Consider the following 72,089-nt stretch of genomic DNA (forward strand, 5'->3'; position numbering starts at 1 on the left):
GAAACTAGAATAAAATAGCAGCAATCAAAAATATTTTTTTATAGGTATTAGAAGTCAAGAATAAGCATTTTTTGAAATGTTTTTTTACAATATGAATATTCATAAAAAAAAATCGAGAATAATGTTTAATTCGAATGTAACGAAATAAAAACAATGTTCCATGTAGTTACCATTGCCAACTCACACCGATACAATAATTTCTAAGAATCTAGTTGGTGCCATTTTCACAGTCACAAGAAAACCACATGGTAAGACAAAGGTAACGTATCAGATGCTATGTCACTGAAAAGAAGGCAAGTATTTGAGCAGAAATAAGCTAGTATCATAATTTGATTACCATAGCTCATGCAGAAGCTATTATTACAGATTTTTATCAGAAACAAAGAGTAAGAAACACCATCAAAGTAAGAAGGAAGTATGAGTATCAATGAAATGCAAAAAATGGCTTCAAGTAGTGTGCCCAAATGGCATTCTTCATCAGTCACAACCAAAATTGTCAATAACTTAAATCCTATATGCCAAGCTACCCAACAATTAACTCTCAAAGGGAAGTTCGTGATCTTACACAACCAAAGCAAATCAATTCCTGGAAAGTTCATTTCTGTCCAGATTTACAGTGGAACTGATGTTGATCCTGGTAAGTGCACCTTCTATGCAGATAACATTGGTGCACAATTTTTTTCAAAAGGAATAGTCTTTATGAAAAAGTTTTTGAAAATAAACAAATATTTCTCCAAAAATGATGAACCAATAGTGTTATTGGATATGGTTGGAGTAAATATCTCTGTAAGTTATAATTAATCTCTGCATGTGTTAAAAGTCCTGCAGTACATAAGCTAATTATATTTTATGGAGAAAGGGGTTTTATATTTCGTACTTTTCTCTTCTATAAGTGCTTATGAAAATGTTTCTCTAAACATGTTCATAATTGATTAATTCTGATTATAACTTCAATCTCATAATCTATTATCTTTATAAAGTTATACTTCAGTCCTGGTAAATATTTGATTTCATTTCATCAATCTATTTATAAATATTTTGTTCTTTGTGAACATACCAGTAGTTAAAAAGTGAATGAACTTTGACTTATATACATCAGTAAATTTCAAGAAATTATATAATTTTTTGCATGAAGATTAGTGTCTATGTGCATAATCAATAAAAAAATTGAGGAGAGAAGGTTGCATCCTGTGCTTTTCTAAATTCATCTCACCAGCTCTTGAAAATGAAGGAAAAACTGAGAAAAAGTTCATGATATTTAGAAAAGCAAAATGTATAAACAAATCATCTTGATATCTATGAAAAACATGAATACTAGATTATAACTTTTTACTTTAGAAAAGAAATTCAAAGTTGATGACAATTATAAGGGTGAAAAAAAAATTATCTGTTTTTCTTTTACTTGAACTTGTTTGAATTACATGGTTTACTATATTTGTAAGATATGTTTTGATATAGGGAACATATTATGTTTACAACTTTGTGTTGCACTGGACAGAGACTGGTAAAGGGAAATTGAGCGAGAAAGCACATTTCAAACAAGGTGAGAGCATGAAACACAGTCATGATGCACAAACCACGATATATAAAATTAAGATACATGTTGACTCAAATTTTGGAAGTCCAAGAGCTTTTGTTATTCAAAACAAGTACAAGAAGAAGTTCTTCCTTCAGTCTGCATCTATTGAGACTTCTAGCAACCGCATCATTCACTATGATATCAATTCATGGATATATCCAATAAAGAAGACCAAATCTGATAGGCTCTTCTTCTCAAATAGAGTATGTTTTATATTATTCTCTCATCAAGTTAATCATTTGGATCTTATAAGTGACACTACTTAGAATTAGTCCCTTTATGAAAATAAGACCTTGAGCTTTTATCCTTATATGTCTTATCAGTACACATAGGTACTGATATTACTAAGGGTGTGTTGATTTATATTTTAAATATTTTTGATGTATTCAACATGTAACTAAACAAGGTTGCAAAACCGTTGGTCAAAGGTGTTAGGCAAAGAGCAGGGTATGTAGTTGAGTTAGAGATTCAACAAGATGAAAACAAAACAGTATGAGAAAACATTTCCCAATTGTTTCTGTTTTTTGGTTTCGGAACACTTTGCTAGGAACAATTTTCTAAACATAATAGATTTTGAATGAAATATTAAATGCTAAGTAGTGTGAAGTTGTTTCAGAAAACAGTTTTTATAACCAAAAGACAGTCAATTAGGCACCAGGGTATGTTTGGACAGGCTGGTCCATAAATAAGCACTCTTAAAAAAAGAAGGTGAAATAAGTTTCTCTGTATGCTAAAATTAGCTTACGCAAGCTCTCTCACATTTTCTTTAAATTCTTTTAACTTGTGCATAAGGTAATTTTAGAATATGCAGAAGCTCATTTCCTTTTTTTTCTTCTGGAAGTGCTTCTGGAGAAACTTGTCTGATTAGGTGCTAAGTCTCTAAAGTTTTAGTGTCCAAAAAAGAGTCATGTAGTGACTAAAAGATATTTTCATGCAGGAACTGATTCTGAAATGAGTGTCAGTTGTTGGACCAAATGATTAGTTTAATCTTGTTTCCTGCTAGTGGCAATTTTATGTTACATGAAAGTGCATAACTTTGTGGTTATGACAGTGTTATCTTCCAAGTCAAACGCCAAGAGCATTAGTGGAACTAAGAAAGGAAGAGCTTGATATATTGAGGGGTAATGGAATGGGAGAAAGAAAGGAATGGGATAGAATCTATGACTACGACTTCTATAACGATCTTGGTGATCCTGAAAAAGGTCCTGAACACCTTAGACCAGTTCTTGGGGGCACAAAGTTGTTTCCATATCCACGCAGAGGAAGAACAGGTCGAAAACAAAGTACAGCAGGTATTTATTTTACTTTCCTTTTAAATTCAGTTCAAGGTAGAAACCTAAATTGGCATGAACCATTGGAATTTCAGCTTAATACCATGCTTTAATACAGTTGGTTTAAGGTTGATTAAGACTAACAAGGTACAGTTGAATCAAGGGTGGATGGATGAACCATCATTCCTTTCTTACTTGGGAATGGCTATTGTTTGTATTAAAACTAAAATATAACTGAATGCAAATCTCGCTTTATAAATTGATTTTGTGGGATTAAGTTAGGTTTAAAGACCTTCTCTTAAGTACTAGTTTTTACATTTTAAGTTTCATTACCTGCTTTGGTACTTCATGCCCTGCATTTGTAATTGGAGGACCTCAGCTGAAAATGAGCCTAAGTAAGAAAATAGTCCTTTGAAATTAAAGGGTATGTGTTAAATTGTGTCTCCAATATAAACTAGTAGCATTTTGAGTTGATTCTTATTTCCATTTTCACGTGTTTATGGAAAATTTTAGGTCCATCTAGTGAGAGCCGGCCACAACCAATGAACTTTGGCATATATGTTCCATCAGATGAGAGATTTGCCCCCAATAAATTGAAGGAGTTGAAATCAAATTGTGTACATGCTATGGTACATTTTTTGTCACCAAAGGCAGAACTATTACCACACAGAAATTCTGCAAACTTTCAATCATTCGAAGAGTTACTTGAGATATTTTCTAGCAATAGGAGCCAAATAATAGAGGGGTGGATGAAAGAGAACTTAAAGAAACTGATACCTATTGCGTACTTGAAGGAAATAACTATTGCAAACAAGGAAAATCATGGACAATTGCCTATCCCTCAAATCATATTCGGTAAAGAAATCTTGATACCCTTTATTTGTATATAATATCTCAGTTAGCTGGTTACAATGTCAGTTGATTTAGGAGATCGGTTTGTATGGTAAATAAATCTTAGATTGAAAAGTAACATATCAGGAAATTTGTAACCTAGTTAAATTTCAAGAGTTCTCTCCTTACATTGAATTTGTCAAAGATACTACTAGTTATGCTAAGTTGTTTCATGAGATTGTTTTGTGTGCTCTTCAGAAAATGAATTGGCTTGGAAAGATGATATAGAGTTTGGAAGACAAATGCTTGCAGGAACTCACCCCACCAGAATACAATGCTTAACGGTACTTAATACACTTATGAACTAGGATTTAGAACAATCTGCTATGTTTTATGATGTATAAGGGGTCTTAAGAGCGTAGTAGTCCAAGTTCTACAATTTGTTTGTGACTACCTTGGTTATGCTACAAGGTAATTGATGAATCCTGCAACAATCTCCCCAAACCAATTGTACTATTAAGAATCAAACTCTTTAATTATGACTCGACCGATTGGGAACAAACTTGTGACCATGATTCTAATACCGATTGTTGAATCAAGCATTTACTAATAAGTTAAAAGTTATAGTTAATGGTCAAGTTTTACTTAAAGAAAATAACAACTAAAGTATCAGAATTCGATTGTGACTTGACCTACTTAGCATAGGAAAACATTGTTTCTTACTGTGGAAACATAAAATCTCTTTTAACTCAAATAGAAATCGAGTGTCGGTGAAAAGGTTTTTTACATTGTCACCTAATCATAGATTGTCATTTACTGTAAAGTTATTTGATGTTTAGAATATTTTGTCAAAAGTCATAGAATGATTTTCAATTGTTTTACTGTAGAAAATAGTAGTACAGCATTGGACAACTTGCGCAGTTCATGTTCTAATTGAAACCACCTTTTTGTTGACTTTGTATCTTTTGAACCTTTTAATACTCTGTTGCAAATAATCTGTCACAGTTAAAGAATATTCTTTGGACCAAAGACAAACTTATTGAATCTAAATTGTAAAAACAAAATGGCAAATACTCTGAACTGTGTTTGTTCTCATGTTTAGACCAGCCAAAGTTGTCAAATCAAATTTGTAGACTGTATATAGTTTCCGAGAAATATAGAATGAATTTAAGTTCAGCTTTAGCATGTTGGTCACACTTTACCACTACATTAACTATGCCTTGGTAAAATTGTTAATTCTATATCTGTGTAATGAAAATGATATTCAAACTCACATTTTGGCCTCATTATTGTTGGTTTCAATTTTCCTTTCAGACATTCCCACCTCAGAACAAATACGGAATACAGAGTTCAATAAAGAAATCAATCATAGAACAGAAGCTAGAAGGATGGACACTTTCTCAGGTAAGTAACCAAAGTCTTGAGGCTTTGGCATTGAGAAAATAAACCTTTTTTTGTTACTTCTTTTGGAAGATACTAATAAGGTTTTAGTCACAATTCTTATTTACTTTTGTTAACCTTTCATAAGCTAATAAATTAGAAAATTAAATTGCAATTTGTAAAACTTAAGCTCTTTTCAAACAATAAGTATCATACTTCAGATATTTGCCACAACAATCATTTGAAGTTTATGTCATATGAAGAGAAGACTTCCTTAACGAAACACAGTATCATTATGAGACATGACCCAAAATCTTAAAGTAATAAATTTAAGTTCTTTTACTCATTTTTACCCAACATGGGACTTCCAACTTATCTTGAATTTCTAACACAAATGATAAACATAGTATTATTCTACTCCATGCGATTCTAACAATCCTAACACGGCTTATAACTTTCTGCATGTTTGTTATATTAGAAGAAAACTTAGATTCTATTGCTCCTGTTAGTACTGTTAGTGTTGTTCTCCAATCACATTTGAAGCTTCACCTTAGTACTATATGATGACATTTAATGGACTTATTTGTTGCTCAGATTACCAAGATGAAACACCAAATCTAATCAGAGAATACTTGCAGTAACTGTAGTACTGTATATAAGATTCGTTCATTATATTTATAGTAGTTAATGAAGCAAACAAATTTAAAACAACTTGGCTAAATTTTTATTGGATAAATTTAAGTGTTATTTATTTCCTGTCCTCTTTCCTTGCAAAATTGTGTAGGCAATGGAGCAGGGAAGAATTTTCATGCTGGATCACCATGACTACCTTATTCCATATTTGAACAGAATAAACGCAAATGGGGTATGTGCTTATGCATCAAGGACCCTTCTATTCTTAAGGACTGATGGCATGCTTAAGCCATTGGCAATAGAACTTAGCTTGCCAGGTCCAGCTCCTCACCTTGAACTCCAAAGGGTTTTTCTTCCAGCCAAACAGGGAACACAAGCAGCACTTTGGCAGCTTGCTAAAGCTCATGTATTGGCTAATGATGCTGTTTATCATCAACTAATTAGCCATTGGTGAGTTGAGATCTTTCCGCAATCACAGTTACTAACTCAACTTTCACTCTGCATAGATTCTTGAAAGTAATCTGTTGCACACTAATTTCTGTACTTTTTTTTCTGCATCACCTCCTCAAAATGTCAAATCATGTGACAGAGATAGGAAAGAAAGGAAAAAGATTTTCTTTTTGATAGATTTATGATTAAGTTTGTAAAGAATATAAGTCAATAATCATGTTTTAAGAATCCTTGTTCTTTTCCAATAATGGTTTCTAGAATTCTTGTTGATTCTTTTACGCATAAGAACAATCCCTAGTGGCCAATGAATATTTCAAGTGTCTGAAATTAAATACCATGATCCTTTGTATATTGTGGAAACATTTGCATTCAAATGCAAAAGAAATATTGTTTTATTTGAGAAAATAATGAACTACAAAGAAATTCAGTAGTACACTTATTCTGTTATCACCTTTGGTTTGGAATTTAAGTATCATGCAATGAAAACTTATATGCAGGTTATGCACCCATGCAGTTGTTGAACCATTTATCATTGCCACCAAAAGAAGGCTAAGTGTTATTCATCCAATCCATAGGTTGTTGAATCCTCATTTCAAAGGTACCATGCACATAAATGCCTTGGCAAGACTCATCGTTATAAACTCTGGAGGAATTCTCGAGAGAATATTATTTCCAGGTGAAATCTGTATGCAGATCTCATGTGACCTCTATAAAGAGTGGAGATTCATTGACCAAGGACTCCCAGCTGATCTACTCAAAAGGTACATTACAAACCCTCGTTAAGAATTGTTCATGAGCACACATCGACCCTATATAAGACCAAATTATGTTAAGAAATAGACTTTAAATCTAAATCAATTTCACAAAACCAACTTGTAAAGTGATGTTTTTACCTACTTGTTACTCTAAACTAACTTTACCATCGGTCGATGTAGGACTTGCAACAAATTATAGTATATGAGTAGATGTAAATTTTGTCTTACAAGTTGGTTTTGTGAGTTTTATAATTTTGTAGCAAGAATTTAGAAAAATTGTGAAACCTCTAATTGTGCAAAGAAAACAGCCATTTATGACTAAGCATCACCTACATCTAGCTTTTTTAACACAAGAAAACTTTAACCAATCTTACAAACAAAATAGAAAAATGCAGATGTATCAAGTATTTAAATGATAGTTAAAAAATATAAATTAACAACACTCACTGTACGAGACACTATTGTACAAATCAAACATTTTGTAAAATAAATACACAAGTTTTAGTCCTTATGTATCCTTATTAGTATACATTGGTCCATTTTGTTGCACTGTGTTTTCTAAGTCCTAGTCCCTAAAGTAAATGTCCTTTCAGGAACTAAAACTTAAGTTTCTTATATAGAAGGACTGACTCTTAAATGAGTATCACCAACAAAATCCAGATGACTCATTTAACCTAAAAGAGGCATAAAAATGTATAAAGAAGGTTAAACTATTCACTTGGTCCCTGTAGTTGTCTCATTGTCTCTCCAACATTTCTTGTAGCAGTTTTACATTGCCATTAAAGTTTTCTTCAGTGCTAAAAACTGGGGTGAAAACTCAACTTTTATGCATAATATAGAGGAACTAAAACTTACAGTTTTCTCATATACAGACTAGAACATAAAACTGGTGAATAGTTTAATCCGGGAGGGAAAATAAAAAGGTTCCATTACTTTCACCTTGATGCATGAGCTAATCCAACAGCAACTAATTTTGCAGGGGCATGGCTGTACAAGATCCAGACATGAATAACCCCACAGGGATTCAGCTTCTGCTGCTGGACTATCCCTATGCCACTGATGGACTTGAAATATGGGTAGCCATCAAAGAATGGGTCAAAGACTTTTGCTCATTCTTCTACAAAGACAACGAGGACATTGAGGGTGATGTTGAACTGCAAGCCTGGTGGTCAGAGATTAGAACTCAAGGCCATGGTGACAAACACAATGACACATGGTGGAACCAAATGACAACACTCTCAAACCTTGTGGAGACACTAACAATCCTCGTATGGATTGCTTCTGCCAAACATGCATCTCTAAACTATGGCCAATATGCATACAGTGGCTACCCTCCAAACCGCCCCACACTATGCAGGAAATTTGTTCCTCTAGAAGGGACAGTGGAGTTTGGTGAGTTCCTCAAGGACCCAGATAAGTTTTTCCTCAAGATGCTTCCTGATAGGTTTGAGATGAGTCTTGCAGTGGCATTGGTGAATGTTCTCTCAAGTCACACTTGTGATGAGGTCTACTTGGGGTGCCAGCAATCACCAGGGTGGATAGACAATGAAGTGATTCAGAATAGGTTTGCTGAGTTCAAACAAGAACTAAAGGAGATTCAAGCAAGGATCATGCAAAGGAATAGGGATCCTAAGCTTAAGAATAGACGTGGCCCTGCGAACATTGAGTACACTCTTCTGTACCCTGATGTAGCTACTTCTTCTGCCTCAAAAAGTGGAATCACAGGAAGGGGGATACCTAACAGCATATCAATTTGACTTCTTGTTATAGATTACCAAGTTTTCATTGTTGGATAAAACTTATGTGTATTTCTTTAAACGTTTTTGCTGTTGTTATATCATTAGAATTGAAGTTTCATTTTGTTAACTTAGTAAGATCTCTAATTCAAACTTTAACTTTGGTTAAAACTCTAAATTTGATGGTAAGCAACACTAAAAACAATTCCGACTCTGCATCTAGGTTTTGTTTCTTGGTGATATACATCAATGCCACGGGTTAAGGAACTAACTAGTGGGTAGCTTTAAAGTTGTTGAAAACTGACTTGTTAGTTGCATATTTTTAGGAAGATTTTAGATTTGTTTCAGTTTGAATTAGTCAATTTAATTCATGTAGAATTTATCTATAGTTGTTAATGGATTAGTTATTTCTTATTGATTAGTAGTTGTTGCTAGAATGCGAAGATGTGATTTTTTAATTAGTTTTTTCTGAATGTATTTAAATCAAGTTGCAATTAATAAGAAATAGCACTTGCAGCCAATATATTTATATGTTTTTCATCTCTAAACAAACAAATGGTATTTAGAGCTCTTTTTTTCTTAAGAGACCAGTAGAATGGAAGGAGAATGAAATTCGTTTCCAGTAACACTTCATATCTTAAATGGGGAAGACTATGAGGGACGTAAAAATGCAATCCTATCTAGCGGAACTAGATTTATGGGAAGCGATTATTTTGTTCAACCGCACTGCGAGAGAATCCTACCATGGCACAAATCAAAATTCATAAGGAACAAAAAAGAAAGGAGGAAAAGACGAAGTTGTCCTTGTTTTTTGGTGTTACAACATTGATCTTCACAAAAATTATGACCCTTAAGTCACCCAAAGAAATTTGGGACTTTTTGAAAGAACAATATGAAGGAGATGACAAAATAAAAAGCATGCAAGTATTGGACCTAAGGAGAGAATTTGAGTTGCAAAGAATGAAAGAGTAAGAGACAATCAAGGAATACTTAAACACGTTGGACATGAACTTTGTGTTGGGTCTATCGAGGAGGAGATTCACCAAGGAGATACAAACACCATCGGCTCTGATACCACTATTGGGTCAAACAAAGAGGGGGTTCACCGAGGAGACACAAACACCAATAACATCTGAGTCCAACCATATAAAGGATTGACACCACTCTCTACCCAAAACCTTAAGGCAAGGGGTTAATGGGTCTTTCATATTTATATAGTGTTTTACTTTCTCATTTCTATCCAATGTAGAACTTAGACTCACACTTGGATTCTCAACACTTTGCGAACTCTAGAGGTACGAAGCATCTATTACCTCATTGGAGAACACAAAGGATCTATCCAAGATTACTTTGGGAGAGGTTTTACATGCTTTGCAATCCAAAGAACAACAAAGGCTAATGAGAGAAGATCATGTGGTTGAAGGTGCACTCCCTATCAAGCATCATGATGTTGGAACCAGTAAAAAGAAATTTTTCAAAAGGATCCAACCAACAAGCAATGAAAATGGTGTATACAAAAAAAAAAAGGTAAGGGTAAAAAGAAAATTATCCAACTTGTCAACATTGCGAAAAAATGGGTCATTCATCATTCCACCGGTCATGAAGTTGTGATTTGCAAAGCAAATATCCAAGAAGTTGAAGCTGATGAACAAAATGCACAAGAAAACAAAGACCATTTCCTAGTTGCTACCTGTTTCTCCAGTTCAAATGAATCTTGGTTGATTGATAGCGGCTGCACCAACCAAATGACCTATGAAAAAGAATTGTTCAAGTGTTTGGACAAGACCAAAGTCAAATGAGTCAAAATTGGAAACACTGAACAAATTCCAGTAAGAGGTAAAGGATCAATCGCTATAACAACTCAGATACAAAAAAAACCTCTCTGATGTCTTATATGTATCTAAAATTAACCAAGACTTGCTTATTGTCAGACTCTTGCTAGAGAAAGGGTTCAAAGTTATCTTTGAAGATAAAAGCTGCACAATTAAACATCCAACTGGCCTTGAAATGTTTAAAGTCAAGATGAGGAGCAAGAGTTTCTCATTTAATCCAATGAAGGAGGAGCATATTGTATTTTCAGTAATAGCAAGCTCAGTCAATCTTTGGCACAAAAGGCTATGTCATGTTCATCATTTAGGAATGAACTACATGTTGAAAAATCAATTAGTTCGTGGAGTTCCTTCCTTGATAGAAAAACCAGCCGAATGTAAAGCTTGTAGATGTTGTTGGACCACAAAGAACTCCATTAGTAAACAAAAGTCTTTATTATATTATTTTTATTGATGACTTAACAAGAAGGTGTTTTATTTTCTTTCTTAAATACACATCAGAAGTAGCTACAGTGTTTTGGAAATTCAAAGTACATGTTGAAAATCAAAGTAATTGTCGTATTCAAATTTTGAGGTCGGACAATGGAAAAAAGTATTATCAAGTTAGTTTCAAAAATTTTGTGATGAAGCTAGGATTGAGCATCAATTAACTTCTCCTTACACTCCTCAACAAAATGGAGTAAGTGAAAGGAAAACTAGATCAATCATGGAGATGGTCAAGTGCATGCGCAATCGAAAGGAATTACCAAAGAAGTTTTGGGCTAAAGTTGCAAATACAGTTGTGTTCATACAGAATAGCCTTTCGACACGAGCCTTGCAAAATCAAACTCCTTTTCAAGCCTGATTTGGTTTAAACCTTCTTTGGATTTTTGTCAATCAAGTATTTGGTTGCTTGTGCTACTCACATATGCCTCAAGTTAAGCATGATAAGCTTGACAAAAGGGCTGAAGTGGGAATATTTATTGGCTATAGCACAATTTCTAAAGCTTATAGGATTTTAAGCCTCAAACTGGAAAATTTCTGATAAGCAGAGATGTGCACTTCATGAAAGATGAAAACTGGTGTTGGAGTGATTCAAAGAAAAGTCAGAATGTTAAATTAGAGGTTAAAGACACTATAGATGATCCACCTGTTCGAGGAACAAGGTTACTCTCTGATATCATAAAAGCAATGTGTGCAATATAGCTATGTATGAATCATTCAATTTAGAAGAAGCTACTATAAAGGAGAAACAGTTAATAGCAATGCAGGAAGAACTGTCCATGATTAAGAATAATTAAACCTAGAAGCTAGTTCTGAGACCTTATGACAAAAATGTGAATATGGTGAAATGGGTGTTTAGAACAAAATTCAAGTTTTGTCCATGCCAAAATCAATTTTGTCCATAATTACATAAAGTTCTTTCATTTTCTTGATTTTTGTCAAACTTTCTGTAACTATTAAAATATACAAAACAAGTCAAATTAGAGTGATTTCAACAAATATTTAACATAATAAAATACAAGTTAAGTGCCAAATTGATATCAAAATTAACTAGCATTTATCAGTCACCTTTTTTTTGCATTAATTCACTTTGATATTTGAAGACTTAGATTTTTAATATTTTAATATTTTTATTGATGATTATTCCACGTGTGATTGTTTTTAATGAAAAATTGTTTTAAATTATTTTTTATATTTTAATCCCTCATTGAGAACTATCACATAGAGATAAGAGGAAGAGCTTATGTCCAAGTGCCCAATGGTGTCAGGGTGGCGTCCAAAGTCGGTGACTACTTGAACAAGGGCGCCCAACGCTGTGTAGGTGGCGCCCAGTGCTAATGGCCCTTAGTGGCGTTTGGTGTGGATAAAGTGGCGCCCAACACATGTTTTGTTGTTTTTTCATGCTTGGGCTTTTTTCCCCTACTTCATTGAATTGCAAACTTGTTTAGCTTGATATAAAAGCTTCTTGTTCAAAATTTAGACAAAAATTTATAGGGGTTAGAGGTATTATTATATTAGAGTAATCCAAAAATCTACTATTTGTAAAAACACGATAACAAATGAAGACTAAATAAGTTAAAAGTTAAAGAAGAATTGATTATATTAATCTAAAGTACTAAAATAATGGTTAAAATAAACATTAACTAACTTAAATAATTAAAATATATAAGTTATTAGTTTAGTGTTTGCGAAACTAACACTAACCTTATTTAGTTTAGCTTTTTTTTTCAACTTAGCTTCTACTTAACTAACACCAACTTAAATAAATGAAATATTAAAACTAAATAAGATTACTATATGCTAAACCAGTTAATGTCTGTTTAGCTAAAATTAACTTAAATATTAAAAGTAAATCAGATTATTATTTTTTAATTCAAAATTAATCTTATTTATGTTAGAAAGGATAATAATCCTCACATATTTGTTTTTGGTATCATTCTAAAAAACTTTTACTAATTAAGGGTATTTATATGTATATAAACTCATGTTTATATTTTCTTTTATTCATTCGATGCGAGATTTTATTTGTATTCCAACAATTTATTCTCAAGGAAACAAAAGTGTTAATGATTCCTCTTTAACCCTAATCTTGTTATATATTATACTAGGATTCAAAAAGTGTATTATTAAGTCTTTGTTTGCTTGGGGTTGATGCACTGTTTACAGTAACTGACGTAGATGGATTTTCGATTCCATTTATGTTTGTTTTGAAGAATTTTGAAGCGAAGAAAGGAGAAGATTTGTGTGTTTCATCATTTATTCCACCTTCGTATCCATCTCAGATTTGAGGGTCATTCTCGTGAAAAGCCACTTTTATTCTTGTTAGAAAGTATTACTTTTAGTGTATATTCAGTCAAATATAGTTAAGACTTTTAACTTTTTTTAATTCGTATTAAATTCACAATCCATTCATATTATATTCTAAAAAGATATTATTTGAACCAAAAACTTTCAATTACCTAAACAAATAAATATTGTATTAATTATTTATTTTCTACAATTTAAAATAAATTTTACCAATAAATATATTATTCATAAATATAATTTTATATTATTATCACCATAAGTCTAATTTGATAATGTTCATTTTTTATTCATTAAAATACTTTTTAATTTATCACGGTTAAATCTTATACAAATTATAACTTTATTTTCAAATTCATTTTCAATCAACTCCATATCTCTCAAAAAAAATAACACATCATTTACTCTCAAATTCATCAATTCTTTTTCTCAAATTATCTCCTTTAAGTGAACACCCTGATAAAGTGTGTTTGGAAGTAGTCGTAATGCTACAAAGACAAATATTGATGTGGAGAATTTGACTTGTTAGAGTCTAGATGTAGCCAATCTGATATATGAAACCAAGTTGATAATGGTTATAGTATAACCAGTTGTAAAATGATAAGTGTTAAATATTGATATATTTTATCATGTTTATGTCATATATTCACTTATTGTTATTTATCATATCTTTTCAGTAGTTTTTTTATCCAAATTTAATTTTTAATATTATTTTACACTTTTCTTTGTGTTTTCTTCACGTGAGAGGAAAATAAAAAGACGGAATTTATTCAAACGCTGAAGCCTCTTTCATATAATTTATTCAAATGCTAAAGTGTTGATTTTTGTTTATGAAAACATTCGTTTATCTTATCTTTTATGAATGAATACTTATTTAGATGTATACCAAATAGGAACTAAATGCCATTTGACTTGGAATGGCTATCTTGAAAATTTTCAGAATTGATAATAGAATTCATAAGCTTCATTTCTAACAAGAGTGTTTTCTATATGTACTATAGGATACCTGATCCTCCAACGGTCGACCAGTAACCCGGACGACCTGACGACAGACGTCATAATATCGTATGATCGCACATTGTCGTCGACCACTTGGTGTTCGACAACCAAACAGTAATGTCGCGACATGGGACGTTCATACGACAAGTCGCCTATCCGTGTCGACACACGGGACAATCGACATACAACGCGCGATATCGTAGCATACGGTTTAGCAGTTACAGATAAGCGGTTACGCATATTAGCTAACCGGCGCCGTGAATCACGGGAGTAATTGACTCAGTGTCAATACACAACCTAGCAGTTACAACTTCTACATAGTCCAACTCGATAACTGCCCAGATTTTCAGGTAACAGTTTATTTTACTGATTTAAATATACGAAACACATCAGAGAAAAGGTACGTTTTTCCCCTAAGAAGAAATATTTGGCTCTTGACCTAATTAATCACCTCCCTTTCTGACTTGAGCGTCGGAGTGCCTTTGCAGGTACCCAGCCCATCTTTACTCAGAGAAGCAGAGAAGACATAGAGAAATAGCATAGTGAGAGCAGTACAAAGAGAAGTGGTCCCGAGTTGTTTGGTTCAAGTCTTGGTCTCCACATCCCTACTGAAACATTTTGGCGCCCACCGTGGGGCCCGAGATTTACTATCCCAACAACGCCACCGGAGCAATGGAAGATTTCAACACGCGTGATTTAATCATACAGCTACAGGCACAGATTGAGGCACAAACACAAACCATAAAGGAGCAACAAGAGGTCCAACGCAAACAGGCGGAGGAGATGGCGGCGTTGAGGGCACAGCTCCCGCCACCAGAATTGTCTGCCTCGAACAGACAGGAGGAGAACGAGGTAAGTCATCATGGAGACGCTTCTGATCCCGCTGGCGGGGGAAGAAAGGGGCCTACTCCCGTCCGCCTCACCAACCTGCTTCCGTTCACAGAGGCCATTGTGCAAGCAAACATGCCAGACAAACCTCCCCCAACCTTAGAACGTTACAATGGTTCTGATGACCCCGACAACCATCTACGTAATTTTATAGATGCCATGGCATTCTATACTGACAACGACCCGGTAATATGCAGAGCTTTTTCTTTATCTCTTAAGGGCGAAGCTCTGGAGTGGTTCCATAATCTTCCACGGAATTCAATAGATTGTTTCGCCACAATCGAATCCTTATTCCGAAAGCAGTATGCGGCCAACAAAAAACCGGCGGTGACTGCTGCGGAGCTTATCCATACCAAGCAGGAGAAGGATGAGACCCTGAAAGCTTTTATGCAACGGTATATCGAGACGGCCCGGCGCGTAAAGGATATCACTCCCGCTTTCATTATCAGCAATTTATCGTCCTGCTTAAGGCCGGGGCAGTTTGCGGAACAGTTGTATGTTGATCCTCCCGCCTCCATGGAAGAATTGCAATCCACTATTGCAAAATTCATCCGCATCGAAGACCACCGTAACTCCAGAAAGAAACAGCACCAGGATATCTCCAGCCAGGAGGCAAGGAAACCAGTGAAGCGATCCACTAACGACTACAAACCGGACCGACCACCTCGGAAGGAGGCGGGGTGGATGTCTAAGTACGATCGTTACACGACCCTCAATGCACCACGGGCGAGGGTGCTTGAAGAGGCCTTGCACGCCGAACTCTTGACCGTGCGACGAAAGGCCACCCCGAAAAACGCAGACAGTAACAAAACCTGCCGGTTCCATATGAACCAGGGACACGACACAGAAGAATGCAACATGGTGAAAGACGAACTAGAGAGACTCATCCGTGCAGGTTATCTCCAGAATTACATTAAGGATAGAGTCTCCACTAGAGCTGCCACTCCTCGCCGAGGAGATCCTCCTAGGCGAAGCCCCCCACGATCACACCCTAGAGATGATCGACCCCGCAGACGATCACGTAGTCCGCCTCGACGGACAGAGAGAGAGCGCTCAGTCCGAGGCCGCATTGACACCATATCTGGCGGTTTCGCCGGGGGGGGGGGGGGGGGGGGGGGTGTCAGCTTCAGCAAGGAAGCGACATTTGAGACAATTGAAGTCGGTTCACATGGTCGAACGGCAATGTCGATCAATTCCTGACATCACCTTTACGAACGCCGACTTCCATGCACCCGACCCTGATCATGATGACCCTATGGTCATCACAGCTAGTATCGCTCGATATGATGTCAGCAAGGTCCTCGTCGACCAAGGGAGTTCGGTCAACATTTTGTACTGGTCCACCTTTCAGAAAATGGACCTATCTGAGGATCTCATCGTCCCGTTTAACGAACAAATCGTAGGATTCTCAGGAGAAAGAGTGGATACCAGAGGATACCTGGACCTGCGAACTCGGCTCGGAACAAGTCGGGAAGCACCTGAACTTCGAATTCGGTTCCTGCTGGTCGAGGCGAATACATCGTATAACGCCCTACTAGGACGACCTTGCCTGAATGCGTTCGGAGCAATTGTATCCACTCCTCACCTCGCCATGAAATTTCCGACAAAGCACGGTGACATTTGTACCGTGAGGGCAGACCAACGAACAGCCCGACAGTGTTATGTGGCTGGGCTGAAAGTAACCCCTTTCATTCCAGCTCGAAGGGCAAAGGGAGCCGAGGCAGCGGCAGTCGACTTGGACCCCCGAACCAATGTAGACGAGCGTCTTCTTTCGCAAGGCGAAGTTAAACTCCTATCCTTGACAAGTGACGCATCTAAAACCACCACCATTGGCGGGGACCTCACCTCAAGCGACGAACGCGATCTGGAGCATATACTACGGAACCATGCCGATTTATTTGCATGGACGACCGCCGACATGCCAGGAATTCACCCAGGGGTCATGGCCCACAAATTATCCATCTTTCGGGAGGCACGGCCTGTCGCCCAGAAAAAGCGACGGTTCGGGGAGGAGAAGCGCAAAGCCATTCAAGCGGAGGTCGAGAAGTTGATGAACGCCCAGTTTATCAGGGAGTTAACTTACACTACGTGGCTGTCCAACGTAGTCATGGTTAAGAAGTCGAATGGCCAGTGGAGAATGTGTGTCGACTTCACAGATCTCAACAAGGCATGTCCCAAAGATTCATATCCCCTACCTAGCATCGATCGCTTGGTAGATGGAGCTTCAGGTCATGTTATACTGAGTTTTCTCGACGCTTATTCAGGATACAACCAGATCCCAATGTACAAGCCCGATCAAAGCAAGACGGCTTTCATTACCGAACGCGCTAATTACTGTTATGAGGTAATGCCGTTTGGATTGAAGAATGCTGGAGCCACTTATCAGCGCCTCATGGATAAAGTATTCCATCATCAAATAGGACGATGCATGGATGTATATGTCGACGACATGGTTATTCGCAGCAATTCTATGGAACAACACCTGCAGGATTTGAAGGAAGTTTTTGGCCAACTTCGACGGTACAGCCTGCGCCTTAACCCTTCCAAATGCACTTTCGGTGTTCCCGCAGGTAAATTCTTGGGCTTCATGCTCACACGCCGAGGCATTGAAGCTAACCCGGACAAGTGCAGAGCTGTACTCGACATGACTGCTCCGCAAACTTTAAGGGATGTACAACGTCTGGTGGGGCGACTCACAGCTTTGTCCCGATTCATCCCGAAGCTCGCTGAGCACATTAAGCCCATCCTGAAGACTTTGAAAAAGGGCACCACTCGACACTGGGACGATGATTGTGAAGCAGCATTCGACACTGTCAAGCACATTCTCACCAGTCCTCCGATTATGGCTCGGCCGGATGATGGATCTGACTTGCAGCTGTACATTGCGGCATCCCACCACGCTGTTAGTGCTGCCTTGATACAGGAGGCACCCTCCCTTAAACTGATATACTTCATCAGTCGAACGCTGCAGGGGGCCGAAGAGCGTTATTCTCGAATTGAGAAAATTGCCCTGGCATTACTCACCGCTTCTCGACGCCTCCGCCCGTATTTCCAAAGTCATCAAGTGATAGTCCGCACAGACCATCCCATAGCCAAGATCCTTCGCAAACCAGACTTGGCAGGAAGGATGGTCTCCTGGTCCGTAGAACTATCAGAGTTCGGACTCCGCTAAGAGCCGCGTGGGTCTGTCAAGGGTCAACACTTAGCAGACTTTGCGACTGAGTTGCTACCCACATCAGAGGACTCCATCACAAAATGGCTACTCAGTGTAGATGGTTCCTCTAACAAAAGGGGGGGAGGAGCCGGTGTCGTTCTAGAAGGACCGGATGGTTTTGTCATCGAGCAAGCCATCACCTTCAAATTCCCAGCTAGCAATAATCAGGCCGAATACGAAGCCTTGATTGTTGGCCTATCCCTGGCCAGGGAATTCACGGTTGATCGTGTAGAGTGTCGGATGGACTCAAAGTTGGTAGTCGGACACGTAAACGGAACCTATCAAGTCAAAGATAATCAGCTATTGCGTTATTTCCACAAGGCTCAAACCTTACTCCGAAATTTCGTCGAGGTTAGCGTCATCCATGTACCCAGGGAACAAAACGCAAGAGCTGATCTCTTGTCTAAATTAACTCATTCCAAGGAGCGAGCTCAGCTATCCTCAATCATTAAGATGACGCTCGATCGCCCTGTGGTGGAAGCATTCGCCACCAGTATATCGACACCTACAACAGACTGGCGTCAGAAGGTCAAGGATCTTATGGACAAACAAGACAAAGGAGATAGCATTTCTGTGGTTGATTCCAAACGCATTGCACGTTTTGTATGCATAGGTGACGACCTATACCGTCGCGGCTATAGCACTCCTCTGTTGAAATGCATATCAGAGGAAGAGGCAGACTACATACTGCGCGAGTTACACACCGGGATATGCGGATTGCACTCTGGCAAACGGACCCTGAGAGCACGTGTTCTCCGCGCAGGGTACTATTGGCCTACGCTCGACCACGACTGTGAAACATTCGTCAAGAGGTGTATCCCCTGTCAGGCCCATGGTCACGACATCCACGCCCCTCCCGAAGATTTGCACCATATTGTCTCTCCGTGGCCCTTCGCTCAGTGGGGTCTCGACATAGTTGGACCGCTGCCAATAGCCAAAGCGCAAAACAAGTTCCTCCTAGTGGCGGTCGACTACTTCACAAAATGGATAGAAGCCGAGCCGTTGTCTATTATCAATGCCCAACGAGTGCAGAAGTTCATCTGGCGTCTCATCTGTCGGTTCGGCCTCCCTAAGAAGATCATCACCGACAACGGTCGCCAATTCGTTGAGCGCAAGCTAGAAGATTTCCTTACCAAGTTGGGCATCAAACATGTCACCTCGTCAGTTGAGCATCCTCAAACAAACGGTCAAGCAGAAGCCGCGAACAAAGCCATACTGACAGAGTTGAAGAAGCGACTCGGTGAAGCCAAAGGTTTATGGGTGGAGGAACTACCAGAGGTTTTATGGGCATACATGTGCACTCCTCATGGATCCACAGGGGACACGCCATTCAACCTGACTTATGGCACTGATGCAATGCTCCCAGTCGAACTTGGCGAACCTTCATTGAGGCGCAATATCATTGATATGTCCCTTAATGAGGAACAGTTGCGGATGAATCTCGACGTCCTTCCTGAACGTCGCGAAGTCGCCGCCATCCGTGCAGAGGCACAGAAGCGAATGCTATCTCGCCGATACAACACCAAAGTCAAACCCAGAACCTTCAAAAGTGGAGATCTGGTATGGCGAAAGCGGGGAGAGGCTAGGAAAAATCGAGCACACGGTAACCTGGCAGCCAACTGGGAAGGACCATTTCGAATAGTAGAGGACATGTCGAACGGTGCATATCGCCTCCAGCTTCTTGATGGGCAACCAGTTCCCAACACCTGGAATGCCACCCACCTTAAATACTACTTTAGTTAGCATTCATTTCTTGTTGATTATTTCTACAACGTTTTCCAATTTCGTTTCCAAATAAACAGTACTTTTCATTATGATTCATAGTTGGTGCCATTTATCACTTCTTTAATGTCGAGTCCCAGGGTCGTCGTCTCGCACATTTCCACACACAAATGAATTGGAGACAAGCCACCTGGTAGATGTTCTTCCCTGAACACCCAGCCCAGTCGGGATACACTCCCATTGGTAGATGTTCACCCGTGAACACCCAATCCGCGTGGGATACACTCCCCCTGGTAGATGTTCCCCCTGGAACACCCAGTATTCCCCTCACTCGACCATCACTCTCGACGGTCACACATCGCGCTATCAATACACTCGACATTGATACTTAGCGATCGCTACGGCAAACAAATTGCGAAATCGGCCAAATTAAACGCTCAACATGCAAAGAAGTTCAACAAGTTCCACTTAGCGTCAAACATTCAAAACTCAATACAGTTCAAACATTCACAGTCAATAAAAATTACAACTAGTCCAAGTTCAAATGTGTTTATATCTGCATGTACGTAACAAACCCTAATCTATTACAATGTTAGGTGGGTCGCCCGCAACCTCTCCGACAGTCTCCGCGGCAGGTTCACCCCCGTCGACCGCTCCATTATGTTCAGTGTTGTCGACCACCTCTTCATCCTCTTCACCTTCCAGGACAGCATCTTCAGGTATTTCATTTAAGGGTTTCAGTTGGCCCTCATGCACGTCCTTCTGAACGTCAAATTCCACTCCCTCGGTCGACACCTGGAGCAAGTGACCGACCTGCCTTAAAGCCTTCCGAAAACCTCTAGTATGTTCAATCATAATTGCATCCTTCAACTCCTCTACTAGCTCATTCCTTTCTGAGGCCTCTGCCTTCAATTCATTTCTCTCTTTGGCCAATACCACCATAGCCCTCTTGGCTTGCTCCAGCTCGCTCGCCATCTGATCGCGTTCCTTTCGGAGAGTCAAGCCAGCTTCCCGTGTATCGTTCAACAACGTCTCGGCCTCTTTCAGAAGTTGCTCCGCGCGCTTCTGCTTGGCATCACAAGCAGCATGAACCTCGGTGAGTTCTTTCAGCCGAGTCCGCACCTTTTCCAACTCAACACGAACCATACCTCTATCAGAAGCGTAGGCCAGATGCCAAGCCAATGCCTGTGCCCGTGTTGTCATCTCCAACATGGTATCGGCAATTTCTTGCTCGCTCATGTTTTCGAAAACCTTCTTCTCCGAGGCATCCATGTTCAGATCCACCTTATGACCCAACGTGAAAGCGGGATCCCATACCCCTTGTGGGAGGGGACGCTCAGTTTCATCGACTACCTCCTTCCTCTTCTTTGAGGCTTCGCGACTGGTGTCGACCGCCTTCGTTTTCCTTTTACGCACTAGCGGAACTTCAGCAGCTGTTGTCTCGTTAGTCGACGCCGACAGTATCACTGGTACTGGCCCGGTTGATGGCACTTGTGGGCGTAGTTGACCAATGGCATGTCCGGCGGACGGCCCCGGGCGGTTAACTTCAGCCCTCTCATTGCCGATTGATTGAAACCAACTTTTGTTACTTCCTTTTCTCCCCATTATCTCTGCAAAAACCACAATCCATCCAGAACAGTCAATAGCAACAATGCAATCTACAACAACAATAAGCAAAGACACATACCAAACACCCTCGCCTCCGCGTCGTCGAACTCGAGGCAATCTATAAGCTGACGGGAAGAAAAGGGGCGTGGCAACGCGGCCAACACATTCAACGCCTCTAGCTCTTCAATCGTCATCTTATCTTCCGGCCAAGAAGTGAACCTCAATGGGTCCTGTGTCCAGTACAGGGGGAATCGGGGGTTCCCCTCACCATCAAAAAAATACCTCCGCCTGACATCGGTGATCGACACTTTAAAGAATTTCTCTTTAAAATTCCTATATGACTGCAGGTAAAGCTCTAATAGCGCATTACGTGGCTCAGATATCAATGACACCCATCCCTTCGTGGCCACCGGTCGACATCTAAAGAAATATAGAAACAATCCTACAGTGGGCCTAATTGCTAACGCCCGACACAGCACCCCGAAAGCCTGCACATACCCCCAACTGTTGGGATGTAACTGGCTAGGAGCAACGTTCAGGGTGCGCAAAACATCCATTTGAAAAGTGGTAAACGGTAATCTCAAATACAAATCGTGGAACAACGCAGCGTAACAATAGAAAAATTCATCAGAAGTATTCTCCCTACCATGGCATACCCTCTCATCATCCCGGCAAGCTACCAACTTTATACAAGTTTGGTACCCTAGGGTTCTCAACACACAACTATTCTCAATCCAGTTCGTTATCACAGCCCTACTCCTAAATTGACTTCTAAGTTCTTTAACCTCACGCGCCGCCCAGGCATACTCATCTCCGCTAATCGGAGATATTATACGTCCCCCAGGACCCTCACCGCACACATTTCCATACACAAAAGCCTCGTCACCGTAAGGTATAGTGGTAACTTCAGGGCATTCCGCCGTCGATGACGGCCCCGGCGTATCCCCACCGGTGTTCTGCCCCCTTCCTTCCATGATCAGCACTAAACACACTAAGAAGAAGGAAATTTTAGGGTTACCTGGCACAATCTCGTAGCAGCGTAAGCAACGGTGATGGAGAGGAAACAATCTCGCTCACGATGAATACTGGCAAACTCTGTTCCTCCACACAAATGACAAACCCCTTTCTGAATCGTATTGAAGAAGGCAAAACGTTTAATCGCCCAGCGCCGTAGGATTCTTTTTAATCCAAGGGCTACCAACTCGCGCCCCCTCGCTTCCCTAAAAGAGCGGGAAAACCCTAAAAAGCGTAACGTCAAAACGGTGCGCATTACTTCTCCTACCAACTTGCGTCCCCTCACTTCCCTAAAAGCGTAACGTTAAAACGGCGCGCCTCACTTTCCCTACGACACAACTTTCAACGTCCTTTCGTAAATTCGCCCGCTAATGCTCGGCTCAATTACTCGGACTCGGGGGGCATGTACTATAGGATACCTGATCCTCCAACGGTCGACCAGTAACCCGGGCGACCTGACGACAAACGTCATAATATCGTATGATCGCACATTGTCGTCGACCACTTGGTGCTCGACAACCAAACAGTAATGTCGCGACATGGGACGTTCATACGACAAGTCGCCTATCCGTGTCGACACACGGGACAATCGACATACAACGCGCGATATCATAGCATACGGTTTAGCAGTTACAGATAAGCGGTTACGCATATTAGCTAACCGGCGCCGTGAATCACGGGAGTAATTGACTCAGTGTCAATACACAACCTAGCAGTTACAACTTCTACATAGTCCAACTCGATAACTGCCCGGATTTTCAGGTAACAGTTTATTTTACTGATTTAAATATACGAAACACATCAGAGAAAAGGTACGTTTTTCCCCTAAGAAGAAATATTTGGCTCTTGACCTAATTAATCACCTCCCTTTCTGACTTGAGCGTCGGAGTGCCTTTGCAGGTACCCAGCCCATCTTTACTCAGAGAAGCAGAGAAGACATAGAGAAATAGCATAGTGAGAGCAGTACAAAGAGAAGTGGTCCCGAGTTGTTTGGTTCAAGTCTTGGTCTCCACATCCCTACTGAAACACTATAGTAAGATCAATTTTATTTATCACGTTTAGGAAACAATTGCTCAACCAGCATGGCTATGTTCCATAGTATCATTTTCTTCATTTCTCCTTTGACTACCCCAGTTTACTACAAATAAACAAGTTTTCATGGTTTGTTATGAATTCAGCACTGATCATTTCAGATTTAAGTAGAAACATAGCATGAGAATATGGACACAAATACTATTCAGCCATACAATAAAAACAAAGCATTGGCCATGAAATTGAGTAACTAAGATGTCTTCAGATTTTAACAGCCAATACCAAACTTTACTGATCATTTACTGATCACACACTACTTAGACAAGGAAAAAAAAAACATAGTCAAACATAATTTATGAGAGTGCATATAAAACATTTAAAACTACAGAGAAGCTTAGTTTGATGGGAAGGCAGAACTGAGGAAGTCCTCATCCTCACAGTGCAAGTTGTTGGACTCCATCAGAAATTCAATTTCCCCACTGTTGAATTTCAGAAGAAAAGCCAATCTGATGAGCTTAGCAAGCTCAGGAACATGATCATGATTCTCTTGCAAAACACCCTCTGATATGGCTTCTGAAAAATATGTAGCATATTTTAGCAGACTTGCATCTTCTCTTTGCCAGTTCATTTGGGTGAAAAACTTGGAGCTTTGTCTTTGCCAACGTACCATTCTGTTTGCCTTTTTGATAATTTTGTCCCCTGATGATAATGGCAAAGTGTAACTTGCAGTGACTGCACCGTTTGTCTCAAAGAAACTCAATTTGAGCAGATCTTGAACAGCTTCATGTCTCTTGCTTGGTTCCATTTTAAGACTAGAAGAAGAAAGGAAACCCAGAATAAGCTTAGCCAACACCTTCACATTACAAATATGACCAAGATCAACTTGTTTAAGTTCAACACCGTTGTTCAAGGATGACTCTTCCATGCTAATAGATTCGGAGACATTTCGAGCACCAATTTTTCTGTATATGTTAAACAACTCACACCTGGTCAATGGTGCCAAGTTGTGAGGATACCAGACAAAGACTTTCTCCTGCTCAAAAAGCTTCTTCATATGGAGGTTATCAGGAATGAAAACATCATTCTTGTTTAACAAAAATATTTCATTGTTGCCAGATGTTGCAGGTAGTTTCAAAAAGCAATTAGCAAGTTTCTTCTCAGATCTTGAAGACAAATGTTTCAACATAAACCCCCAGAACTTAGAACATTGGTCAGGTGACAACTCTTCCACTGAACTCTCCCAATCATTCCAAATATTGATGTAATCATCAAGGGAGGGCATGCTGCGGATTTCCAAGGCAAAGGAGAAAAATGGAAGAATATCCTCATCATAGTCATCATCCAATACATAAAACTTTGAACCAAAAAGATCATCCTGGTCATGTATGACGCATTGTTCAGAACTGACCCACACTTTACTTTCTGGAATCCAAATTTTTCTGGCAGCTTTATCTTCAATTTTCCACTTGTGCTCGCTCAAGTACCTATACACATGCACAAAGTTGTAATAATCAGACAGAATGAATCATAGATACCATCATAGGCTTAAAATTTTGAAAAGAATATAGAAAAAGAGGAATAATCTACTTGAGAGAAAAAGGATGATGTACCTGTATGTTTTCACAATGGTGTCATAATCAGTGAGATGGTTAAGGTGATTAGAAATCAAAGGGCACCCTTTCTCAACGTCAATGGTTACTCCAATTGCATTGAGTTCTTTCTTGTATGATGCAATTTCAGGTCCATAGAAATTCTCATCAATGAAAGGCCCGTCTGTTGGCTTGAGGTACCTATTCCACTTGGAGTCAAACAACAAACAGTTATCTGGAGATCTATAACCAGCATGTGTTTTCAACCAATTTCCAGACAATCTCTTTTTGAAATCATCTTCAATTTCGAAAACACCCACATGCATTTGTACGCGGATGCATTCCAGCAAGGAAAAAACACTTTCAGGAGTAATGGTGGAGCAATCTGAAGGAAAATTCAAACATTTAAACACAAACTTCACCCCGACTTTTACTTCGGTAACAACACCAATGCTCTTCAGCTCTTTCTTGTATTCATGTATTCCCTCACCATAGCATTTCTCACTGTCATCAATGAAAGGGAGACAAGCTATTGAAGAGATAGCTTTCCACTCTGGACCATATAAAATGCATGCTCTTGGAGACCTATAACCACCAACCCTGGTCTGCAACCATTTCTCAGTACGAATGATGTTAGAAAATTCAGGAGGAAATTTGTATTCAGTTCCCTCCAGCACCCTACAACATGAAAGAAATGACTTAACATGATTTTGGTTAAATGAAGCTTGTGATGCCTTCTGTTTGAAGAGATGAGCAAACTTTTTGATAGCCTCATCAAAGTGAATAACCACCCCTATGTGCTTTAGTTCCTCCTCGAAAGAGAAAATTTCCTCTCCATAGAATTGATGATCTATTATAGGAAGACCATCGAATACCTCCAAAATGCAGCCCCATAGAGGGTCACGCAAGAAACATTCAGAAGGAGTTTTGAAACCCATGATTGTCTTCAAGCACCTTGCTCCCTTGAGTGAATTTATGAGTTTACTAGAGCCACGGGAGAATTCTAAACATTCCAATAACAAAACAACAGCCTCAGCTGTCAAATTGGACAAATCTGAGGATGATTTTAAATGGTCAATGACCACTTGGTAGTTTTCATCGAAGCCAACTACCACACCCAGCAACTTCAACTCCTCTTTGAACTTATATATGTCCTTACCAAAAAAATCCTTATCAATGAAAGGGATAGAACTAACTTGAGATGCAACTAGCCAGTCTGCATCATACAATACAGATCCTATAGGACACCTTAGATCACGAGATGTCCGTAGCCAACTTCCCTCTTTGATGCAGTTGACAAACTGGTCTAAGGGAAGATAATTTTGTCTCAGATATTGGATGAATTCAAGCATCAAAAGAATATGATTTCTGCTCAAAGTGAAAGAAGTTGCACGCGACATTAGCTCTCTTCCAATGAATCCACACGCTTCCTCACAGCTGAACATCACCCCAATTGTTTTCAACTCTTCCTCGTACTCTGATATTTGATTCCCATAGAAGCCCTCATCAATCAGTGGAATATCAACAAGAACAGAACCCCTCTGCAAAATTCTTCCTAATGATGAGCCAATTAAAAATGACTTTGAAGGTGGTCTCCAATCATTGACTGTAACTTTAAGCCAGCTTCCTTCCTTTATGCATTTCAAGAACCTATCTGGCAGACTCCCACCCCTACGCTTCAGATTTCGAATCCAATCCAGAAGCAAAAGGGCATTTTTTTTTGTGAGTGGTGTTTCCACAGAGGAAAAACCAGCATTTGGGGGATATATATTAGGTATATCAGAAGCATCAGCATATTTTTCCAGGAATTCTATGAGCTTCACATACCCTGTATGTTGGCCTGCACAATCCAATGGACGCAAGTACTCCTTTCCCAGCTCAACATAATCCTGATTTCTCCATGGATTAGATACAATCAACTCTGCCCATTTGCTCCCACTTGCAGGCACAAGAACCCCTTTTCTGCATCCAATCACATTACCATACTTGTCCACAAGTGGCATTGAACTACACAAACCTTGAACCTCACTACTTGATAAATATCTCTTCGAGAGAGAGTGGTATAAGAAATGGACATATTTAATGGCAAGCTTTGAGTCATTATTTATAGAACTACAAAGGACTCGTGCAAAAGTGTGCATATTAACAGTAGCGACACTAACTCGATTTTCTAGCCATTCCAACAATGTCTGCCTGCGTGGTGACTGAAAGATGGCTTGCTGTGTGACTTGCGGCATAAAGAATCGAGAGGTTTTGCAAGAAAATTCACTGTTCCAATCAATCATCCAAGAGCAAGGAGAAGACGGACTTGGATCTGCTAGAACTACTTGCTTGGCCTCAGGATGGCTGCTGCATTGATGAAGGGTAAAATGGGACAAATTATTATCAGAATTCACATACTTGATTAATGGAATCTCCATCATATTGGAGCCTGTGAATATTGACCAGTTTTTAGCAATAAACAGTAAAAGCTTCAGATAAAGAATTTCTGATGCTCCATCCACTAGATTAGAACTCTGGATGCACTTTGCATACCAATCAGTGCTGACTTGTTTTACCTCCAGAAAGCTGAGAATGCTATCATACTCACTTCTATCAAATGAAGAACTCAAGATTTTACTGTTATTGTGAGATGACAGATTATGCAAGTATACTCTTTCTTCCCGAGCATCAGTCAAAATGTCCCAGAATTCTGGCAGTAGCCTGCTAACTTCACATGGCCTATAGAAGTGCTTCTGCTCCTTGTATGTCTCAACAGGAACAATGTTTTCTCTAAGAATTTTTTCTTTGATTTTCTCCCTCACATGATTTAACTTTTCAAAAGGAGAACTATCAATGGGAAGGAACCTGAAGTAGGGTGGCAAACTGGATATTGGAGCTTCATTTGAAGCTCCTATAACAAGCGTTTTGAATGCATCCATAAAAGCTGATGGAACACATTCTAGTATCCCTTGATTCCACTTATTGTCCAAGAGAATTGTTTCCCTTGATGAAGCCAGAACAAAATCTGCTTGAATTATAAAGGGAAAATTTGTTACCATTTCTGTAGGAAGAAATGCATAGACTCCTGGTAAGCTCTTTCCCCTATGAAGCCTCTCCTGATTTGGGAAGGCTAATGTTACAGTCCACTCCTCCACATCCATTCTCCGTTCCACCACATTTTCCAACCTCACAGGAAACTTCTGCTTCCACATATAGTAGCTGCATTCCTTTTCAGAATTACCATTTTCCTCAGCAGAGAGATGAAGCGTGTACGATTCTGCATTCATGTTTTTCCTGGTGCAAAAGTTAATCTCGCTCGAAATTGACACAGCATTCACTGTATTCAGCTTTGGGTCCTCATTATCTTCCCTTACAGACAGGTGTCTGATTTTTGACAGGAACAACATAACTTCCGGATGAATATTTGAGAGCTGCTGCTTCACAGGATTGACCTTGTCTGGCTTTAGAGGTAAGATAAGTGTGGTAGTTGGAAGAGAACCAGCAGCACCACCATATATCTTCTTTATGTCATCAAGGGTTGGTTTCTCTTCAACCCATTCAGGAACTATATACCCAATGTCACAGTGTGGACAAGGTTTCTCACTGAATCGTATCTGATATCCATTGCTAAATATATAAGGATGAACAGTGAGCAGAAATACACTCTTAAACCCAATTCCTGAAATTTAACCAAAGGATATTTTCAGTCAAAAATTCGCATCTTTTTTGATTCACATGGTTACTTTAAAGCAGTGTTCTTTTGAACTTCATTTAAAAGCCTTTTCTATTATATAAATCATCCTATTCTCGTAAGAAACCAGAAAAGTATCTTGTTGAGACATGTAGGATTGAGAGTGTACCTTTTTCACCAATGTAACCACTACTTCTGTTGCCTTTCTTTGTGGACTTTCCAACACTGCAGATAGATTCAATGTTTTCAGGTGAGAAACCTTTTTCATTGTTGAAGATAAGTAAAGTGGCTGGAGCAGAAGTAGCTGTTATATCCTTAGAAGTTATGATGAACTCAAGTGATGGGTTCACTCCTTCAGCATACTTGTTATCTTCAGCATTCTGTGAATACGACAAGAAATTTGTGATGTTTAATTAGTCACTGTAGTTGAATGATACTAATGCATCATTCCTGTTAACAGTAGTAGTAAAGGTTAGATATTATCAACAGCAAAATTTCTTTTTTCCCTCACATTTAATTTATTTCTACTGCAAATATATATATCCAACTTTGTAAAATCTTTTAAGAAGACATAATAATAATAAAACCAACCAAAGATAGAACAATAAAAAATATGTATAATGTATTACAAATGTGGAAGATTTAAGACAAATGAAAAATGAAGGTATAAGTAAAGGAAAAAATAACTTAAGTGAGTGAAGAATTTAAAGAACAAATAATGATAATATTATTAGAAGATTTGTTTAACACAAAAGAAGAAGCAGTATTAAAACCTTAATGTGAAAAATCTGATCACGAAGAATGTACTAATAATAAAATAAATACAATAAAAGCATATTTTAGCCTTAGAATTGGTAGATAAAATAGAATACAATAATAAAAATATTAACTAAAAATAAAGAATGATATTAAATAGCAAAGAAACTAGCCGAATTCAATGAAATACTAAATTTAAAAGATATGATTTTAATTAATTTAGGAATGGTTCTATTGGATATCAATCAAAGCTGCAATTAGTCCTAAAGGAGTGAGATATTATGATAATTTTAAAATTGTGAGTTATATATTTTACAGAATTAAATATGTTTTAAGCTTTTTAAAATTAGTTATTCTTTATTAATACATAAAAAACAGTTAAATTTTGTTAAATTTTTTATTACGTGTATAACTATGCTAGAATGGACATTTTTTATTTATCCCGTAGATTTCTCATTTTAAAAGAAAACCCCACTTTCAAATAAAAAAGTTTACCTAAGTATCTCCGTTATACATGTAATAAAAAATTGAATAATATTTCTTGCATTAATATAAAGTTTAGAAAAATTATATTTATACATGGCTAGATGTAAAATTTGGATTAGAAAATTTTACAATTAAAAGATGTAAATTTTACAAGACCCATTTTTCAGTCCTACCTTTTGTTAAGCTTGAAATTAAAACTATTCTTTTTTATTAGTATTCTTAGAGCATTGTTGATCATTGTGAAAGACCACAAGATTCGACGATTTTAAAATTCACAGACCAGATTTCTTGACTCGGTCCTGATCAATTGGAATGAAAGAAAATAAAAAATAAAATTATAAAGAATATTGGTCCAACTCCTTTTAACTTTTTGCTATTCATGACCTCCTTTTCTTTATAAAAGGATATTGTCTTTTCTTTAATTTACTGTGGGTTAAATATGTTTTTAGTCCCTGAACTATTGGCTGTTTTTGTTTTCGTTCATCTTTCAAAGTAAGGTACAATTTGATCACATTCTTTTCGAAACATTCATTTTAGTCTTCAAAAACTAAACACTGTTTAAAATTTGGTCCTCATTTAGCAACAAATGAGGACTAAAACCAAAATTCTGAGAGGACTAATACGAACGTTACGAAAAGAATGAAGACCAAATTGTACCTTACTTTAAAACAGAGACGAAAACCAGAAACGACAAATACTTTAGGGACTAAAAATATATTTAACCCATTTATTGTTTATGTAGTTTGATGATTATTATTTTAAACAGTTTAATTCTCATGCATCATAAATAATTTTTAAATGCAAATTAAGGAGAAAATGCCATTCAATGAATTATTTAAAGATAATTATAATAAAAGTAATAATTTACAATTGAATCATTACACAAAACTTTTATTTATATATATATATTTGTGGTGTTTCAAAAGCATAAGTAAAAAGAGTTTGGCATATCATTTAACTTGAAACCAATATAAATTTTGCAAGGAAAAATTCTTTTAACAACTTTTTTTTTTTACAACTTTTTCACAATTTATACATACTCGTGGTACTGGTATGTTTCAAATATTTTTTTTAAAATAAATTCAAATAAATCAATAAAATAATGACATATGTATTATTGTAAAAAAGTTGTTAAAAAATATTATTAAAATATCAGGATTTTTTATTATAAAAAAAAACAATTGTATATAATAGTCTATAATAAAGGAAGAACATGAATAGTCTATACACACATATACGTGAGACTTCCACCAAATATATCGAAAACATTAGGATAAAAGAAAATAATGGTTTCAGAAGTTCAAATATATAAGATGATTATATTGTGAAAAAAGCGAAAATGATACTTACTTGAATTAGTTCCATGAGAAAATGAACATCTTTGGCATAAAGTTCAGTAGAGAGGTTTTTCGTTGCTTGGTGCAAATCCTCACGCAAAGGGTTTAGTTCCCCTCCAATGGAGAACTTCGTCCTTCGAATCTTCTGAATGTGTTCCTTTGGTGTCATCTCCATAAGGCTACTTCTGCCCTAATGTCTGACGAATGGAAGAATAGTGAGAGTGTGAGAGTGTGAGAATGTGAGAATGTGAAGGGAAGAAGAGTAATTTAAGTGTATTTAAAAGCTCATAATAAACAGCGATGACGAAAAGACTACTTCGTGGAGAAGTAAAGTAGAAAATTTGAGTTTTCATTAAATTTATAATCGATTATTATTGTACGGCTAAAGGCTAGTGTCCTTCTGAATTTCCTTTAAGTTTCCTTATACTTTCCACGACACCAATCAGAAGATTGCAATATGTTCTCAGTTGCATATGTACCTTCTACTCTTTCTAACTTTTATCTGTATTAATTATATATGTATATTGTAATAAAATAAATCTATATCTTTAAATATCTTTAAAATAAATTTATAAGTCCTAATAAGATAATATTAAATCTTAGAAAATTAAATTAAATTAAATCTCACTCATAAAATAAAATAAATACCATAATTTTTTAATATAAATTAAAAAATGTCAGTATATTTATTTATTTTAAAGATGAAATGAATCAAATATCAAATTATAGATGAACAAACCTTAACAACCATTAATAAAAGAAATAAGAATACTAACATTTAAAATATATATATATATATATATATATATATATATATATATATATATATTTATATCAAATTAATAAAAGTTATATGAGAGTTTAGTGATCTCATCTATTTTTAATAAAATTGGTTTAGTTTTCCGTTATCACTAGAAGTTCAATAATATAAATATACGTTGTAATAAAATAATATTAAATATTAGAAAATAAAATTAAATCTCACTCAAATAATTAAAATAAATACCATATTTTTTTAATATAAATAAAAAAATGTCATGAGTTAAAGGTATGTTTGTTTATTTTTAAGATGAATTTGAGAAAGATTCAGTGGAAAATAAAATGTCTTTTATTTTTTTAAGATATTTGGAGAAAAAAGTAAAAATATTTAAAAATAATTTTTTTAAATAAATAGTGGATATCTTCAAATCCTCTCAATCTTCCTTCCTTCAAATCATCTCTTTCATTTCTTAACTAATCCACTAAATTCAACATACTCAACTCCCACAATTCCATCTTCTCAAAGAACAGCAAACCTTAACACATTCTTAAAAGTGTATTGTTAAAAACTAAACGCCACACTTTAGAAATGTGTTGTTTAAAACAGATGGCAACACTTTTATAACAGAAAAAAAAAATATCTTAGTTTGCATTTATATGCTATAATGTAGGATTACTAAATATAATATCTTCCTCATCAATCATGAAATTATTTTATTTATTGATAAACTTAACCAAATTAATAATTGTATTCGTATTATATTAATAACGTGTGAAAATTATTATAAATTCTTGTCATATATTATTGTACTTCAGAAGAAAAGTTATTTAAAACTTGCAATATTGCAAAATAAAAATTTAAGAACAGAATTTTATAATCATTTGTTTTCAAAATTATCCTTGCTGAAAAGTATCTTCTTTTTCTATGTAATTGTTTTAGATTTTCAAAGTAAATAATGAATAAGTACAAAGAAAATATTGAAACTTGGTCAACAAACAACCAATAGATTATTGAAAATATTTATCTTTCCAATATCTTGACTTATTGAAAAAGATGCATAAAATGTAATCTTTCCAATATCTTGACTTATTGAAAAAATGAAATCAATATAGACATTAAATTAATACTTTTATTGAAAGAATAATTATTTGGGAAATATAAGAAGAAAAGTTATTTAAAACTTTCAACATTGCAAAATGAAAATTTAAGAAACAAAATTTTATAATTATTTATTTTCAAATTTATCCTTGTTGAAAAGTTTCTTTCTTCTTCTTTTCATTGTTTTGAGATTTTCTTTAAAATATAAAATATTAAAATATTATCAACCACCAATAAATATGATTATTAAAACATATTTATCTTACTAGGATATTGAATAAGGATAATGATACTTAAACAATATTTTTTTAAACATTTAAACATCATCTACGTGTCATTCTATGATTGGTCCATGATGGCGTTTATGATTATTATTATTGATTGTGAAATAATTTTAGACCAATCACATAATGACATGTAAATGATGTTTAAATATTGTCAAAAAAATATTGTCTAAATATTATTATCATTGAATAATCCTAAACTCTAAACATTGATTCATAACCAGTCTACAAAATCTTAAATCCTTTTATAAATTGTTTGTTATTGTTGAAATAGAAAAAGAGTTCATTCCTCGATTAATATTATTTATATTTATACATTAATCTAGAACGTTAATTTATATTTTTAATAATTATTTAAAAATATAATAACAATATAATAACTATTAATATAATCATAAATAATAATTAATATATAAAGTATCAAATTTAATTATAATATTTAAATAACTTACTAAAATATTAAATTTAGTTATAATATATAAATATAAATTTAACTGTCAAATAATAAAATTAAATATTTATTTTTATTTGTATTGAGCCGATAACTATTTATTTTTTTTGGACTTAATAAAATATTATTAAAATCTTAAACATATATTTTTCAAAAATAATTTACTAAAAATAATATAAATAGATATAGGTGTCAAAATTGAGAAATAAAAACATATTACAACATAGAAAACGGTAACACTTTCATAGTTTAAATTTGACCTTGAAAGGATTCCGATTAAAAATATTAAATTTACTTGGTGAAATTTTAAATTAATTTTATTATGTTACTTTAAATTACAATATAAGTTATAATAATTAAATATTAATAAATATTTTATTATTACCAATGATAACAAAAATTTTAAGCGTACCTATGTTAACTTTCTTTATAATAATAAAATCATTGTTGTTATTATTATAATCAGTAAAAACACATTCATATTATATTATATATATATATATATATATATTATTTTTTTAATGATAACATAATATAATAAAATTATAACTATGAAACTAAATATAAATATCTCTTTTATAATTTCGTTTTAGATCATTTTTGTTTAGTTTATAGATAATATCTATTATAAATAGTTATTTTAGTTTAAAAATTCTTGAATTCAAAAATATGGTTGAAATTAAAAATATGGTTAAATTTTAAAAAAAAAATATCATTTAAAGAGTAAAATTGGTAAACGATTGCTTATTAAAAAGTAAACTTCGAAAAAAAATGTGTAACAAAAAGTTATAATTTTATACTAATAGTTTTTATTTATTTTATAGATACTTTTTTAATTAAAAAAATGTTAATTTTAAAATTATAATTAGATAAAAAATGTAGCATCTCAAAACTATAGTAGTTTATTAAAGTGTTATCACATATCTAATATAATAGAACAGTTGTTCACTAGAATGTAAAATATATAAACTTACAGTTATTCAAAAATAACTATAAATTTTAAACTTTATATACAAAATGCTAAACAAAACTATAAATACTATTATGAAGAAAACTAAGCGACATCATCTCCTTCATTCAATGTTTGCTCTAAGGAAATATTTTCTCCCTCTGCTCACACCCACAAAATGATCATAGCAAAGGAAAGAACACAACAACATACAACAACATAACAAACAAAAGGAAAAGCTAGATAAACAAGACAATTTCATATTTATATAAATATATATATACTAGTCAAACAAAAGAGTATAATAACACATCAATCATTCTATACATACCATAACTTAGATAAGACTCATTCATATTAAGTATGAATGTTAAACTATTGGAAGTTTGTGCACTTGTATGGTAAACAACTGACCCACCCCAAGCACTATACAAAGTTAGTCTGTTTTAGTTGCCTAAGGCTAGATTCAAAGCATATAGATAACAACCTTCTGCTACTCTCACCTATGCATCATTCCTCTCTACTTGAGAATGAATGATTATTAGAGTGTCGGAATAGACCACAATTTCAAAGCTTCATTCATTCATACAACATTAACAACATCAACCAAGACACTACCATGAAATCTCACCCTGAGTCATGGATTTATGTCCACTAAACATACTTCAAAGGTATAGAAATACCAATTCACAAGAATTAATCATCATAGGAACACTCATAACATTTAACAAATCAAAATAGGACTCAAAGATACCAAAGAATTACATTAAAATTTAAGATGCAAACAAACCTAGAATTAGTCACTCAGTAACCAAGCTCCCTGGGCAACCACAAAGTCTTCTCGCTCAATGACCTAGCTCGTTGTGCGAATACACAAACAGTGGATCAGACCCCTCAACCTCTCGCTCAGCGACCCAGCTCGTTGTGCGAATAAACTGAAATTAATCCCAGACCTCAACTTCTCGCTCAGCAACCCTACTCGTTGTGCAAATAAACAGACAGTGTTCCAAACCTCCTAATCACTCGCTCAATGACCCAACTCTCTAGGCGAATCAAGAGACAGTGGTCCAGACCCTTATAGTCTCTCCCTGAGCAACTTCACTCGCTTAGCGAGTCTGCATAATTCTACAGCATGAAAACTACATAATTTTCACCCCAAACCACTCTTGACCAATTTTATATATTTTTCTCAACTTCTAACCCTCTTAGATAATGTTATACACTCAATTATACTTAAACAATAGTATCTAATTCATCGTAGGCTTATTTTAAAGTGATTACTTACAAGATTCAACTCCAAAATATACCAAACCTCAACTTATGGACTCAAATTGAATTTACCATTTGTGGCATAATTTCAAGCAACTTAGGGACTCCAACAAGTCCCATATGACTTACCAAGACTCCCTAAACTGACCAATTGAGCATAAGACCTCCAAAGCAAGTTTTAACTAGTCCACTTTCCTTAAAACTGGTTCTAAATTAAAGTAAACTATGCCTATCCATCACCACACATTCTTAGCACAAATTTTTCCTCATCTCCAAACACTTGAACAAATCACAAAACACCTCATAATTGACCCCAACTGCACCAAACTAGATCTCCACTCTTTTCTCACAACTACACTACCTAAAACTTCATTTCTTCTTCCAAAATATTACTAAGACTTCTAAGTTTTCAACATTTATTCAAATAACCTTACCACACATATTTTTAATAGAATCTCAACATGATAACATCCAATTTCAGATCAATTAATCATTCAATGCATTTCATAACAGTAGTTCATCATCATATACTCAATTACACCCAATTACTCTATCACTCAAATCATCAGTAACACACATAATTTTGCATCCAAATAGTTTAGTACTCACAGATCATCAAACTTACACAACAAACCACAATTAAAAGCAAAAATCTAACTTCCCTTACCTGTAAAAAACTTCTACAGTTATAAAATGCCTCGACCGTTGTTTACACCGCAAGGAACTTCTAAAAACACCTACAAATCACCGATTGATGATTGGAGACAAACCTTAGAACCTAAAATGAAGCAAGAATCAAGAAAGAAGATCACTTGATTCATGCAAAACAACTTCTCTTTGCATGATCAAGGATCAAGAAAAAAAACACCAAGAATAAAGGAATGAAACTTACTTGTTCTACTCAACAAATTGATCAGTCCGATAGGTAGTCCTTGTCACAAGGATCGCCTAGACACCTCCTGATTGTCAAATGAATGACTTAGAAGTAAAAAATCTTAGAGAGATGTGAGAGAAAACGAAGAGAATAATGTTTTAGAGATATAGACGGTATTTTAGATAATGAGATGAGTTTAGAAAATTCTATTTATATTATGAAATTATTTTATAATAAAATACTCGGTCTCATTATTTTAATACACCTACCAATTCTAATACTCTAATTTCTAAGTTCTTAAAAAAAATGGTAAAACTCAAATAAACGGTGACTGAAAATAAAATATTGATAAAATAATTATTTTAATTTTTAAGAAGAATATTTTATAAAAATTAAAAATAAATATAGATAAAATGAAAATTTCCTTTTATATATAAGTATAGATAATAAAAGAAATAATAAAAATAATAAATATAATAGAATGTATTTATTTGATCTTGATAATTTATTTTATCATATTTTTATAATGAAATATGATTTTTTATTTATGAAAATTCATATTTAAATTTAAATTTGATTTTAATTTTAATTTACAATTTTTTTTTAACGTTAAATTATTTAAAAAATATATTTTATAAATTATATTCTTAATGTATTAATATACAATCAAATTTATTTTATGACATCAATTAAATCTACTACAAATTTCTTTACAAAATAAATTCGATAACGCGCCAAAATTCAATAACAGACCTCACATGAAAATTTTATTAAGAAAAATAGAAAAAAAATTAAAAACAAAACATCGAGACACCAAACCATGATATAAAAAAAATTACACCTTAGTAAACATAGGAAAATAAGATCTATGAAAATTATTCTAAATATATACATGAAAACAACTTATGTTGTTCCCACAAATAAAAGCTAAGATGACTAATTTATCTTTATAATGATTTCTTTACAAAGAAAATGACAAACTTTAAAATCCATATTTCACTCATTAGTAGCACCATAAACATGACCAATCACTAATTTAGCACCATGGATCATAACAATAAACTCATAAGTAATATAAAATATATGCAATTTTTACCTAAAAATCATAGTCTACTAAAACTCACCGATGCTTATTAGAAGTCTCTATTTTGGAGGGTTTGTTATTAGCTTTCTTTAGTGGTTTATTTAGTACCAACTACTAGATCACTGATTGTTGCACCACAGTTGAAACTCAAGTTATGCCACAGGCTCTTCCATAGATTCAACCACAAGTTGAACCTTATGTTGCATTGGTGGTTTTCACCACAGGCTTTACCACAAACTCCACCACAGACTACATTACCAAAATAGACTTAATCATAGGAACTGAATCTTGAGAAGCAAAAATGTCACCCTTGTGACGATAATGGTGTATGTTTGCACCAATTGTTTTCTCACAACTAGAACTAGTTTTCACATCTTGTTGTTATCTTCTACAATTTTAGAAATCATGACTATTTATTTTACAATTAACAAAATAGAGATAGTTTTTCATACTTTACATCAATAATAAAAGTAAATCCTGAATTTTTTTTTATCAAAATTTGGTTAGGTAATTTAAATAATAAAACAACAACTAAAACAGCACAAAAAATCCACAAAATTTTTTCTTGGTGTAATCATATACAAACCAAGAGTGCCAATTCCACATGCAATGGAAGAAAATGCCTTTGATTGTCAATATTCCAAGGGAATGCCATTTATATGAACTTTGGGGGGTGTGAATTGAGTTTAAAAATAATTTTCACAATTCTTGAAAAATCTTGATTCTAGAAATCATTACACAATGATATTTGAACAAGCAAGATAAAATGCAAAAAAATAAAAGTAAACAACACAAAAATTTTATACTGGTTCAGCTCTTGAATTGAGCTTACATCCAGTTTTCCTTCAATAATCTTAGTTGAAAAGGGAAATCCATAAAGAAAATCTGAGTCAAAAATAAAAAAGATATCTCTCAATTTGTATCCTCATAAAAGCTCACATAAAAAACAAGAAAAAAAAAAACCAAGAGAGGATCACACTCACTCTCTTAAACCTTGCCTACACAATTAAGGTAACACATAAAAAAATTCTAAGGGAACCTGAATGCACAAACAATTGTGCAGATATCACAATCCTTCTTGCTTTTTTGAAGCCTTAAAGAGTTCTTGAGATTTCTTAAGTTGATTGAATCCTCCAAGAATGTCTTTGAATGCTTCTTGCTGTGTTCATGTACTCAATTTAGTTTAAAAGACAGTGACAGTATGATGTGACAGTCACGTATCATTATCATGCACGGTATCATTACCTTAATCTCAATTTAGTATTTCTATTTTTATTTTGTCTCAATCCAATCTTTCTTTTCCTCTCATATACTTTCCAACCCCTATCAAATGGGAAGGCAGAACTGAGAAAGTCCTCATCCTCACAAAGCAAGTTGTTGGACTCCATCAGAAATTCAATTTCCCCACTGTTGAATTTCAGAAGAAAAGCCAATCTGATGAGCTTAGCAAGCTCAGGAACATGATCATGGTTCTCTTGCAAAACACCCTCTGATATGGCTTCTGAAAAATATGTAGCATATTTTAGCAGACTTGCATCTTCACTTTGCCAATTCATTTGGGTGAAAAACTTGGAGCTTTGTCTTTGCCACCGTACCATTCTGTTCGCCTTTTTGATAATTTTGTCCCCTGATGATAATGACAAAGTGTAACTTGCAGTGACTGCACCCTTTGTCTCAAAGAAACTCAAGTTGAACAGATCTTGAACAGCTTCATGTCTCTTGCTTCGTTCCATTTTAAGACTAGAAGAAGAAAGAAAACCAAGAATAAGCTTAGCCAACAACTTCACATTACAAATATGACCAGGATCAACTTTTTTGAGTTTAACACCGTTGATCAAGGATGACTCTTCCATGCTAATAGATTCAGAGATATTTCGAGCACCAATTTTTCTGTACATGTTAAACCACTCACACCTGGTCAATGGTGCCAAGTTCTGAGGATACCAGACAAAGACTTTCTCCTGCTCAAAAAGCTTCTTCATATGAAGGTTATCAGGAATGAAAACATCATTCTTGTTTAACAAGAATATTTCATTGTTGCCAGATGTTGCAGGCAGTTTCACCAAGCAATTAGCTAGTTTCTTCTCAGAACTTAAGGACAAATGTTTCAACATAAACCCCCAGAACTTAGAACATTGGTCAGGTGACAACTCTTCCACTGAACTCTCCCAATCGTTCCAAATATTCATGTAATCATCAAGGGAGGGCATGCTTCGGACTTCCAAGGCAAAGGTGAAATATGGAAGAATATTCTTCTTATACACTTCATCCAATACATAAAATTTTGAACCAAAAAGCTTATCCTGGTCATGTATGACGCATTGTTCAGAACTCACCCACGCTGAATTTTCTGGAATCCAAATTTTTCTGGCAGCTTTATCTTCAAATTTCCACTTGAATTCGCTCAAATACCTACACATGCATGCACAAGGTTGTAATAATCAGACAGAATGAATCATAGATACCATCATAGGCTTAAAATTTTGAAATGAATATAGAAAAAGAGGAATAATCTTCTTGAGAGAAAAAGGATGTACCCATATGTTTTAACAATGGTGTCATAATCAGAGAGATGGTTAAGGTGATTAGAAATCAAGGGGCACCCTTTCTCAACGTCAATGGTTACTCCAATTGCATTGAGTTCTTTCTTGTATGATGCAATTTCAGGTCCATAAAATTTCTCATCAATGAAAGGCCCATCTGTTGGCTTGAGGTACGTATTCCACTTGGAGTCAAACAACAAACAGTTATCTGGAGACCTATAACCAGCATGTGTTTTCAACCAATTTCCAGACAATCTGTTTTTGAGGTCATCTTCAATTTTGAAAACACCCACATGCATTTGAACGCGGATGCATTCCATCAAGGAAAAAACACTTTCAGGAGTAATGGTGGAGCGATCTGAAGGAAAATTCAAACATTTAAACACAAACTTCACCCCGTCTTTTACTTCGGTAACAACACCAATGCTCTTCAGCTCCTCCTTGTATTCATGTATTCCCTCACCACAGCATTTCTCACTGTCATCAATGAAAGGGAGACAAGAAGCTATTGAAGAGATAGCTTTCCACTCTGGACCATAGAAAATGCATGCTCTTGGAGACCTATAACCACCAACCCTGGTCTGCAACCATTTCTCAGTATGAATGATGTTAGAAAATTCAGGAGGAAATTTGTAATCAGTTCCCTTCAGCACCCTACAACATGAAAGAAATGACTTAACATGATGATGGTTAAATGAAGCTTGTGATGCCTTCTGTTTGAAGAGATGAGCAAACTTTTTGATAGCCTCATCGAAGTGAATAACCACCCCTATGTGCTTTAGTTCCTCCTTGTAAGAGAAAATTTTCTCTCCATAGAATTGATGATCTATTATAGGAAGACCATCGAATACCTCCAAAATGCAGTCCCATAGAGGGTCACGCAAGAAACATTCAGAAGGAGTTTTGAAACCCATGATTGTCTTCAAGCACCTTGCTCCCTTGAGTGAATTTATGTGTTTACTAGACCCACGCAAAAATTTTATACATTCCATTAACAAAACAACAGCCTCAGCTGTCAAATTGGCCAAATCTGAGGATGATTTTAAATGGTCAATGACCACTTTATAGTTTTCATCAAAGCCAACTACCACACCCAGCAACTTCAACTCCTCTTTGAACTTATATATGCCCTCACCAAAAAAATCCTTATCAATGAAAGGGATAGAACTAACTTGAGATGCAACTAGCCAGTCTGAATCATACAATACAGATCCTTTAGGACACCTTAGACCATGAGATGTCCGTAGCCAACTTCCCTCTTTGATGCACTTGACAAACTGATCTAAGGGAAGATAATTTTTCCTCAGATATTGGATGAATTCAAGCATTAAAAGGATATGATTTCTGCTTAAAGTGAAAGAAGCTACACGCGACATTAGCTCTCTTCCAATGAATGCACACGCTTCCTCACAGCTGAACATCACCCCAATTGTTTTCAACTCTTCCTCGTACTCTGATATTTGATTCCCATAGAAGTCCTCATCAATCAGTGGAATGTCAACAAGAACAGAACCACTCTGCAAAATTCTTCCTAATGATGAGCGAATTAAAAATGACTTTGAAGGTGGTCTCCAATCATTGACTGTAACTTTAAGCCAGCTTCCTTCTTTTATGCATTTCAAGAATTTATCTGGCAGATTCCCACCCTTACGCTTCAGATTTCGAATCCAATCCAGAAGCAAAAGGGCATTTTTTTTGGTGAGTGGTGTTTCCACAGAAGAAAAACCACCATTTGGGGGATATATATTAGGTATATCAGAAGCATTAGCATATTTTTTCAGGAATTCTATGAGTTTCCCATACCCTGTATGTTGGCCTGCACAATCCAATGGATGCAAGTACTCCTTTCCCAGCTCAACATAATTCTGATTTCTCCATGGATTAGATACAATCAACTCTGCCCATTTGCTCCCACTTGCAGGCACAAGAACCCCTTTTTTGCATCCAATCACATAACCATAATTGTCCACAAGTGGCATTGAACTACACAAACCTTGAACCTCACTACTTGATAAATATCTCTTCGAGAAAGAGTGGTATAAGAAATGGACATATTTAACGGCAAGCTTTGAGTCATTATTTATAGAACTACAAAGGACTCGTGCAAAAGTGTGCATATTCACAGTAGCGACACTAACTTGATTTTCTAGCCATTCCAACAATGTCTGCCTGCATGGTGACTGAAAGATGGCTTGCTGTGTGACTTGCGGCATAAAGAATCGGGAGGTTTTGCAAGAAAATTCACTGTTCCAATCAATCATCCAAGAGCAAGGATAAGTCTGACTTGGATCTGCTAGGACTACTTGCTTGGTCTCAGGGCGGTTGCTGCATTCACGAAGAGTAAAATGGGACAAATTATTATCAGAACCCACATACTTGATTAATGAAATGTCCATCATGTTGGAGCCTGTGAATATTGACCTGTTTTTAGCAATAAACAGTAAAAGCTTCAGATAAAGAGCTTCTGATGCTTCATCCACTAGATTAGAACTCTGGATGCACTTTGCATACCAATCAGTGCTGACTTGTTTTACCTCTAGAAAGCTAAGAATGTGATCATACTCATTTCTATCAAATGAAGAACTCAAGATTTTTCTGTTATTGTGAGATGACAGATTATGCAAGTATACTCTTTCTTCCCGAGCATCAGTCAAAATGTCCCAGAATTCTGGCAGTAGCCTGCTAACTTCACACGGCTTATAGAAGTGCTTCTGCTCCTTGTATGTCTCAACAGGAACAATGTTTTCTCCAAGAATTTTTTCTTTGATTTTCTCCCTCACATGATTTAACTTTTCAATAGGAGAACTATCAATGGGAAGGAACCTGAAGATGGGTGTCAAACTGGATATTGGAGCTTCATTTGAAGCTCCTACAACAAGCGTTTTGAATGCATCCATAAAAGCTGATGGAAGACATTCTAGTATCCCTTGATTCCACTTGTTGTCCAAGAGAATTGTTTCCCTTGATGAAGCCAGAACAAAATCTGCTTGAATTATAAAGGGAAAATTTGTTACCATTTCTGTAGGAAGAAATGCATAGACTCCTGGTAAGCTCTTTCCCCTATGAAGCCTCTCCTGATTTGGGAAGGCTAATGTTACAGTCCACTCCTGCACATCCATTCTCCTTTCCACCACATTTTCCAATCTCACAGGAAACTTCTGTTTCCACATGTAGTAGCTGCATTTGTTTTCAGACTTACCATTATCTTCAGCAGAGAGATGTAGTGTGTATGATTCTGCATTCATGTTTTTCCTGGTGCAAAAGTTAATCTCGCTTGAAATTGAGACAGCATTCACGGTATTCAGCTTTGGGTCCTCATTATCTTCCCTTACAGACAGGTGTCTGATTTTTGACAGGAACAACATAACTTCAGGATGAATACTAGAGAGCTGCTGCTTCACAGGATTTACCTTGTCTGGCTTTAGAGGTAAGATAAGTGTTGTAGTTGGAAGAGAACCAGCAGCACCACCATATATATTCTTTATATCATCAAGGGTTGGTTTTTCTTCAACCCATTCAGGAACTATATACCCAATGTCACAGTGTGGACAAGGTTTCTCACTGAAACGTATCTGATATCCATTGCTAAATATATAAGGATGAACAGTGAGCAGAAATACACTCTTGAATCCAATTCCTGCAATTTAAACAAAGGATATTTTCTATAAAAAATTCACATCTTTTTTGTTTCACATGGTTACTTTAAAGCAGTGTTCTTTTGACCTTCACTTAAAAGCCTTTTCTATTATATAAACCATCCTATTTGTATTAAGGTGGCCTTTCAGAAGATATAGAACACTTGATTGAATAACATATTTAAAATTCTGAGAACTATGATATGCATAAAAAACACAGTCTCGTTTGCTAACTTAAAAGTTGTTACTAAAACAAAAGTATACCCAAAAGTATAATCAGTTCCACAAACAACAGAAAAACTATAAAAATCCAATACAATTGATTAATGAATTTAAATACCATAAAATTATATAATTAAGCAAGCACATTAATGCATTCCATTCTTGTAACAAAACCAGAATAGTATCTTGTTGAGACATGTTGGATTGATAGTGTACCTTTTTCACCAATGTAACCACTACTTCTGTTGGCTTTCTTTGTGGACTTTCCCACACTGCAGATAGATTCAATATTTTCAGGAGAGAAACCCTTTTCATTGTTGAATATTAGCAAAGTGGCTGGAGCAGAAGTAGCTGTTATATCCTTAGAAGTTATGATGAACTCAAGTGATGGGTTCACTCCTTCAGCATACTTGTTATCTTCAGCATTCTGTGAATATGACAAGAAATTTTTGATGGTTAATTAGTCACTGTAGTTGAATGATACTAATGAATCATTCCCTCACAAGATTCGACGATTTTAAAATTCACAGACCAGATTTCTTGACTCGGTCCTGAGCAATTGGAACGAAAGAAAATGAAAAAGAAAATTATAAAGAATAGTGGTCCAATACCTTTCAACTTTTTGCTATTCATGACCTCCCTTTCTTTATAAAAGAATATTGTCCTTTCTTTAATTCATTGTTTTTGTAGTTTGATGATTATTATTTTAAACAGTTTAATTCTCATGCATCATAAATAATTTTTAAATGCAAATTAAGGAGAAAATTCATTAAATTAACTTTTAAAGAAAAGTATAATAAAAGTAATAATTTACAATTGAATCATTACATAAAACTTTTATTTATGTGTATATATTTGTGGTGTTTCAAAAACTAAATAGTACATAGATATTGAATTTATTTTTTTAAAGCATAAGTAAAAAGAGTTTGGCATATCATTTAACTTGAAACCAATATAATTTTTCTAAAAGCGATTATCAGAAAAAAAAAAAAAACAATTGTATATAATAGTCTATATTAAAGGAAGAACATTAATAGTCTATACACACACATATACGTGAGACTTCCACCAAATATATCCAAAACATTAAGATAAAAGAAAATCATGCTTTCAGAACTCCAAATATATAAGATGATTATATTGTGAAAAAAGTGAAAATGGGTACTTACTTGAATTAGTTCCATAAGAAAATGAACATCTTTGGCATAAAGTTCAGTAGAGAGATTTTTTGTTGCTTGGTGCAAATCCTCACGCAAAGGGTTTAGTTCCCCTCCAATGGAGAACTTCGTCCTTCGAATCTTCTGAATGTGTTCCTTTGGTGTCATCTCCATAAGGATACCTCTGCCCTAATGTCTCACCAATGGAAGAATAGTGAGAGTGTGAGAACGTGAGAACGTGAGAAAGTGAAGGGAAGAAGATTGTTGCATTTATATGCTATAATGCAGGATTACTGAATATAATATCTTCCTCGTCAATCATGAAATATAATCAATATATGATATTATTTTCTTATCAAAAAAGACTCAATAATTTTACCACACATGACTATAATTGAATAGTGTTGAAAATGTTTTTTAATTGTTAATACATTTTAATTAAATATAGTTATTTAGTATATTATTCTATTTATTGATAAACTTAACCGAATTAATAATTTTATTGTTATTATATTAATTTTTCTTTTTTTTCGTTTCTGATTTATTTGTTTCAGTTTCTTGCTTCATATGTTACGCTCAAGTCAGATTTTATTCAAAAAACTTAATTCATAATTAAGTATTAAAACTCAATCAAATTTGTTTATTTCTGCAGTTTACTTTTATATTTATAGATATTTTATGGATCTTAAATGACGTTGGTCCAATAACACTATGTATTATTATCTTAACTACTTTATAAATATTTTATGAACCTTAAATTTGTATTAAAACTCAATAAACCACTTTCATTAAATATCATTCCATTATTATTATATTATCTACTCTTAATCTATTATTATTATCTTAATCAATATATTATTGAGTTATTAACTGCTTGCCTACCAAATCCATTAACCTAAACCGATCAGTCTAAACTACACATAGAAAATTGTTCGATTACTATGTCGAATCTAACATTGACGTAACTTATTTCGTCAGTTACCATTCGGTACAATAGTATACCATACACTTGTCATAACTTTCAATATTGCAAAATAAAAATTTAAAAACTGAATTTTATAATTATTTGTTTTCAAATTTATCCTTGATGAAAAGTATCTTCTTCTTTCTTTGTAATGTTTTGAGATTTTCTCTTAAAAGTAAATAATGAATAAATACAAAGAAACATTGAAACTTAGTCAACAAACAATCAATATGGTTCTAATTTATAAATCAATATTTACTTTTAAGTTTAATTAGTTTAATTGTGTAATAATAATAATTTATAAATCAATATTTATAAATTAATCTAGAACGTTAATTTATATTTTTATTGAAATAATAATTATTTTAAAAAATATAATAACAATATAATAAATATTAATATAATCATAAATAATAATTGATATATAAAGTATCAAAATTTAATTATTTAATTATAATATGTTAAATAATAACATTATCGAAATTTAATTATAATATTTAAATAACATACTAAAATATTAAATTTAGTTATAATATATAAATATAATTTAAATAAATATAAATTTGAACTGTTAAATAATAAAAAAATTTAAAAAAATATTTATTTTTATTTGTATTGAGCCGATAAATCTTTATTATTTTTGGCCTTAGTAAAATATTATTAAAATCTTAGAACATATCTTACTGCAGTACGCGGCGGCAAATATAGTATCATGTTGTCAGAAGTTTATACGGAACCTGTGCATGCTCTTTCTACTCTCAGTCAAGTCAAGGTTATCGTGAACAGCTTATTAATGATATCTTGATGAACATATTTTTCAAAAATAATTACTAAAAATAATATAAACAGATATGTGTCAAAATTGAATATTAAAAACATAGGACAATGATACTTCAATAACAGAATTTGACAACATTTTGACACGGGAGACGTGTCAAAATGTAAGTGGTGCACGTGGAAATCAATTTTTAAAAAGAATAATGATGTGGAAACAGATTTGGGAACAGGATTTTAAATTTTGGGGGTTCATTTTCACAATTCAGATTTTGAATCTGAGGCTTGGTTAGAGAGAATCGAAGCTTAGAGAGAGAGAGAGCGTGAAACCTAGAAAGAGTCATCTTTTCCCTCCACCCAACCACCCACTGTCGGAGGGCCGTCGTAGTGCCGTCGGAGTGTCGTCGTTCCTAGAAAGAGTGTCGCTTCCTCCCACCCAACCATTTTCGTTGTCTGCCGGAGTGCCGCCTGAGGAAGTATTGTTTGTTCTGGTGACCGGCGTTGTTCAAAGCTTTGATTGCAACGGCCACCGAAAAGGACGCGTTTTTGTCGTTCCGCAGTCGTATCAGCGTTTGTGCGTCTTCCTCCCACCCAACCATTTTCGTGTCTCTTCCCAGAAGCGTCGCTTTCCGTTGTCAAAATTTGCAGTCCGCCGGAGTGTTGCTGGTAGTTTGTAGCGTCACTTTTGTGTGTCTCATTTCTTGTTGTCCATTTGGCTTTGTAGCTTTAGAGTTTATTATGTATTTTTACCCTCTAATCTCTTACTAAAGAGTTTATTGTGCAGGCCGAGAGGAAAAAAGAGAGGTACAAGCAGGTACTAATTTGTTCTAAGAACTTAGTAAGCGTTGAACGTTTTTGGTGAAAATGTTTATGATAATAATTTGCATATTGCTATGAAGGCATCTTTTTTCTCTGTTGATACTCTATCTGAAGGTTACAGGTTGCTACTGGTATAATATGTTATTGGTAAATATTTCTACTAGATATTTTGCTTGAAAACATAGTTTTGACAATATGAAGCAGTATAATTGGTTATTTAAGTGGTTTAAGTCATGTAATATATTTCTCTGGGAGTTGATGGAGGAAGTTTATCCTGCTACAGTATTTATGTTTTTTTTTTAGTTTATGAGCGGTTGTTTAATTGATAAATTTTTAGATATTTGCTTTGAGAGTAGACGTATATACAAAATTATGGTGTAGGGTTTTATGGACTGAGTTTAAGTCTATAATTGGTTGTTTCAGTAGTAAAAAAAAATGTAGTGGTAGTGGAGTAAATGATGATTTTTTTTTTAAATTTTTGAAGTATGGTACAGATTGAAGAAATAGGAAATGTTTTTTTATTTGGTTGGAGAGGTGCGTACATAACAAAATAGTACCATTAGGTTTTGGTTTCGTTTCTTTTATATAGCTTATATTATATAATATTCTCATATTATATAGAGAGGTATTTTAAATATTAGATAAGTTATATCATGTAATATTAGTATAAAGTAATTGTGTTTTAAATATTATATAAGCTATATTATGTAATATTAGTATAAGGTAATTGTGTTTGTAAATTAAGGAAACAAAAATGTGGGTTACGTATGATGTAGGACTTTTGGATGCATTGAACATCATATAAATTTCATTATCAGATAATGGATATTGAAATTTTGTTCAATTGTAAGGAAGAGAACATTGCTTTCAATTTTCTTCTAATATCTGCATGTTATTTTTTAATGCAGGTTCGTAAAAGACCAATGAATAAGAAAGAATTAGCAAAAAATGAGGAAGACATTATAGAAACATATTCCAATTCTATAACCGTGCACGAGACTAAACTAAAGGTGAGTAAAAATCAACATTGATCAATGGTTCCAATGTCCCATTGACTATCAAATGTTGCCAATGTCTTAATTATACTATAAAAAATTAAGTTTCTCTTGCTCAGAAAGAGGCTTTCAAAACCAAAAATTCATTTGAAAACTGAAACAAACAGTTATGTGTGAATTTGGTTCCTATTTTTGTGTAAATGCACTCTTATTAGTGATTGTATTAATTAGGATCCATCATGTTTTCCTTGCAGACTTCCACAATACAAGTAGTAGAAATGAAGTTTCTTGCTCAGCGAAGGGATCTTCAGGTTTAATTTTCCTATAAATCTAATAATATATAATACTTTATATTTCTAGATAAGCCACACATACTTATAATTTTATGTTATTATTCTTTTGTTGGTGTTTTGTTTAAGGGCTAGAAATATGAAATGAAGAAATGCTTATTGTATTTTAAGTTAGAATTAGCGCCACCAATTAAAACTTTAACTTGTCAAAGATCAGGTGTGAATTTGACATCGTTATGCATGTTTAGGTGTTTGCAGGATGGGATCAAAAAAGCTCTTTTCTCTATAACACATGATTATAATATTACTCATCCTGGGACTTGTGTCATGATTCTAATTCTATAGTTTTTTAAACATATATGGGATTTGACCAGAACAAACAGTTGGGTTCACACCTCGTGGCTTAGTTGAGTTGCATTGACACCATGTAGGTTGGTAGGTTTAAACTCCAAACTAAGTTGTCAAATATTTTTAATTTTGGCGATACCTAATTGTCTAGGCTTCATATTTGAAGTGGAATGCGGTATAGGATGGACTTAAAAGAATCTTATTGATTAATTACCAATTGCTAGTTTTAAAATTTCAACTATAAAACAAGAAAATGTTCCCTTTTTATTCAATTTTGGAAAAAATATGTAAACCTAAAATGATTCATCTAAAGTTACTCTAAGGTGAGTATATCAAATCTTTTTTTCTTTAGTGATCTAACCTGCCTATTGCAATGACAATGTTTTTTCTGTGGTTGTTATGAGGAAAAGATACCGGATATTGAAAAGTGCTTAGATGTTGGGAGAAAGCCTAAAATTAAGATAACGTCAAGAGTTTGGGGATAAAGCGTTTTGTGGAAGTGAAGATCCTTGTTAAATTACGCCGGTTCAACATTATCACCAAACCTCGAGGTTTAAACGTCAGGATGAATGAAGCAAAGCACAATGTATGATCGAATGAAGGTTGTACCTCGAAGATGGTTCAAGATCAAGAGTCGAGCGAATAGAACTTCATTTACTGTAGATGATAGAAGAAAAGAATGAATAGTTGAATAATTTGTAGTGATTTTTAAATGTTAAGAACTTTAGTTGACGATGTTCAAGTAGAATAGGAAATGTAAATGTTTGTTAATATGTTGATGTACAAAGAATTGTTCTTTCCATTAATTTGAATTGAATTTCATTTTATATTTGTTGTTTTTGAAGATCATTTTGTGACTTATGGTGTATGTTTTGTTCATGATAGAGTATCTTTGTTGAAATCAAAGGTGTTTGGACATCATAGTCAATTTTTTAAGTTGAAAAAATTTATGTAGAAGTTAATCTACCATAGTGTGCATAACTCATAACGTAAGTCCCCACTTATTTGAACTATGGTCCCACAGGGGTATTGAAAGTATATTTCTTGTTTTGAAGATCATTTTGTGACTTAGGCTGTATGTTTTGATCATGATAGAGCGTCCTGGTTGAAATTAAAGGTGTTTGGACATGATAGTCAATTTTTTTAAGTTGGAAAACTTTATGTACAAGTCAGTCTACCCTGGTGTGCAGAACTCATAACGTAAGTCGCAACTTATTTCAACTATGGTCCCATAGGTGTTTTGAAGGTATATTTCTTGTTTTTGAATATCGTTTGAACTATAATTATGACATTTATATCGAACTTCATCCCCAATGAGCCATTTTTTGTAGAACTCTTGGTGCAAAAACTGCATTGGTACCAAATGCTAAATAAGTGGAAACTTTAGGCAAAGGTTTTGCACAGACAATTCAACTTTGAAAATGACATTGATTTTGAAGTGCAAAATTTTTTTTAACACTTATTTGACATACCAGTGATGTTCAGACAATGATTATGAAATTTATATCGAACTTCATCCCCAAGGAACCATTTTTTTGTAGAACTTTTGGTGAAAAAACTACATTGGTACCAAAGGGTAAATAAGTGGGGACTTTAGGCAAAGGTTTTGCACAAACAGGTCAACTTTGAAAATGACATTCATTTTGAAGTGCAAATTTTTTTAACAGTTATTTGAAATACAAGTGATGTTCAGACAATGATTATGTCATTTATATCGAACTTTATCCCCAATGAGCCATTTTTTGTAAAACTCTTGGTGCAAAAACAACATTGGAACCAAAGGCTAAATAACTGGAGACATTAGACAAAGGTTTTGCACAGACATGTCAACTTTGAAAATGACATTTATTTTGAAGTGTATAAATTTTTTTAACACTTATTTGACATACCAATGATGTTCAGATAGTGATTATGAAATTTATATCGAACTTCATTGCCAAGGAACCATTTTTTATAGAACTCTTGGTGAAAAAACAACATTGGTACCAAAGGGTAAATAAATGGGGACTTTAGGTAAAAGTTTTGCACAGACAGGTCAACTTTGAAAATGACATTCATTTTTAAGTGCAAACTTTTTTTAACACTTATTTGACATAGAAGTGATGTTCGGACAATGATTATGAAATTTATATCGAACTTCATTCCCAAGGAACCATTTTTTGTAGAACTCTTGGTGAAAAAACTGCATTGGTACCAAAGGGTAAATAAGTGGGGACGTTGGGCAAAGTTTTTGCACAAACAGGTCAACTTTGAAAATGACATTCATTTTGAAGTGCAAAATTTTTTTTAACACTTATTTGACATATAGGTGATGTTCAGATAATGATTATGTCATTTATATCAAACTTCATCCCTAAGGTTTGTAAAACTCTTGGTGGAGAAACTACATTGGTATCAAAGGGTAAATAAGTGGGGACTTTAGGCAAATGTTTTCCACAGATAGGTTAATTTTGAAAATTTTTGAAAATTACATTCATTTTGAAGTGTAGAATTTTTTTTCATGGAGGTTTTTAATTTTATTTATATAATCATCAAACTTGAAATACAACAAATTTATTTAAACTTTATTTGTTGACCATAACAAATTTATTCAAGTTTTTTTTAGGTTTGAAACCTCTTTTATTTATAATTATCCACCTACATTCATAATTTCTTTATTTAATGAAATATGTTTTTCATAGTAAAACAAATAAAATAAACAAAATTATAAAGTACACAAAAATTAATCAAAATTAATTTTATTGATGATTTAAAATAAATTACATTGACAATTACAATGTAAATATAAAAATATATTCATTGACAATTTAAAATATAATTTGATTCCAAGAGTATGCCCAACAAGTCATTGTTAGTAGACTTCTGTGCTTCCATTGCTTTCAACCTTTAGTTGATGCTTACAGTGATGAAGACAAACTTCTGTGAGGATCATATTTGGAATGAAGACAAGCTTTTGCAAGACTACGATGACAAAATTCATGCACAATGCTTTTTTTAAGGAAGACACCTTTTTGTCGAGACTAATTGCCTTGGTACAATCGGCCTCAGCTTGAAGATAACTGGATAAACAGAGGAAACAAATCAATATTTTGCCTGACACTTTCAAAAAATGGTCAGAAGAAAACACTACCTTCCATGTTCTAGATACGCTTGAGCCTTGTAACTATAGTACGTTGCATTATCACTACAGAGTTTGATAGCTTTTGTGTAAAATCCAATGGCTTTCTGCCACTGCCTATCTTTATATGCTTGATTTCCCTGACATTAGTAGCAAAACAATATAGAATAGAGGGTTTAGCTGAAAATATATGCAATACTCAGAATTAAACAGCACAAATTACCATATTTGATTTAACAAAGAATAAAAAAAAATTCTCCTAAATGAACTAAAGTTTAAATTATATAAGTCCACCTCCATTATTAGAATAGATAGTTAAACCTAAAACAAAGGATAATATATGGGACTGCAAAGGTAGAATTATAGCATCCCAAAGCAAAGTTTAAATCTACGTTTGACATTAATGAACTAATGAAAGTCATCATTTAGTTTACATAGTCTTGCAAAAGCTTGTCTTCATTCCAAAAGCTTGTCTCCAACCAAATAAAAAAACATTTCCTATTTCTTCAATATGTACCATACTTCAGAAATTAAAAAAAAAATCATCATTTACTCCACTACCACTACATTTTTTTTACTACTGGAACAACCAATTATAGGCTTAAACTCAGTCCATAAAACCCTACACCATAATTTTGTATATACGTCTACTCTCAAAGCAAATATCTAAAAATTTATCAATTAAACAACCACTCATAAACTAAAAAAACCATAAATACTGCAGTAGGATAAACTTCCTCCATCAACTCCCAGAGAAATATATTATATGACTTAAACCAATTAAATAACCAATTATAGTGCATCATACTGTCAAAACTATGTTTTCAAGCAAAATATATCTAGAAGAAATATTTACCAATAACATATTATACTTGTAACCTTCATATAGAGTATCAATAGAGAAAAAAGATGCCTTCACAGCAATATGCAAATTATTACCATAAACATTTTCACCAAAAACGTTCAACGCTTACTAAGTTCTGAGAACAAATTAGTACTTGCTTGTACCTCTCTAACCAAGCCTCAGATTCAAAATCTGAATTGTGAAAATGAACCCCCAAAATTTAAAACTCTGTTCCCAAATCTATTTCCACATCATTATTCTTTTTAAAAATTGATTTCCACGTGCACCACTTACATTTTGACACGTGTCCCGTGTCAAAATGTTGTCAAATTCTGTTGTTGAAGTATCATTGTCCAAAAACATATTACAACAGAAAACGGTAACACTTTCCTAGTTTAAACTTGATCTTGAAAGGATTTTGATTAAAAATATTAAATTTAATTACTGAAATTTTAAATTAATTTTATTATGTTATTTTAAATTAAAATATGTTATAATAATTAAATATTAATAAATATTTTATTATTACTAGTGAAAAAAAAATTAAAGCATATGTATGTTAACTTTTTCATAATTATATGTTAACTTTTTCATAATTATACGGAATATTTATACAGTTGTACAATGAGGTGATTGGATGAAGCTACTAAGAAGAAACGACTATAGACGAATAGGTTAATGTCCACAATTATACGTTAGACAATCTAGATAAATAGTGTATTAATCGTATGGTCATAGAAAATGAGAGATCGAACGAACGACATTCAACAATAACCATCTCTAAATATCACCTCTAATCAAGATTACCGATAAGCGTTGCTTGGTAGATAATGGACCATAAGTGGGTCGTGATTAGGTTTTCACTAATCTCAAGTCCATCTCAAAACCTATAAATAAAGATCAAATGTAAGAAGATAGGTGATTAGATTTATTACGGATTTAAGATTTTATTGTGACCCCGATCAAATTAATCACTAACTTGAGCGTCAAAATACTTTTAACAGGTACATCCAGACAATTTGGAGGATTAATAGAGAAGGACATCGGGATACCTTAAACAAGACTTATAGACGACAAGTTTGTTGAGCCTAGGAATGCTTAAAAGAGATCTTTCATTACATGGGCGAAAGCCAGCAATAGAGGTCCATACAGCTTCATATAATTTGATGTTCACTCCCTTCACCTTGGAATAAACAATGTCATCAACGACTTTAAGATTAGCATAAAATACATTTACCAGATTAGGGTACCATTCCTCTGTCATTTGCCAAACGTCTTCAACCCCTGATGTTTTGACCAATCTCGAAAGATGAAACCCTCGTTGCAAAAGTAGTTCAGATCTAGGTACTTATGAAGCACAACCTTTCTAATGCGTCAATAGCATATAAAATTGGTTTGCACCTCTTCATCAACCATCTGGTCTTGTAGGTCTCATCTTCTTTGCAGCCCTTTTCATCCGTTTGGGTTTTGATGAGGAAGCCATTTTGGTTGGTCAAGATATGGATATTTCTAGGGTTTGCGAGAAGCTAGAATCAGAAAATTGGTTTATAACGTTAAAAATATATGAAGAATAGTGGTTACTAAAAGGAGTTAGAAACGGTTTTGAGAGATTAAAGGTGGTTATCAGGTGATTTTGAGGAAGAAATGCTTTGGGGTGGGTTCTAAGGTTTTCAGTAGAATAGATGAGAGCATATGGTGATGATCGATTAAGGTTTCAATGTAACGAATTAAGGTGCATTAGGAACCTCAGTATCAAAAAAAGTGGACCTCTAGCCGTTTTAATCGATTATCGTTTAATCTAGTCGATTAAAGCAAAGAGAATGTCCTAATCGATTAAGGTTTTGACCTAATTGATTAAAACTGAGAAAGCTCCCTAAGTAGTGAAACTATAAAAAAACACCTAATCGATTAAGAGTTTATTTAATCGATTAAAACTTGCATATTTGGTTTTCTAAGGAGTTTTTCACATTTTATTGTAATGTATGCCATATTTATTTAATTTTATGCAATGCTAAGTTATTTTTGGCTATTATGATGTGCAACTGATGTCAGGAATGCCTAATTCACTTATAATTGTATAGAACCTATCATTTGATAATGATTTTATGAAAATATCTACCCATTGATGCAATGTGCCTACAACCTTTAGATACATGACCTCTTATAAAGTGTTATTTATATCTATATGCTTGGTTTTAGAATGTAAAATGGGGTTTTTGGTTAGATTTATGGCACTTGTGTTGTCACATTTAAGGGGGATTCTATCTAGGTGAATTCCATAATCTTCTAGTTAGCTCGTAATCCATAGGGATTGAGCACAACAACTTCCAGCCGCAATGTACTCATCTTTTGTAGTGGACAAGGCCACACAGGCTTGCTTCTTGGAGTGCCATGTGATTAAGGAATATCCTAACAAGTGACAAGTGCTTTTTCTGTCAAGTTTACATCCACCAAAATCTTAATCATTATACCTTGTTAATGAGATATTTGCACCTCTAGGATACCATAGTCCTAAAGTTTTAGTCCCTTTTAAGTATTTCATGATTCTTTTGACAGTTGTTAGATGAGACTCCTTAAGACAGGATTAAAACATTGCACACATACACACACTATGCATGATACCTGGGTGACTAGTTGATGGAAGCTAATTTTTCATAGGAGTAAAGTGTTAGGTGATCCTTCTTCTTCTTGTATCTTCCTTGCCATGGCTCTAGTAAGAGGTCCAATGTGATTCCTTGATGGTCTTCCATCACTAGAGTTAAGCATAGTAAGGAACCAATCATACCTCTGTAAAGTTTCTAGTCAACACCCTTACCTACTTCATCTTTGTCTAGATAACAATTTCTCGCCATTGGGGTAGAGGATTATTTGCATCCATCCATTTTTAGATATTCATTACAGTATTTGGATTGGTGGATGAATATACCTGTAGAGCATTCTTTCACTTGCAGTCCAAGGAAGAAATTTAGCTCCTCCATCATGGACATCTCAAACTCCTCTTGCATGCTTTTAGAAAATTCTTGGCATAGGTGAGGATTAGCAAAACAAAATATAATATCATCCACACATATTTGAACAAATAACAAGTTGTTTCCAAATTTTTTAATGAAAAGTGTAGAGTCAACTTTATTCCTTTGGAAGCTACTGTTAAGTAGGAATTCACTCAACCTTTCATACCATGAGCGAGGTGCTTGTTTTATCCCATTGAGTGTCTTCTTTAGTTTAAAGATGTGGTCAGGAAACTCAAAGTCTTAGAAACTAAGGGATTGTTCTACGAAAACCTCGTCTTTGATGTATCCATTCAAGAAGGCGTTTTTCACATCCATTTGGAACAGATTGAAGTTAAGCATAGATTTAATAACTAGTAGGATTCGAATAGTTTCAAGCCTAGTAACTGGTGCATATGTCTCATCAAAGTTGTTACTATTGGCTTAAGCCTGACCGATCGGGGGCAATGGCGAAATGAAGATAGAGGACCGAGCAGGGAACGTGCTAGAGGATCTCAGGACCGCTCAGTCCCGACAACCGATGAGCACTTAGGACCGCTCGATCAAGACAACCGTTAAGCACAGTTAAGACGCAATTAATGTCATAACGACTACTGATATGCGGTTAAGGTTTGCATTAATGATCATTAAGAGGTAAACTAATTGGTCAGATTCTTATAAACTCTATAAATAAAGATTAATGTCGAGGTAAACTCACTTTTGACTGACAATTGAATTACAAAAGACCTATAGAGAAAAATTCTGGCTTGAGCGTCGGAGTATCTTCTGCAGGTCACCCCCCAACACTGTTCGGTTTTTTGGGCAAGGAGCAAGAAGGACGTTCGGTAAAGGGAGGAACTCTTTAGACGATTATCTTCGTCCCATTTCAGCAGGAACAAAAGTCAATCATTTCCCTTTGCCACTAGTTTTGCCTTATTCTTTATGATAGCTCCTGAGTCATCCATCTTGTTTCTAAATACCCACTTGGTTCCAATTACCTGATAAGCATTGTTTCGTGGAACAAGTTCCTAAACATTGTTTCTTTTGAATTGATTTAATTCCTCTTGTATTGATAAGTACCAGTTTTAATCTTGTAAAGTCTCATTGACGTTTTTCAATTCCACTTGTGCTACAAATGCTACATTCATGCATAATTGTCCCAGCTGTCTTCTTGTGGATACTCCTTTGAAGATATCACCTATTACATTCTCTATTGACATATCCCTTGGGATTGTCCAGTCTTTGGGAAGATCTAATGAAGATCTAATGTGTTTTCATTCTCAATTTCAATAGGTGTTTGCGCTTCTTGAGTGTCTTCCATATATTTTGTTAAATCTTCACCTGTCTCAGTTTCATCTAAACTTTTTGTTGGTTGAATTATGTTAGTCAAGATATCAATATTCTCATCAAAAGCAACATGAATAGATTCTTCAACAGTTAGAGTACATTTATTTTATATTCTATAGGCTTTTTTTGTAACATTCCAATTTTTGAAATGTCATGAATTATAACAAAACTGATCAAATTCAAAATTTACTATAGCACGAAAACGTACTTTTAAAAAAAAATAACTTTTATATATTCATAATTTATTCAAAACATGATACTTTCAAAATCTTATCCAATTACATTATTTCGTATAATACTAATTTAGTTTTATACGTTGTTGCATTGTAGAATTCTAATTGGTATTGAAAGTGTAAACATATGTAGAAATTGTATGAGCATGAAGCCTTTCTAAATATGTTGAATGCCTGTGACTGCAATTGGATGATCCATTATTAACAGAAGAAAAACAATGTAATAATGAATCTGACTCAAGTAGCATGAATTCTATTAGGCTTACAATGGATACTTTTTGCCAAATCATCTCCAATATCCTATTCATTGCTATCCTTTACATTAGACCCAAGTTAGTATAAAAGATGAAACAAAAATTATTGCTTTCTAACAAATCCTGTGTGGAAGTGTCAGTGTTATAAGGTTTTTGCACTTCATTCTAAAGATTTCTTATATTGTTAACAACAAGCTCAACATTTTTTGATAAACTTTCTGTTTGTTCCTCAACAGTCTCCAGAAGGGAGAATAGCTGTCTGCGATATTGCTGACATAATCGATCTCGGTACTCAAGTTCCTTTGTGAGTTGTTGAATTATCCTATCCTTTGACTCCTGCAAGTAAGCAAAATTGTTAAGATTTCATAAATGCATTAGTTTAAAATGCAGAAAGAGAAAAATGCTGGCTGAGTAGATGTTGATACTGATGTTTCTGGTGTAGTATGAGTAAAATCCTTCAAATGTTTCAGGTGTCTGAAGTGTTTGAACTTTGAAAATATGTAAGGAAAGTTCAAGTGAAGATGCTAAGATAAAAATATGTCAACTGTTCTGCAAATTTTCACTCAATGCAAATTATAATTTTGAGTAACATTTTGCTAGTGATTCAGAACTGATCTTCTAATAAGGAAAAAGTTCACCACTGTCATCAATCTCCTAGTGTGACACAAGAGACTGCTGGAGATATCCTATAGTAACATATACTTATGTATAACTTCACATCATATTTGGACATAATATAAAAATAGGAGCCAAATACAAATGGTACCTAATACAACTGGCAGATTCATTGAATATATACTGACACTTGAATTCCTAAAAATCTTTCCATCAAGAGCAAGTCTCTTCTATATTAGTATACTTCCCTTCAAGCGGAAACATTCTAACCACGACACTACTTTCAATCCAAAACCTTAAAACAATATAAATTTAGGAGTCTTTTTCCTCTCAACTTTTTTATTTTTATTATGTGGAATTTAGACTCGCTTGGATTCCTAACAAATATGACACTAAAACAACATGCTCTTCAGAAGCATGGAATTAGAATGAACAAGTCTTAATTCATTTTTTTGACCCAATAAACCTTAATTCTGAAAAAGCAAAAGAATGAGTAGCTAAGATGAGATTTTTTAACATTGTGCTAAATTAATCTTGTCAGCATTCTGGATGATAAGAAAATGAAATCAAATAAGAATGAACATGCATCAGTGGTGTTCAATCTAAGAAGTTTGGGAATACAAACTGCTATAGAAATCTTTAAAATATAGGAATCTTTAAAATAGCCTCACTTGTGTTACATCAAGAAGTACACTCAACTCTGCTGTTGGTCAAATAAAATAATTACTCACAAAACATGTTGCCTAAAAGAACAAATAATAACAAATAATTTTACCTTTTTATAAAGAGCAACAGATCTGTGATCTACTGATCTTTACATAACATAAATAGAGATAGTAGATTTGGCTATATGTAATGAGCTATGATAGCAACAACCTTTCATAATATTGAAGATTAAAGACTACTTCAAAAGTTTAAGTTGTGCAAACAGGAATTACTACTCTAAAGGACATTTTTTGTCCCAATTTGCAATAGATTAAAGTAAAATATGACTCCGTATTCAATTTTAATATCGAGATCAGGAATTGAAGAAGATAAAACTCACAATCATTTTACTATATGAAGGAGAACCAGAAGCATTTAGTAGATGACTGTGCTCCTTCACAAATTTAGTAACCACCCACTTCCCACATTTATTAACTTTAACCAACATCATGGCTTCACAACCTTCTCTTATGCTAGTCCTTGGTTTATGAACAGGCTTGGTTTTATTTCTAACCCTCACATGAAAACCTTGCTTATTGCATGAAAAACGGCGTGAAATGATTCGGTTGTCAACCTCAGAACGGTGGCAGCGATCAAGGCGAACAACAAACCCTTCATGTTTTGCATATTTCTCATAAAAGTTCTTAGCAGCTTCCTCTGACTCAAATTCCATACCAACATCTGGCTCCCCAATAGAACTGCCTTCAAATGCTGCTGATATTTGATCAGTAGAATTTTCAACTGTTTCTGCCACAGCTTCCAAATCCACTAATAAGACAATAGTAAGAAAATGACCATTCAATGAAACTATCCAATCATGGGCTTATCTATTTAAATCTTGCATAAATACATTTTCAAAAGAAAATTCACTGAAGCAAAATTCTATCTTCAAATTTCAACCACCACCACAATCAAAGCCTTATTCCAGTAAGTAGGTTTTGGCAAAGTTGCATTAATTTCGGTTTAAGACCAGATTTTTAGTATACTATTCATCATAAATCCCTCTAAACAACTTTCTCAATGTTCTTCTTCATCTCCCTCCCTGACTATCTTTACTCTCCTCAATGATGCTTCAAATGGTTTTCCATCCAATTTTAACAGTTTGTTTAATTTGTAGTTACACTTGAGAATAACCAAAACTGAAGACAAGTGCATTACGAAAATATGCAGCCCCAAACCAAATTGAGCTTACCTTCGACAAAAGAAATGGAAGAATGGTATTGAATCCCAATATTTCAAAATCTCAACAAACAGTAACAAATTGCCATTCTCTGAATTTATCTTACAAAATTACACAAACCCATTTGCTATAACAAAGTTTTCCCTGGCAGATTCAACCGTACATAAGCTCTAGCGAATACATAAAAAAAGAGGGTGTGGGTGTGTGTAGGTTGAAACTCCCCACATACAAGAATTTTCCTGAAATCATACCCATCAGTGAAAATGTGAAATTTTAAAGGCAATGAAGTGAAATGAATCAATCAAGAATGAGTAAGCTTACTTGGTAGGAATTAACACAGGGATGTGTGCAAGTAGGGTTAAATTGGTGGAAGATAATGCGAGAAAGTTGAACAATGAAAGTAAATGTGTTCAATGAAGGAAGAAGAATGTCATGAATTTTATGTTTTTTTCATTTGTAATAAAATCATTTTTTTTGGCTTAATGTTGGTCATTTTTGGATATTTCTGATGTTTTAAAGTTTTTTGTCTTTAAAAATTTAACTGATTCTCGAAATATTTTTAATTTTTATTCATAATATATTTAAAATTAAATTTATTGATTTTTATTAAATATTTTTTATTAAGTGGTAATGTATTAAGTGAACCAAAGCAATGTGCAAAACCAAAACAGAACCAGTCTATAAATAAATAAAATAAAATCTCTTTTAGACTAGAAAAGAAAATAAAAAAGAGAAATAATGCTAAAAATTCAATTGTTTGAAGAAAAAAGTGAAAAGAAAGTAAAAATTTGTAAATAATTTTATTGATATAAGATTTTAAACTTTTAAACTAATTTAATTAAAAAATAATTTATAATGTTTTTAAATGATTTAATTTATTATTTTAACGATTTATTTTGTTATAATTGAAAATATAAATATTAATGATAACTGTTTCGATAGGGTAGTCGAGGCCAAGATGTAAACATGATGAATCACGTCCTTTCCTCCTAGAATGTCGTTATCTTCACGTCCTCTTCCTGCTCAGCGTGTCTTAGGGAGAATGGGATGGGTACCAGTGAAAGCACACCGACGCTCAAGTCAGAAAACAGGAGATGATAGAACTCTTCTCAGTTCAATAACATAAGAAAATAATAATTTTCTCTCCTGAAAAAACGTATCTTTTCTCCTCCTTGCTTTTCATATTTAACCTAACGATAAAATAAATCGTTTACCTAAAAATCCGGCTGGTTAGAGAACTTGACCATTCGGAAAGCACAACCTAATGGTCGATCTTGATACTGGGTCAGTTGATCCCGTGATTTGTGACACTATGCAGATATTTCTAACTGTTTATTCTTTAGTTTATCAAGATTAATATATCCATTTTGACTAAAATTGACCGGACGTCTTTCCTCTGGCATTTGACTGGATTGACGTGACTTCGCGGGCTAATCGCCAACCGTTTAGTGCAATCGACATACACATGTGATCACTACAATACGATCATTTAATGATTGATGCCAAGAGGGTGACTCGCGGGCCAATCGCCAACCGTTTAGTGCAATCGACATACACATGCGATCGCTACAATACGATCGTTTAATGATTGATGCCAAGAGGGTGACCCGCGGGCCAATCGCCAACCGTTTAGTGCAATCGACATATATATATATATATATATATATATATATATGTATATATATATATATATATGTATATGTATACATATATATATGTATATATGTATACATATATATATATATATATATATACATATATATATATATACATATATATATATATATGATCGCTAAAATACTATCGTTTAATGATTGATGCCAAGAGGGTGACTCGCGGGCCAATCGCCAACCGTGCAATCGACATATATATATGATCGCCTGATTGATAATTCTACCTAGTAGGTGGATGATCATTGAGGAATAATCGTAAAGTGACTCACCATTATGTGTTTTATTTTATTCTTAGTGGTCGCCTAGATTACCAATCGATTAACTCAGATATCCTACTATACAATAACTAATCATATTAAAACTATAATTGATTATGTTACCTACAGTATAAGTTAGTAGAATATTAATACTTTTATATCTCTTAAAAAGTTACTACGACCTAGTAACTGCGTAGGTATTATCCTTTGACTTTAGTATAATTACAAAATTATCTTTTAATAATTCCTGATGTCAAAATATCTTTACTGAATCATATATATATATATATATATATATATATATATATATATATATATATATATATATATATATATATATATATATTATTCTTCTCTCAAATTTCTTCGATCATTAAATATTTTTTTTCATTTTTCGTATCTTTTAAACTTTTTCAAATCCTTTTTTTTCACTATTTTCTTCTTTCCTTTCTATTACTTTTGACAAAAATTACGAGAAAAATAAAAAGTCTAATATTAAAATTTGATAAAAAAAACTTAAATATTAAAATATGTTTCAGTTTTTATTTTATATTTAATTTTTCAAGTTTATGGTAAGTTTAAGTATTCTTAATTAAATTTCTAATTCTTTTCTTTCATATATAATTCTTAAAAAAATTATAATTTTAGAAGTAGATATTTGTCATTTTTTCTTCATGTATTAATAAATGTGAGGTCAAATGATATTTTGGTTAAAGTAAAATAATTAATGACTTTTATTCAATAAGCTTTTAATAAAAATAATAAAATTTATTGGTTAGAATAATGATAAATATGTTTAAGTAATAAGTACAATGTGTATTGGATTAAATATTAACATCATTTGTAAATTTCTTATTATGAACGCTTTAATTATGTTTTGCTTAGTTAGATTTCATTATATGTTGTTCACATTCTTAATTAAATCGGTGGTCAAATATGATTACATGTTGTTTACTGTCAATAATTGGTGTCAATATATATTTAAAACAATAAAACCATAGAAAGTTACTAAATATATTCAATTTGGTATGATGACACTTGTCTAGCTTTTTGGATTTTTAGTCATTTGTCATTTGCACTTAAATTTCCTGCTCTTTTTAGATAAATTGTTCACTCTGTTTTTCTCTTCAATCTACACTACTTTCATGCCTTCATATTCTTATTCGATCCTAGCTTCTTCTTCTTCATCTTCTTCAAAGTTTGTTTTTCTACTTTTTTTTTAGGCGAGTATCAATTTAAAGGTTAAGTCTTCTTCAACTACATTTTTTTGTCATTTCATTGTTCTAAAAGAAGTTGTTTTGGGCTATTGTGTTGTCCTTCTTAGTTTCAGTTTTACTTTTCATAGTATGAGTTTATAGTTATCGTTTGGATGGAATGGCTGCGATAGTCTGATAGATAGGCTGATGGGATAACCAGGATGGATGGGCTGACGTGATGTCTGGGTTGATAGAGATGACCAGGATGGAAGTTTTACTTTTCATAGTATGAGTTTATAGTTATCGTTTGGATGGAATGGTTGCGATAGTCTGATAGACGGGATGACGGGGTAACCAGGATGTATAGGCTGGCGTGATGTCTGGGTTAATAGAGATGACCAGGATGGAAGAGTTGGAGAGGATGGATCAGACTGACTAAATGGTCGGGATGGATAGGATGGACGGACTAATTGATTTGTAGGTTCTGGTATGGACAACCATAATGGACAAAATATCTTGGCTGACGGGTTGGTGTGACAACTAAACTAACAAGGATGACCAAGATGGACAAGCTAACGGGATGGTTGGGCTAACTACGATGGACAGGCTGACGGGATGGACGGGGTGACCAAGTTGAACAAGATGGACCAAACTGATTGGATGACCGAGATGTATTGGATGGATGGATGATGAAATGTTGGGATTGACGAACTGACCGATTTATATGGGCTAGCTTGGATGGCTGGGCTGGACAAGCTTGTCGATCATGCCTGCCTAACTTGGATGACTGGATGGATGAAATGGTTGAGTTGGCCTGTCTGGCCGAGCTGGCTAGGATGAATGGGTTGGCTGATCTAGCCAGGATGGATAAGTTGACAATATGGTCGGGATTGTCAGAATCACCGAATTGATCGTACTGGTTAGGATGAATGAGCTGACGGAATGACCAAGATAATAGTAAAAAAACAAACTGACGAAATAGTCAAATGAACGATCTATCAACAGACTTGATCTTTTTGTTATCCTTACGTGAAAAAATAAATAAATAAAAAACATGTGCGTACACACGGATCAAGTGACTAGTATTAGGTTAAAAAGTTATGCCCAATAACCTAAAAATGAGTATGACCTTCCCATGAATTCAACTAAAGTGAATGGATAAATTATTTTTTGTTGTTGACTGTTGTCGCCATTGTTTTGGGAAAGGTAATTGATTGGTGAAAAAGGTTGAAATATCTGGCTAAGTTGTGTATGGTGCTTTAAATGTGCATATCACTTGCAAAATGGATTTAAGAAACCATTGGTCATGTCTTGTTGATTCTATAGTGCCCTCGAATACATGCTTTGATGGCTTTATGAATTACTACAATAATGTCACTTAATGGTGTTGGACTTGGGTACACACATATATTACCGTACGTCTATCATTTCTCTATAAAGTCAGCTTAAATAAGTTTCAGATTTTCAATATACAACTAATTTTTTAGTGCCTAATAAATACATTTTTTTTAACTTTGCATGCCTGATAAATTAAACACTTTAGTGTAAGTATTTTTTGCTTCCTGTGTCAGTTATGTTATTCATGTGATCATTAAGTTGAATCACATGTCTTACAATTTAGAGTGTTAAAGAACGATATGTATTAATTTTTATTTTTATTTTTGTTACATGCTTGCTATGATAAATAATAACTTGAAATACCAAAATGAAAATATAAAATGTTTCAAAGATCGCTTAAAAAAAGGACTAGTCAACATAATAACTAACGAAATACAAATAACTACCTTTTCATGGGCTTAAATAATTTATTCGACACTTAATTTAAAAACTAATATACTCAATACTAAAAAAATTAACTACATGTAGAGTAAAATTTGACAAAGTATCCCTCATTCCTTGTGTTACTTTATGTTCCATGACCAATTTTAGAATCAAACAGGTAGCAACTAAATTTGTTTTACTTTTTAGCGAGTCAAATGCAGTCTTTGTTCATATATATACACACATTATCATCAGTCTTTGATCTCCTTTTAGTCTCTAAGAGTGTAATGTTAAAAAAAGGTTTATGTTATTCACTAGAACATAGAAACTTTCGCCACCAAAGAAAAGCTTCAAACCTGGATATATAGCTACAAAGAAAATAGATTTACTCGTGTGTCACTGATTTGAACGCTCGATTCCAAATAATTACAACATTTTGCACAAAATTGGAAATTGTAACAGCATTCTAAATTGATGTTAATGTACAGGCAGCAATAAAAAGAAAATTTTACATAAAAACTCCAAGGTCATAATTTATTGAACTACTAATCTTTGTAAGTGATCCAGGAAGACCTCAAAGCTAACATCATCAGTGAATATAATATCTCCTCCAGGATTATAATTTTCGGTGCTGTAAGTCGCAGAAGGATTTAACTTTGCCAGTAAAAATCGAGCCTGCACATACATCAAACAAAACATCTTAAACTACTGTGAAACGAATGGAGCTAGTCACACTGAAAAAAAAAATACTAGTATGCATATTCCAGTTAGTTCAGCGCATATGAATCACATCAATTAAATTACAGCTATATTCAAATTCAAGCTCACCAATAAATAAGAATTATTCTTATTGTTAGGATATTTATCCTATTTTATCATCATTATAGTGTGTCAAGGGTTACCCTATTTATCATGATTATATTATGTCTAGGATTACCCTATTTATCATGATTATATTGTGTCTAGGGTTACCCTATTTATCATGTATTTGTGTATCAATTTATTCTTATAAATAGAAGATTGTGAGAGGGATCAATCAAGCCCTCTAGAATTATTTTACAGTTTCAATCTTAAGTTGGTATCAGAGCGGGTCGATCCCGCTCTGGTTTCTGTCTCGTAATATATATTTGTCCGGCGCCACAGTTCTTTGTCGCCCGCCGCTGCCCGCCGCTGCCCGCCGCTGCCCGCCGCTGCCCGCCGCCGGCCACCGTCAACCGTCGGCCACCGTCGGCCGTCGCCGGCCACCGTCTCCGGCCACCGTCTCCGGCCACCGTCCGGCCACCGTCCGGCCACTGTCACCGCCGGCCACCGCCCGCCATTGCCGGCCACCGTCGTCCATCACTGTCAAAGTTTCCTTCGTTTAAACCCTTAGGGTTTTCTTGTTCTTCGTTAGTACTATTCGTCTTCTTCAGAAATGGCGTCTGGCAGTACTCTTTCCTTCTCTGGAAGTCCATCAATTACCTCCGAGAAGCTAAATGGAAAAAATTATCTATCATGGTCTGCTGCCGTTGAAATGTGGTTCCTTGGCCAAGGGCATTATGACCACCTTGAGCGAGATGGAAGCCATGTGCCTACTGAAAAAGCTGATCAGTGGAAACAAGCAGATTTCCAGTTGTGTGCCCTGTTATGGCAATCAGTGGAACCCAAACTTTTTGTATCTTTGAGGGCTTTCAAAACTTGTCACTCCTTTTGGAAGAAAGCCCAAAGCATTTATGCCAACGATATTCAACGTCTCTATGACACTACGAATAAACTTGCATCTCTTAAAATGGCAGACCATGATATGGTGTCCTTCATGACTGAAGCCCAATCTGCTGTCGAAGAACTTAGGATGTTTTTGGAAGTAGATCCATTAGAGGATATAAAAAAGAAACTAGACAAATTCTACATGGTGTTGATCCTTCGTGCCCTACATCCCGATTTTGATCATCTCAGAGATCAACTTCTAACTAGTCATGAGGTCCCCTCTATGGAAACATTGACCACTCGCCTTCTGCGTGTCCCGGTATCTCAAACTCAAGAAGCGCATGAACTAGTGGAACCATCTGTCATGGTTGCCACACGAGGAAGAGGAGGACGTGGCACTAGAGGAGGAGGACGAGGAGGTCGGGGACGTACTCAATGCACATATTGTAAAAGGATGGGTCATACTCAAGAGAATTGTTACTCCTTACATGGTTTCCCTTCCAAAACCGCCAATATTTCGAAGACTGAAACTTCCACTTTGAAAACTGAAACCTCTACTTCTATGTTTTCTGAGGATGAATATCAAGAGTATTTAAGGTTAAAGTCTAACAGCTTGGCACAACCATCTCAATCTCCCAATACATCAACAGCCTGCGTTTCTCAATCTATGGAATGTCAAAATTCATGGGTAATTGACTCAGGTGCTTCTGATCACATTTCTGGTAATACCTCTTTGTTCTCATCTATTTCCTTTCGAGAAAAACCTCATTTCATAACCCTTGCAAATGGATCTAAAACTTCTTCCAAAGGAGTCGGTCATGTTTCTTTGTCTCCCTCCCTCAATCTCAACTCAGTCCTTTTTGTCCCTAATTGTCCTTTTAATTTAATTTCCTTAAGCCAGTTGACTAAAATGTTAAATTGTTCAATAACCTTTGATCATAAATCTTTTGTTATACAGGAGCGTGGTTCGGGGAGACAGATTGGAGAAGGATATGAAGCTGGCGGATTATACCATTTTGGATCTCGTCCAAGGGTGTCTTGTGTTGCTGCTCTTAATCCTAAAGTGCTACATGATCGACTTGGCCATCCTCATTTGTCCAAATTAAAAAAGATGTGTCCTGAACTTAGTGGTCTCCAAACCTTAGAATGTGAGTCATGTCAATTAGGAAAACATGTTAGATCTTCCTTTCATAAAAGGTCTCAATCAATATGTAATTCTAGTTTTTCCATCATCCATTCTGATATATGGGGACCTAGTCGTATCTCCTCCTTTGGTTATAGCTATTTTGTTACCTTTATTGATGAATATTCAAGATGTACTTGGGTTTATCTTATGAAAAATCGTTCTGAATTGTTAGCTATCTTTACATCCTTTTTGAATGAAATCAAGAATCAATTTGGTCAAGTAATCAAAATATTAAGAAGTGATAATGCCAAAGAGTATTTTTCATCCTCCTTTTCTGCCATCTTGAGTTCCCATGGTATCTTACATCAGTCTACTTGTCCTCATACACCACAGCAAAATGGTATAGCAGAACGAAAAAATAGACACTTGGTTGAAACTGCTCGTACCCTTTTGCTTGGTGCCCATATTCCTGTCCATCACTGGGGGGATGCCATCTTAACTGCATGTTATCTTATTAATAGGATGCCCTCCTCCTCTCTTGATAATAAAGTCCCTTTCTCCATTTTGTTTCCTAATGATCCTCTCTTTCATACATCTCCCCGAGTGTTTGGCTGTGTATGTTTTGTTCATGACATGTCTCCAGGTCTAGACAAACTCTCCGCTCGCGCTCTCAAATGTGTCTTCTTAGGCTATTCTCGACTTCAAAAAGGATATCGGTGTTACTCTCCTGAAACTAAGAAGTATTACATGTCTGCCAATGTCACATTCTTTGAACAGACTCCTTACTTCTCTCCATCTGTTCAGGATGTTTCTATCCTCCAGCAGGTCCTTCCTATTCCAATGGTTGAGTCAAATAGCTCCACTGTCTCTGTCATTCCCAGTCATGATCACAATCCTTCTACACCTGTTTCTCCACATACTGAGATCATCCCACACAGGGCCCCAATGGATAGTCCACCTCCCCAAGACAATGGTGAATCTCCTACTTCAGATTCTTCTCCCTCGTCACCTCCTCCCACGCCTCCTGGTGCAAATGATTCAGCATGGCCTATTGCCCTCAGAAAAGGTACTCGTTCCACTCGGAACCCTCATCCCATTTATAATTTTCTAAGCTATCATCGATTGTCGCCCTCCTATTTTTCTCTTTTATCCTCAGTGTCCTCTATTGTTATACCCAAGAATGTGAAAGAAGCACTTGATCATCCTGGATGGCGACAAGCTATGATTGCAGAAATGCAGGCTCTTGACCACAGTAATACTTGGGAGCTGGTGCCCCTTCCCCCAGGAAAAAAGGCGGTTGGTTGTCGATGGGTGTATGCAGTTAAAGTTGGCCCTGATGGTGAAATTGATCGGCTCAAAGCTCGGCTTGTTGCAAAAGGTTACACTCAGGTTTATGGTCTTGATTATTGTGACACTTTCTCTCCTGTAGCCAAGATGACTACTATTCGTCTCTTCTTTGCCATGGCAGCCATTCGTCACTGGCCACTTCATCAATTGGATATCAAGAATGCCTTCCTACATGGTGATCTTGAGGAAGAAGTTTATATGGAGCAACCTCCAGGGTTTGTTGCTCAGGGGGAGTCTGGTATGGTATGCAAATTGCATCGATCTCTATATGGCCTCAAGCAATCCCCACGTGCTTGGTTTGGAAAGTTTAGCTCCATTGTTCAAAAATTTGGGCTAAAACGCAGTGAAGCAGACCATTCAGTTTTTTATTGTCATTCTTCTCTCGGGAAATGTGTTTACTTAATAGTATATGTTGATGATATTGTCATTACAGGAAATGATGCTGTTGGAATATCTCAACTAAAAGAGTACTTGTGTAGACATTTTCAAACCAAGGATCTTGGAAGTCTCAAATATTTCTTAGGCATTGAAGTAGCGCAATCAAAAGATGGAGTTGTAATCTCCCAAAGGAAGTATGCTCTTGATATATTACAAGAAACAGGCATGATTGATTGTAGACCGGTAGACAGTCCCATGGACCCAAACCAGAAATTAAGGACAGAAGAAGGTGAATTATTCTCCGATCCAGAGAGGTATAGGAGGCTAGTTGGCAAACTGATTTATCTCACTATTACAAGGCCAGATCTATCCTTTGCAGTTGGAGTGGTTAGTCAGTTCATGCAGGCTCCATGTATTGACCATTGGAATGCTCTCATTCGCATTCTAAGGTATGTAAAGAAGGCTCCCGGGCAAGGATTGTTATATGAAGATAAAGGAAGCATTCATGTCTCTGGGTATTGTGATGCAGATTGGGCAGGTTCACCTATTGATAGACGGTCTACAACAGGATATTGTGTTTTTCTGGGAGGAAACATTATTTCATGGAAAAGTAAGAAACAGAATGTAGTAGCTCGATCAACCGCGGAAGCCGAGTATAGGGCAATGGCATCACTAACATGTGAACTTATATGGGTGAAACAATTCCTTCAAGAGGTTAAATTTTGTGACATCCATACTATGAAGATGTATTGCGACAATCAAGCTGCTCTCCACATTGCATCAAATCCAGTGTTTCACGAGAGGACTAAACATATAGAAATTGATTGTCATTTTGTTCGTGAAAAGTTGTTGACCAAAGAAATATGTACTGAGTTTATTGGGTCAAACGATCAACTCGCAGATGTATTGACCAAGTCATTAAGGGGTCCTCGGATTGAGTTTATTTGTTCCAAGCTTGGTACATACAATTTGTATGCTCCAGCTTGAGGGGGAGTGTTAGGATATTTATCCTATTTTATCATCATTATAGTGTGTCAAGGGTTACCCTATTTATCATGATTATATTATGTCTAGGATTACCCTATTTATCATGATTATATTGTGTCTAGGGTTACCCTATTTATCATGTATTTGTGTATCAATTTATTCTTATAAATAGAAGATTGTGAGAGGGATCAATCAAGCCCTCTAGAATTATTTTACAGTTTCAATCTTAAGTCTTATCATACATAAACAATCTATAGGGAGAAGGAGAACCTTTTAAAATGAAACTGACATGTAAATTCATTTTCTTTAT

At 34.7% G+C, this 72,089-nt stretch overlaps 5 protein-coding genes and 1 long non-coding RNA gene across 10 annotated transcripts in view; 2 read left to right on the forward strand and 4 right to left on the reverse strand.

The window, feature by feature from the left end:
* The first annotated feature begins 311 nt into the window (after positions 1-311).
* On the forward strand, positions 312-8,745 carry LOC108347100 (linoleate 9S-lipoxygenase 5-like). Its single transcript, XM_017586225.2, has 9 exons — positions 312-637; positions 1,499-1,782; positions 2,631-2,871; positions 3,364-3,705; positions 3,940-4,025; positions 4,996-5,085; positions 5,846-6,144; positions 6,642-6,905; positions 7,879-8,745. Exons 1-9 carry the CDS (start codon positions 418-420, stop codon positions 8,654-8,656), a joined length of 2,604 nt encoding a protein of 867 aa, XP_017441714.1. The 5' UTR covers positions 312-417; the 3' UTR covers positions 8,657-8,745.
* A 15,225-nt stretch (positions 8,746-23,970) lies between these two features.
* LOC108347609 (uncharacterized) lies at positions 23,971-31,827 on the reverse strand. Its single transcript, XM_017586974.2, has 4 exons — positions 31,583-31,827; positions 29,160-29,370; positions 25,339-28,978; positions 23,971-25,212 (listed from the first exon to the last, which is right to left on the reverse strand). Exons 1-4 carry the CDS (start codon positions 31,742-31,744, stop codon positions 24,123-24,125), a joined length of 5,103 nt encoding a protein of 1,700 aa, XP_017442463.1. The 5' UTR covers positions 31,745-31,827; the 3' UTR covers positions 23,971-24,122.
* Positions 31,828-39,404: 7,577 nt separating this feature from the next.
* LOC108346760 (uncharacterized) lies at positions 39,405-46,112 on the reverse strand. The gene is made up of 5 exons (XM_017585810.2): positions 45,908-46,112; positions 44,955-45,165; positions 40,876-44,518; positions 39,652-40,750; positions 39,405-39,497 (listed from the first exon to the last, which is right to left on the reverse strand). Exons 1-5 carry the CDS (start codon positions 46,067-46,069, stop codon positions 39,405-39,407), a joined length of 5,208 nt encoding a protein of 1,735 aa, XP_017441299.2. The 5' UTR covers positions 46,070-46,112.
* A 1,803-nt stretch (positions 46,113-47,915) lies between these two features.
* On the forward strand, positions 47,916-50,858 carry LOC108347267 (uncharacterized). Of its 2 annotated transcripts, none has more exons than XR_008245350.1 (5): positions 47,916-48,302; positions 48,418-48,447; positions 49,361-49,462; positions 49,702-49,758; positions 50,496-50,858. It is a non-coding gene; the product is annotated as an uncharacterized LOC108347267 (long non-coding RNA). The 2 variants fall into 2 exon arrangements; XR_001833853.2 differs by having other exon boundaries at positions 47,916-48,299.
* Positions 50,859-58,835: 7,977 nt separating this feature from the next.
* LOC108347130 (protein FAR1-RELATED SEQUENCE 5-like) lies at positions 58,836-61,794 on the reverse strand. 4 transcript variants are annotated; one of them, XM_017586272.2, is made up of 4 exons: positions 61,690-61,794; positions 61,381-61,607; positions 60,529-60,956; positions 58,836-59,204 (listed from the first exon to the last, which is right to left on the reverse strand). In XM_017586272.2, the coding sequence occupies exons 3-4, from the start codon at positions 60,859-60,861 to the stop codon at positions 59,034-59,036; spliced, it is 504 nt and encodes a 167-aa protein (XP_017441761.1). In that variant the 5' UTR covers positions 60,862-60,956; positions 61,381-61,607; positions 61,690-61,794; the 3' UTR covers positions 58,836-59,033. The 4 variants fall into 4 exon arrangements, with proteins under 4 accessions (XP_017441761.1, XP_052723930.1, XP_017441760.1 ...); XM_052867970.1 differs by having other exon boundaries at positions 60,529-61,607; XM_017586271.2 differs by lacking the exon at positions 61,381-61,607 and having other exon boundaries at positions 61,690-61,793.
* Positions 61,795-66,626: 4,832 nt separating this feature from the next.
* Positions 66,627-72,089, reverse strand: part of LOC108347512 (protein transport protein SEC23) — a 20,346-nt gene continuing 14,883 nt past the window's right edge. Inside the window, exon 12 of the mRNA XM_017586797.2 lies at positions 66,627-66,930. Coding sequence (XP_017442286.1) covers positions 66,790-66,930 — 141 coding nt within the window. The 3' untranslated portion in view covers positions 66,627-66,789. The remainder of the gene's footprint in view (positions 66,931-72,089) is intronic.

The sequence above is a fragment of the Vigna angularis genome, chromosome 9, assembly GCF_016808095.1.
Source record: "Vigna angularis cultivar LongXiaoDou No.4 chromosome 9, ASM1680809v1, whole genome shotgun sequence".
Taxonomy (NCBI): domain Eukaryota; kingdom Viridiplantae; phylum Streptophyta; class Magnoliopsida; order Fabales; family Fabaceae; genus Vigna; species Vigna angularis.

Bases quoted from the DNA above. Each gene is read 5' to 3' on its own strand.
- LOC108347609 (XM_017586974.2), bottom strand. From the start codon at position 31,744: ATGGAGATGACACCAAAGGAACACATTCAGAAGATTCGAAGGACGAAG. The intron at 29,371-31,582 runs GTAAGTATCATT...TCGTATTCACAG, and splicing joins TTCTCATGGAACTAATTCAA to AATGCTGAAGATAACAAGTA. The intron at 25,213-25,338 runs GTACATCATCCT...GCATGTGTATAG, and splicing joins ACCATTGTGAAAACATACAG to GTACTTGAGCGAGCACAAGT.
- LOC108347130 (XM_017586271.2), bottom strand. The intron at 59,205-60,528 runs GTGAGTTTTATC...GCTTACTTGCAG, and splicing joins CTTCATATAGTAAAATGATT to GAGTCAAAGGATAGGATAAT.
- LOC108346760 (XM_017585810.2), bottom strand. From the start codon at position 46,069: ATGGAGATGACACCAAAGGAACACATTCAGAAGATTCGAAGGACGAAG. The intron at 45,166-45,907 runs GTAAGTACCCAT...TCATATTCACAG, and splicing joins TTCTTATGGAACTAATTCAA to AATGCTGAAGATAACAAGTA. The intron at 39,498-39,651 runs GTATATGAGAGG...ACATGAACACAG, and splicing joins CATTTGATAGGGGTTGGAAA to CAAGAAGCATTCAAAGACAT.
- LOC108347100 (XM_017586225.2), top strand. From the start codon at position 418: ATGAGTATCAATGAAATGCAAAAAATGGCTTCAAGTAGTGTGCCCAAA. The intron at 5,086-5,845 runs GTAAGTAACCAA...AAAATTGTGTAG, and splicing joins AAGGATGGACACTTTCTCAG to GCAATGGAGCAGGGAAGAAT. The intron at 6,145-6,641 runs GTGAGTTGAGAT...ACTTATATGCAG, and splicing joins CATCAACTAATTAGCCATTG to GTTATGCACCCATGCAGTTG.